This window comes from Cornus florida, unplaced genomic scaffold (assembly GCF_030987335.1).
Source record: "Cornus florida cultivar Cherokee Brave unplaced genomic scaffold, ASM3098733v1 CherokeeBrave_3.0.0_Hap2_Chr04, whole genome shotgun sequence".
In the NCBI taxonomy this organism is placed as follows: Eukaryota; Viridiplantae; Streptophyta; class Magnoliopsida; order Cornales; family Cornaceae; genus Cornus; species Cornus florida.
This window is the reverse complement of record NW_026775574.1, coordinates 97,338,356-97,410,444: the sequence shown is the minus strand read 5'-3', so window position 1 is coordinate 97,410,444 and position 72,089 is coordinate 97,338,356. Positions and strand designations below refer to the sequence as shown.

General features: G+C 34.3%; 6 protein-coding genes and 1 long non-coding RNA gene across 9 annotated transcripts; 2 read left to right on the top strand and 5 right to left on the bottom strand.

Annotated features, from left to right (window-relative positions):
- The first annotated feature begins 444 nt into the window (after positions 1-444).
- On the top strand, positions 445-17,047 carry LOC132304103 (uncharacterized). Its single transcript, XM_059801626.1, has 12 exons — positions 445-706; positions 3,263-3,347; positions 4,502-4,553; positions 4,649-4,669; positions 4,802-4,855; positions 10,432-10,482; positions 11,754-11,816; positions 12,435-12,500; positions 12,688-12,726; positions 13,087-13,209; positions 13,338-13,430; positions 16,499-17,047. Exons 1-12 carry the CDS (start codon positions 592-594, stop codon positions 16,817-16,819), a joined length of 1,083 nt encoding a protein of 360 aa, XP_059657609.1. The 5' UTR covers positions 445-591; the 3' UTR covers positions 16,820-17,047.
- A 1,321-nt stretch (positions 17,048-18,368) lies between these two features.
- LOC132304104 (phosphatidylglycerophosphate phosphatase PTPMT1) lies at positions 18,369-24,208 on the bottom strand. Of its 2 annotated transcripts, none has more exons than XM_059801627.1 (7): positions 23,881-24,208; positions 23,374-23,783; positions 21,883-22,005; positions 21,130-21,223; positions 19,159-19,241; positions 18,991-19,080; positions 18,369-18,873 (listed from the first exon to the last, which is right to left on the bottom strand). In XM_059801627.1, the coding sequence occupies exons 2-7, from the start codon at positions 23,590-23,592 to the stop codon at positions 18,484-18,486; spliced, it is 999 nt and encodes a 332-aa protein (XP_059657610.1). In that variant the 5' UTR covers positions 23,593-23,783; positions 23,881-24,208; the 3' UTR covers positions 18,369-18,483. The 2 variants fall into 2 exon arrangements, with proteins under 2 accessions (XP_059657610.1, XP_059657612.1); XM_059801629.1 differs by having other exon boundaries at positions 23,374-23,738.
- A 1,934-nt stretch (positions 24,209-26,142) lies between these two features.
- LOC132305448 (F-box protein CPR1-like) lies at positions 26,143-26,841 on the bottom strand. The gene has a single exon (XM_059803090.1). It carries the CDS (start codon positions 26,839-26,841, stop codon positions 26,143-26,145), a length of 699 nt encoding a protein of 232 aa, XP_059659073.1.
- A 2,876-nt stretch (positions 26,842-29,717) lies between these two features.
- Positions 29,718-30,823, bottom strand: LOC132304102 (uncharacterized). Its single transcript, XR_009481506.1, has 2 exons — positions 30,350-30,823; positions 29,718-30,183 (listed from the first exon to the last, which is right to left on the bottom strand). It is a non-coding gene; the product is annotated as an uncharacterized LOC132304102 (long non-coding RNA).
- A 12-nt stretch (positions 30,824-30,835) lies between these two features.
- LOC132304101 (pentatricopeptide repeat-containing protein At5g47360) lies at positions 30,836-34,880 on the bottom strand. Of its 2 annotated transcripts, XR_009481505.1 has the most exons (2): positions 32,416-34,880; positions 30,836-31,374 (listed from the first exon to the last, which is right to left on the bottom strand). XR_009481505.1 is itself a non-coding variant. In XM_059801625.1 (1 exon), exon 1 carries the CDS (start codon positions 34,413-34,415, stop codon positions 32,988-32,990), a length of 1,428 nt encoding a protein of 475 aa, XP_059657608.1. In that variant the 5' UTR covers positions 34,416-34,880; the 3' UTR covers positions 32,266-32,987. The 2 variants fall into 2 exon arrangements, 1 of the variants encoding a protein (XP_059657608.1); XM_059801625.1 differs by lacking the exon at positions 30,836-31,374 and having other exon boundaries at positions 32,266-34,880.
- A 3,556-nt stretch (positions 34,881-38,436) lies between these two features.
- On the top strand, positions 38,437-39,882 carry LOC132305447 (uncharacterized). The gene has a single exon (XM_059803089.1). It carries the CDS (start codon positions 38,437-38,439, stop codon positions 39,880-39,882), a length of 1,446 nt encoding a protein of 481 aa, XP_059659072.1.
- Positions 39,883-45,425: 5,543 nt separating this feature from the next.
- LOC132304100 (homeobox-leucine zipper protein HAT4-like) lies at positions 45,426-48,599 on the bottom strand. Its single transcript, XM_059801624.1, has 4 exons — positions 48,216-48,599; positions 47,238-47,548; positions 47,049-47,128; positions 45,426-46,144 (listed from the first exon to the last, which is right to left on the bottom strand). Exons 1-4 carry the CDS (start codon positions 48,376-48,378, stop codon positions 45,802-45,804), a joined length of 897 nt encoding a protein of 298 aa, XP_059657607.1. The 5' UTR covers positions 48,379-48,599; the 3' UTR covers positions 45,426-45,801.
- Positions 48,600-72,089: the final 23,490 nt, after the last annotated feature.

Below are 72,089 nucleotides of genomic sequence, written 5' to 3'. Positions count from 1 at the left end.
ATTTACATATAGAGGAACATTTATAAATAAATAAAATGACATTCATTGATCAGTTTAGGTGGCCTATTCAAATTACATAAAGAGCTAGGAAAAAAAAAATGTAAGTATATTGTCAAAAATTTTGTATGAAGAGATATATATATATTTTTAGTGGAAGTATTTATTTATCTTTTTTATTATTAAAACATTCAAATTGAGTAATTTTAGAGTCTTAAAAAACTAGAAACAAATAATATACTTGTTTTTAATTTCAACTCTCTCTTTCTCTATATATATATAATATAAAAATAAATAAATAAATAAATAAAAGAATGTAGGCAAAGCAAGTCCAAATTATTGACCATTCCTCTAACATTTATTGGTGACTTGTAAAACCAAACGAGTTAGATAACAATAATCCAAATCAGCACTCTTCTCCCTCTCATATGTATCACATATATGGAGTAGAAATTATATATATATATATATATATATGAAAAATAAATACTGTGCTTTCAGACACCTGCATCAGTGTTCCGTTCAAAAGCTCCAGGACTGGGGGAGAGAGACAAACGGATCTACACAGATCAAAAACCTTAATTTAATTCGGCAATGTTCATGGCGTATAGTACTTCATCATCAATCATCTCTGTCTTCATTGTCGTCGTCGCCTTCACCTTCACCTTCGTCCCAATTTCATCCTCTGTTCCCTTCATCGTACTTCACGGTAATCTATATAATTTATATATGTATGTGTATTTATACTGAATTAGTTGTTTATTTCGATTTTTTCTATTCATCTTTCTGTCTTAAGAATGGAAATTCGTGGTATATTATTGAAGAAAGATTCTCTCTCTCTTTTTCCTTTTCCTTCCTGAATGGAGAAAGATTCTCAGTTATAGTATTTTTTTTTTTTTTTAATGAGGAAAAAATTGGAACCTTGATAACTTTCTCTATATAGATGTCTTGGTGACTCTAGAATTGTGCATTAATTTCAATTGAAATCAAATTGGGTGGTACAAGATTGATTAATGACATCGATTTGTTACGACTGTACGAGTAAAAAATGAAATTGGTTCTTAGTCTAAAATATAAAATTCTTTACTTGATAGGTAGAGGTACCTATGAACATAGATAATAGCTGCAAAAAAGCAAACTAGTGAGTCTAATGTTAGCCCAGATGGTACTACCTCTCCTCCCCAAATGAGATGGTGAGTGTTGGAGCCCTGTTAGGGCTTGTGACCTAGTGGTATAACCTGGTAATATGCATTATCTTGGTACAGAATAAAGTCTAAAGGATCATAAACTGACTAAAAATCAATTACAAGTAGGTTCGTCTGACTAATTATAATAGCAGATATGGCAAAAGAATTAAGAACCTTTTGCAAAAATGTGAAAGTTGTGTGTGTGATAGAGAGAGCATCTAACACGCCTGATTGACTTGATTGCCAAACTATAAATGAAGAAAGGCATGAGAGAAAAACGTATGGCTAGTGATTGCGAGGCCCCAATTCTTGACTGGAGGGGATACCAAAGGCCTCAGTCCTTCTATTTCTATCCCTTGGATAGATAGAGAGGGAGAGCAGACCTTTTGGTTTTTTCATGTTCTCAAAGAGTTGAATGATGGCCTTTTTGTGTGGGGTGAAAGGATGCAATGGAATCAACCGAAGAACAGATGTGAAAAGGTTCTGTACAGAATTTCCTCTTCTGGGCTGGGCATATGTAATGAAATTAATACTTTAGCAGTGTGGATGAGCCAAGTAACCTAGTATGACTTTTTAAAGGATGGGCAAAACTAAGGGAAGGGAAAACTCTAATTACATTCACAAAAACATTTCATAACAAAACATTTCATAACTTTTGTTATGAAATAAGGATCGAATAGGAGTTTATGAGAACAAAGAGAAAATTAATGACAAGAAAAATAAATAGGCCACAAACGAGACAAGCATATAAGTGGTTCGGCTATGCCTACTTCCACGGGGAGAAGACATAACAATATTTCACTATGGAAATAAAGAGATATAAGGCAAAGTGGCTCACACCCTAAACCCAATTTACACCCAAACTCTCTCACTCACTAACTGATATTACAAACTCACAATACAACTGATGATTTCGGATGCCATACACCATATGAGCATAGGCTATTTATACCCAAACAAATAGGTCATTAAACAATACTTGAGGCTGCTTCAACTTGGTGACCAAGCATACTTGGTGATCAAGGATTCTTGCTGATTACACATACTTGGAGGGCAAGATGATGATGTAATGGGTGACCTCAAATTTGAGCCACATATTCAACAACTTCTAAATAGTTATGTTCATACAAGGAAGTTTTATGACACATATGCATGCTTTCCTTAACTACGGAAACCTTTTTGGTAGAGCAATTTCTATGTGAAAAATGTCTCTGTCCAAACTTCTTGTTGACTAGTAAGACTTCATATAAAATAAAATTTTGTGCATATTTCTACCGCGTAATTACATTGGAATTTTTATTGCAAATATTTTACTAAACAAACTATAACTAGAATCATAGAAATGCCATACTTGCATTATGGTTCGATCTAAAAAAGACGTTTGCAGTTTCTGGAAGGACATTTGCATGTTGTGGTAATTGAAAGAGTTCATTGTTTCATAAGCATATAAATGAGTTCACTTTTTCTATAATTTTTTCTCTTGCTTTCCTTTCTTTATTTTTTCCATATTTGATTGTCCTTAAATTAAATCCATTTTGTCTGCTTTGTATTGGCCATAAGTTACCACTTGACCAAAAGAATTAGGCTACATGATTCCATTTTTCCCATTAACTTTCAACTGGATTTTAGTTTCTGTCTACACTTGATTGAGATAATCCATTTGGGATTTGAATAAGTTTTGTTATTTCTGTACTATTGTTTGACCATGTGTATCTTCCATATTTTCCTATCAACTTGTGCAGTCTTATGGAAAAAATTCCAATTATTGTCTTCAAAAGTCTCAACTATCTATTCTTTGCCAATGGCACTGATGCTAGAATTATTTTTAGTATTTGATCAGGTTGTTTCTCATTTAACTTTATGTATGCTCTATGTCAATGGCAACTGCAATATTTCCTTTGGTCGTGCTTTTGTCTTTTCAACAGTAGTGCCCATCTTTCTCCTTTTTGTTGTCTCTAAACTTGTCTAGGTATAGACTATAATTTAATTCTTTGACTACTAATTAATTAATACTTAGTTACATTTTCAGAAATTAAATTTCCTTTTATCTGAGGTTTTTTTTTTTATTTTTTTCTCAGGAATTGGAGATCAATGCTCGAATCGAGGAGTTACACAGTTCACTCAGCAGCTGAGCAACTGGTCCAGATCTGACGGATATTGCATGTATGATTGTAAAGTTTCAAATGTTTTTATTTTGTTTGTGATGGCCCTATATATAATCCTGCTTATGACTCTCAATGTTCTAGTTTATGAAGTTTGAACCTCTTTCAATGCCAATGGACCTTGACTTTTACACGTGTTTGTATTTTATTCAAGATGATAGTCGTATTCAAACAATAGTGGTGTGAACCAAAATTGGATAAAATTATATACCACGAACTGATCCTGATCTGTCGTACAGTTCTCCTGTGGAGAGTCTTTTCATATCTTCAGTTAACATTTTGTTTATTTAGTTATTTGGTGGATTTTATATATTGCGTCACTTATGTTTAGAATAATTTTTGTTTCTTTGATAGGTAAATATACTCACAGACACATGTCCCACCTGAACCCTCAACCTCCCCTTTGGTGAGGTGGAGAACATACCACTCAAGCCAAGGCTTTGATGATTGTGTTTAGAATAAATTGCAACACCATTGATTATCTTGGTTTGACTGATTTGGAATTGCACTCACCGCCCAGTATTATATATCCATGGATTTAGTTGAGGGAAACAAATTTAAGCACAGGGGCAGTTTGCAAAAAGATAATAGTTGAGGGGAGCTTTTAGCAATTAACCTGTTTCTTATTGATAAGTACTTTTTTATAGATGGTGACATCTACTAGTACTATATGTTCTTCAGGAGTGTCCAAAATAAAAAACATAAAATATTCTTCAAGATATTTCTCTTCTTTGTCATTTTTCCAGAACAAGTTTGCTATTCAGCAGTCCGCTAAACTCTTATGAATTGGATTGGCGTTGGTATAAGGTGGAGAATCCACTCTTAGGGAAAATTAAATAATGTTATGCACAACATTCACTAGTTCAGATGCAAGTTATGGTTAAATCAACATTAGAATTACTAGAATGTAAGAAAAGGGAGATGTCATCTAGCCTCTTTTTCTTTTTATGGCATAGTTTTTATTATGCTTTTGAAAGTTATAAAAATGCAGGGATTGTGCAGTGGTTTCCAGCATTGCACTTAATTCCTTTACAACTATCCAGTACACAAGCCTGTATTAGTTCATGTAAATATTAAAGAAAAATCTTATTTTTGTGAAAAAAGCGCTTAATTAGTAGAAAACAATGTCAATTTCTTGTCTTTTCTTTCCTGTAGAGAAATTGGAGATGGAGCATGGGATTCCTGGTTTATGCACTTAGAGAAACAGGTAGGGAATGGCCTTATAGTTACAATTCAGCTTGTTATTTTGGAATCATCGTGTTCCTAATCTAATTGTATTTAAAACCGTGCTTTGTTTTGCAGGCTGAAGTTGTTTGTGATAAGGTGGTGAAGCTCTCTGCGAGTCTGCGTATTACCTTTCAAAAAACAAAACTCTCTGCGTATCTTTGTTTGTTTTGTTAACCTGGTTTTTGAAGTTTAATCCACCAACTGACAATTTCATCATAAAACCTACAGGTGAAGGAAATGAAAGAACTGAGAAAGGGTTACAACATAGTTGGTCTCTCCCAGGTGATCAATGAGGATTGTGTATTTTCAATTTTGTATGTTGCACATGAAGAATAATTCGATGGCCTCGTATGCTATACAATTTTCTAATAAAATTTGCATTTCTGATAGTTAGAAATACAAAAAAAGAAGATAGATTAGCATATATCAACTACTATTACTATGGCTAATAATATATAATATAAAAGTTGAAGCTATTGCTACATAGTTTGGTGGCTTGAAATATTATAATGCAGGACAGCAGGAAAAAATAAAAAAATAAATAAAAATAAAAAGTGCCTATAACATAACTGAACACAAACATACATATATTATAATATATAGGCTTCTGTTTTTCTCTTAATTTTATTTGGACTATGACCTTAAAATAGGAAATCATTAAACTTTGGCTATTAAGGGCTTCATAGTAAGAAACAATATCTTAATGTTAAAGAGAATCCTTCTAGTAAATTGATTTCTTTCAATAGATAAACCAATCATTTGTCCTTGGGGATAAACATGGTAAAGACATTTATAAAGAACCGGTAACATAATTTGACCTTAAATATGACCTGTGGATCATGACTGCAGTCCGTGTCCAGTAAATTTTTAATTACCAAAACACCCTTCACTCTTAAAACATAAGAACAGACAAATATAAAACTGTACTAGGAGAAAATCAAATTAGAATAAATATAAAATAATTTCAATGCCTCGAGCATGCTTCTCATGAATTTTCCAATTTGCTACTTTTATTTTTCACATGCTCTACATCATATTTCAATAAACACGTAGCAAAGTTTACTCTTCTAAAAAGCTATTTCTGTGCTATTGTACTTTTGTAATCCATTGCTTGTAATTATCATTTTTCCAAAATAGTCAACCTTCTATGTTTCCTTTATTTGCCACCTCTTGTTGTTTGGCTATATGCAGAATTTTGCATGAATTATCAAGAGGCAATGAATATGGCATGTGTGGGTATTAATAGAAGATGCATTTACTCACTAATACAATAAAAATTTGTGTAAAGAATAATATTTATGGGGAATTCTTGTCAAAGTGAAGAAACATTTGGGGACGTCATTCAGGATATCACTTACCAGTTACCTTGACACTCTTCCATGAACTTTTTGTCCGCCTCCATTTTTTTAACTTTATTTTGAGGAATCTAGTCAGAAAGTTCCATTTTTTACTTCAGGTTAATTTAACTTGTATAAAATGCTTTCCTTTGTACATTCATTATGAAAAATGAACAAAAGTAAAATAAAATGAGAATGGAAAGTAAAGGAAAAACAGGTGCAAGCTGACATATGTCTATTCTTATTGGAAGGCCTTGATAGATGAAATCATTGAAGCTTGATGCTTTTTTCCTTCAAGAAAGAGAAGAAGACAAGAAGAAGCTTGTTTACTGCCATCTTCTAACCTACCTGGAAAAAAAAAAAATGAAATAGAGAAATATTGTTGTTCTATATTGAAATAGAGAACTATTCACTCATTTTATGTCCAACAACAACAATAAATTTACAAGGGTTGAGTTAAAATTATTAGTTGTTCGAGGAAATTCTATGACAACTTGAAGAATAATTGTTGAGAGTAGCTCACTAGCTCCTAGGATAAGCCTTGTGTAATAGTTCTTTTCATCTGATTCAGTGCTTGAATGCATATATAACTATATATAGTAAACTATAGTCAAGTTCTCTACTTGCTATATAAATATAATGAGTATGATTACTGACCGAAAAAAAAAAAATAAAGATGATGATCATGAATTTGCCTGAGTGGAAAATGAACTGGGTTAAGAAGTTTTTGGTTGGAGGTGATCATGTACCTTCGACTTGTTAAATAGGCACTGATATTTCCTGAGGACTTTAAAATCACTGTTGAGTTTCACTAGATATGATTAGTTGTTTATCTCAACCACTTGCTACATATCGCAACTCCCAAACTCCATCTTCTTTGTCAATTTTTCTTAACCCTTTGTGCTTGCTCTTTCACAAAGCACTGTCTCAGACGTTTCCACTCTTGCGCCCACAAGCAAAGAGATTTCAAGTAATATATGTCCCTGCTACTTTAGAAACTTAATATGATTGAACTTCTTTAAGAGCATATTGCTCATTCCCAAAACTGTAGTAGTCCGCACTGAACATCCTAGTACCCTTCTTTCTTAACACGCTTGTAATGATATAATATCATGATTTGTCGTGATGTAAAAATTTGAGAATATGAAGTTCGCCCAATATTTGGTGCTTTAAGCTTTGTATTGTCTTTCTGGAATTTTTTGTGAAGGCTGAAGAGTGCCTTGTGGGCAATACCAGTTGTTTGATTATTGCACTGGCAGGAACAAGACTGCACATATCAGCATCAATGTCTATCTTGAGATTCTTAACCAATTGCATAGCTTAATGGACATTTTGAATATATCTTATAGTTTTTCTCATCTCCCTAGTTAATTCTCCAACTGCTTTAACTTTAATTGTGGTTCATCAAATGAAACCCCTGATGAGAGCAAGTTCAATCTTTCCAATATACCAGGACTCTATTATAGTTTAGGATCTGTAATACCCCTAATTTTAAAAGGATAGTCTCGGTATTTATTTATTTATTTTTATTATATTTTTTTTAATTGTTTAATTGATTATTTGACTAATTGTTTATGTGTTTAATTGAATTAAGTGTTACTTGATTAATTGGCTACTTATCTATGTGTTATTTGTATTTTGTCTAGGTATTATTTGTATTATTTGTTTAATTAGATTGTGTGCTTAAATGATGTATTTGATTAATGTTAATTAATTGTAAATTAAATGTTTTCATTTCTTTTATTATTTTATTTTATTTTTCTTTTATGGTTATGGTTAGTGGTAATTGGACAACCAATTGGATCGCATGGACTGCTTGGATAGGAGGTTGGATGGGTATGGATAATTATCCATGGATAGTTGTATATGTATATATATAGATATATATGTATATACATATATATAAAAAGGAAAGTAATTTATTAATATTATAGTAACTTTAGTATTAATAAATAATCTGATGTATATATTTTATATATTTATATAATAAGGATATACATATATTTTATACGTAACATGTTTTAAGTTACCTTTTTAATATTATGGTAACTTTAGTATAAATAAATAATCTGATGTATATATTTTATTTATTTAATGAGAATACAGATAGATTATATACTTAACATGTTTTAAGTTACCTTTTAATATTATGGTAACTTTAGTATTACTAAATAATCTAATGTATATATTTTATTTAATTAATAAGGATATACATAGATTATATACGTAACATATTTTAAGTTACCTTTTTAATATTTTCATTTTTATTTTATTTTATTAAGTTGACTTGGATTGGGAAAAGGAATAGGGTTATTATTTAGCCTATAAATACACAACTATAGGTTGAAAAAGGAGTGAAAATATATCACGCAATATATTCTAGAGAGAGAGTTAGAGAGAGAAGGAGAAAGAGGGAGGAAGGAGGAGAAAACCCTTTAGAGAGAAGATCAAGGAAGAAGAAGTTTAACTTTCAATCCGAAAGTTTAAGGCAAGTTCTTCTTCTATCTCTTTCCCTTTGATTCGTGTTTCTGTACATGCCTAGGAAATTCCAGGATTTACTAAACACATAAAATTAAATAATTATGCATGTTTAATTGGATTAAAGTATAGATTTTTGTGAAATTGGGTCATATCTGTTCTTGTGTTATAAATTAAAAAATGCATGATTTTGATTTGATTTCTGGTGTGAATTTTTATATGTTTGAATTATGTATTTTTCATATATATGGAATGATGGAACGTAGAAACATGCCTAGGATTCCTGAACATTAAATAGGGATTAGGTTTGGGTTTAAATAAATTTAAATACACTCAATCATAACGATGCTTGCTATTTAAATGTTTACACAAACGAATGGATTTAATCTTTTAAAATGCTTTAGCAATTGAGAATAAATGTGTAGGATGAATTGGATATGGAGAATGCTTATTTGACGATATAATAAAATATCATCATGTATAAGATTCAGTTTGTGTAGGACATATGATATATGAGCTTAAATAAATAATAAGTCATTCATATTCTGTGATAATTTGATATCATATTATCATAGTTATTTCTGGAATGTTTGATGTATTTCTTTAATTATTACATCAATTGTTGGATTGTGTGGTTTAATGCACCGGTATGGGACGGTGGCATTCTAGGGACGGATTAACTTATCAGTTAAGTCCTACCTATTTTATATAAGGGAATGGATTAACTAAAATGTTAAGTCCTACTTATATTCAAGTCAGGTCAGCTGAACAAGTTGAATGACTTATAGAGGATTAATTTATTATATAAGGGAATGGATTAACTAAAATATTAAGTCCTACTTATATTCAAATCAGGTCAGCTGAACAAGTTGAATGACTTATGGAGGATTAATTTATACTGGATAGGATGGTCACTAGATTTTATATATATAAGTATGGTGCCATGATATGAGCTTGAGTCTCAGGATCAGTGGTTAGGGTGCGTATATCGCCAGGGATGTGTAGCTAGATATAGTGTAGTTGTGTACCCTGGTAGGTCTAGGTACTCATGCCCACTATATGTGCGTTTTGCATGTTGCCTACTATTCAGGTTAAGACAACCCTATAGTCTAGTGAGGTTCCTTTAGTGTGTATATATATACGGACTACTAGTTACTGTTGGATTGACTAGGATGTATACGTGTATCGGATCTCTGCTTGGACTGTAGAACTTGTTTGTGGGCCTGACCCACCATTGTTTTTCAGGTGTTCGTCACGAGTAGAGGTTGTTCGTGCTGAGCGGGGATCAATCTACTTCATTCTTCCGATGTTACATAGGAGTTCCTTTATGATTCAGTTTCCTGTTTTAGAATACTGTCATTTGTTTAGTTTGGATTTTCTAGGGGTCCACACAGTATGGATTCCCGAGTTGTATTTTGGAGGATCAGTTTTATCAGAAGACTTTATTAATTAATGGAAATATATTATGAGGTTTATTATTAGATTATCATTTTAGTTTCTTGTCAGCATTTTATTTATTCTTCTTTATTCTTTTGTACTCTGTGTTCGTTTATTATCAATTTGTTTTGATATCCTCGGGTATTCGGGCGTGGGCCTGGCCAACCCACATTCGGAAATTCGGGGGTATCACAGGATCATTGTATTGGTTGTTTGCCCGGCAGGACATATTCATGTTTTTAGGTGTTTCTAAGTATGTACAAAACGTATTACATATTTAAGCATGTAAAATTTGCAATTGTATTGGGTTGGTAGATCTTTGGATGTCTTGAGAGTTCTGCGAACATAAGTGCCTTCTATTCTGTTGCTGTTCTGGTGGTAGTTAGAATGATTTGCTGTAGTTTATCATTTCCATGTGGAAGCATAAATGCCTCTCTGGTCTTATCCAGCTAGAAAAAACAGGTCCTATAATCTGTATTTATTGTTTTTCTTCTTTTGTTTTCTTATTGCTTCTTGTGAATTGGTTTTCATTATATATCTAAGTTTCCATGCTAGGTAGCTTTATAGAACCAGCTCTCACATTCTATACTTTCCTTTGGTGTGCAGGGTAATTTAATAGGCCGAGGTGTTGTAGAGTATTGTGAGGGAGGACCCCCTGTAAGAATCAGCTTTTCTAATTCATCAATGAACTTCTACGACTTTCATCTATAGTGCATTTTGAGTTTTTCATTATATGAGTTGTTGTTTGATTGTAAATATTGCTTTCTCTTCTTGTTAGTTATATACCAACATGTATTCAGTATTACATGAAAAGTGGTATAAGTGGTATGATGAATATGACAAAGTGCATGGCATCAGCATGGTTGCTTTAATTGTACATATTGGTCCATTATATTAATGAAAAAAAAAAAAAATTTACAGAAGCTTTTGTATTTGTAAATTGATTGCCAACCAAAATGAGCTAAAATAGACCATTGAATTTTAAGCATCAATAGCGGCACCTGGTTGGTTGGTGAGCAACAAGCCTCATGAAGTTCATACAGTGTCAAGGATTAGTGTAACAAAAAGACTTGGATGAAAAACCAGTCCATTGTTGAATTTTGTTTGCTTTGACAGTCTTCAGTTGAACTAATACCATAACACCCAAAAAGAAAAGTGCCAGAAACATACATCGGTGTAAAGCATCTATTAGTTTACGAGAAAAAATATGTAGACCCCTTCAATGTTCATAAATGAAGAATTACTTGGAGGTGAGAAATGTAGGCAAAAGAAATATGGCTGCATCTTGACAGAGATGGTAATTGTTAAATTTAACAACCCAAAAAATAGTAGCATCGTAATAGAGATGGAGAATGTTGAGTTTGACTCCACAAAGAGCAGAAAATCCAGGGATTGCTTAATTTCAAACATTCACATGAGAGAGAGAGAGAGAGAGGAGCACATGAATGTGCCGTTTGCCTTGATCTCTTACTCTTAAGTAAATAGTGGCTGTCAATTCTCTCACTGCATCTGTTCATAACTTGAGATACTTGGCCGCTCCTGAACTCCTTTACCTTAAAGTGCATTAACTAATTCCTCTGTGGTGCTCTTTGACCCATAAAAAAACTTAGAATCCCTCAAATCTTGTGAACCTAGGATACTATATCTTTGCATCTGATCTTCATGCAAGACATTGATAATGCACAAGTATGGCAAAGCCAATGGTGAGCAGCTTCTTATTTTCTTGCTGTGGTTCTCATCTTTCAACATTCACTATGATTTCCATTTTTAGTTGTAGCAAGAAGCACTTTGCATTTAGAAGTCAATATTACTCTGTACTACTTGAAAATGCAATTGCTTCATTTGTTCTTTTAATTTTGTTGCATATTGTATTTTCTGCATTTGTAAATTTTAGATGACGTAAGATCTATATACCTTCTATGGAACAGGTCAAAAGTTTTATCTCGTTAGGTGGTCCTCACGCTGGTACTGCTTCTGTTCCTCTTTGTGGTGTAAGTTCTCATATAGCCTTTCATTGTTGTCACCTCGGGCAATATGCACTTAAAAATCTACTTGAATTAAATGGTTTTCCTTTTTCTTCTTTTTCTCTCTCTCTTTTTTTTATTTTTATTTTTATTTGAGAGGTTTAATTTAACTTTGAATAAATTAGGGCTACTTGTCAGACCGCACAGTACGGCTAGAGGATGCAGCCTTTGCCCTTTGGTAGCCTTTCTTTTGGCTAAGAAAAAGTATATGGAGATACAGAGAGCGTAGATATACATTTGCTGCTGTAAATGCAGCAATTTTAGTTCTAAGAATGAGATTGCAGTTGTTTCATGTTTTAATATACATTTGTAGGCCACTTACCACTTTAATTACAATAAAAGTCAAATTTGGATCACAATACTGCTAGCCTTACAGTCTAGGTATAATATATATTAAAGAACAACAAAGGAATCCAATATCAAGTTTTTAGTCTTAATAAAGTAGATAATGTGAAAAGGAAAATGACCGACTCTGAACACTCGCCTTGGAAACCGCCTAGGTTTTAGTCTAGGTCTGTCAACTGGGTTCATTTAAGGGTTTTGACAATCTTGTTTAATTCTTGTTTACTTTTTCTGCTTTTGCAGTCTGGCATCATGTGCATTATAGCAGACAAACTAATGAAGTTAGAGATCTACTCCGACTACATCCAAGTATCTCTCTAAGAACTTCATTTAGTTCTGTTGCATTACTACTTTATTATTGTGATATTTTTCAAACTTTTGTCCTAGAATGAAGATCAATTATTTCCTTCCGATGACTAATTTTCTGCCAGTTTTGTTCTCATTCTATTTTCTCTGATGAGGTTTGACATACTGAACTTTGATTTGTAAATTGCAGGCTCACTTGGCCCCCAGTGGTTATCTTAAACTACCTAATGTGAGTAATATACTTTGGAATAGCTAGGAGATATTAGAGTAAAACTATATCACCAGATATCCTCGCGTTATAGCCTAAAGGAAGCCTTACTACATAATAACTTCCTAATTGATTTGTATTTCAAATAATTCATCCAGGATTATTGTTAGCAAGGATAGGATCAAACTATGTTTTTTGATTAGTTATAAAGTAAAAATAGGGCAATGGATAAATAAAATTTAGATTTGTAGATTCTCTTCTGATGGTAAATCTTATTCAAGTGGGTCATATACATTCCGAGTTTTATAGCCTTTATTAAATCACATTGTTTGCTTCAATTGATGAAGGTCTTAATATCAGATTCTACTTTATTTTTTCTAGAATATCGATGCCTACTTAGAAAAATGTAGCTTTCTCCCAAAACTTAACAATGAACTCCCTCAAGAGAGAAATTCCACTTACAAAGAACGGTTCAGCAGTTTACAAAACCTGGTGCTTATCATGGTGAGTTGGAACATCTGTCTCTTCATGTTGATTTGTTTATTTCCTTCATGAATAATTCACAAGTTATGTAGATTTGGTTGTTGAGCATGCTTATATCTATTCCCTGGTTTGTCTTTTTATGTCAACAGTTTGAACATGACACTGTTTTGATACCCAAGGAAACAGCCTGGTTTGGATATTATCCAGATGGCGCCTTCAAGCCAGTTTTGCTTCCAGAACAGGTATTTCTTTATTTTGTTAAAGAAATAATTATTACTACTAATCTCATATCTCAATTATTGCTTGACATAGGTAGAACTAACTCAATGATGGTTTGTTTTTGTTGAACTTGGTATAATTTCCCATTCTGGATAATAGTGTGGTTCTTTGATTAGGATCAAAGAAGTTGGTCATAAAAAATTACTTTTCATTCCCCGTTGTACTTTACTTTCTCTTGTTCTGCTGGACACATTATTCCAGTGACCAAACTGATCCGCAGTGTGTGCCACTTCACATTGCAAAAAGGTCATCTGTAATGCTGTCACTCACCGAAAAAAAAAAAAAAAAAAATTCACCACGTCCGGGTTCGCACATGATCAGTACAACAATTGTTGATTATTTTAACTTCTTACTGCTGCAACAAGCAACATGGTCACTATGATGTGGCCTATTGTTATTAAAAACATCCGATGATTCAAGATTCTTGGAAATAAGTATGGGTGAAAAATTGTTGGAAAAAGGTATAATAATACAAAATAAAATAAAAATAAATAAAATAAGAGAGAGAGAGAGAGAGAGAGAGGAGCTGAACCCTATTCAACATAGCTGATGTGATTGCCAATCTAGAAACATTAAAGGTAGTTATCATCGTCGCTTAGGCTGGGTTGAAACAGTATATGCAACTCATACAGGACACTACAGACCTCTGACTGATATTAGCAGAATATGGTTGGGGCTCCTGCAAGTTTCCTAATTATATTTATACATGTATACTAGAGGGGGACATACACTTGGTCTGTGTTCCTTCCCTAATACCATTTCTTCGTCTACATGTACATTAGTCTCACACTTTTACTATTATTATAATCATTATTATTATTATTAAGTTATCTCCTTCATATTTTCTTTTTTCAAGTATCTTTTATCTGATTTATTCTGGTATATTGAGAAGTTACTGCATTATAGGAAAGGCAGGCTAAACACATCATATAGATGAAGACGGTGGTTTGCTTCATATAATAAATAAAAGAATGGATGTGTATGTAAGCCAGATCTTAGTAAAAGAAAAAATTGTTAGCTCAAACTATAAGACCTAATTTTAGTTCCCTTTAACCGAATTCACTCGTGATTCCAGGTGATTGGTGAACTTTTGTCAAACTGAAGTGGCAGATATACCATCTGATATTATTATAGGATCATTGATTAAATGTATGAGTGAGACAATTAATTCATGTAAAATTTATCCAAACCCACCCCACCCCCACGCACCCCCCCAAACCCTCTCTCCACAGGCATGGCTGCACTGCCCAACAAACCTCGTCCCTCCAGTTACTCCATCCTTACCTGAAAAAATTAAATATAAATAAAAAATTGTCCAACCTACAACCATCCTTTCATTGTACAATGTGTGCATTATATGAATTTTGGGATAATTTCACTGACACCCCAATAGTTTGGCCAAATATCAGTCTAAAACATCTTTCGAAAATAATTATCAATCACATTACAAACGTTTGCTCCGTTTTTCACTCACACCCCAAAAGTTAGTTTACAGTTGTGTCAGACCACTTTTTACATGTAAAAAGACATTCTTACCCTTTGACTTTAGTTTGACCCTTGACTTTGGTCTACCCTCATTTTTTTAATTTATTTTTTTCCAAAATATCATTATTAAAAGACAATATGGTCCCTTGAAAATTTGTAAATTTACAAATTATATTATATATACAGGTAGACATATATATACTCCTATATATACACACACTGAGACATATATATACTCCATACACACACAGAGACATATGTATATATATATATATATATATATATATATATATATATATACATATATACTCCTATATACACACACACACAAGCACAACACCACCACCGACACTGGCGAGGATGTCGGCACAAGAGATAGCGGTGGCGACAGCCGAATCGTGGTGGCTGAGCACCAAACCACCCTTTCCGACCTCACCAATTGTCTTTCCAAAACCCTTCTCAGCAGCCAATCCGGCCGCCGCAGCCCAAAAGTCTTCTCGCCTCCGTCTCTTTCGGTTCCCGTCAAAACCTGAATCGGCCTCTGCAATTGCCAATTGGGTCTATATATATATATCGTTGCCTCCCTCACCCTCTACCTCCCAGACCAGTCTCTCTCCACCACCACAACCACCACCACCATCATCGTTCCTCTCTCTCCACCACCACAACACCATTCCTCTCTCTCCCTACCACCACCACAACCACCGATTCTATAACCCAACCACCAAAATTAAAACAGGAAGATGCCATCACAGCCGCCGACTTTGTTTTGTGAAATTAGGTTCAATTAAAAATTAGGTTCAATCAAACACATTGAATCTTTGTTAACAGTAACCCTGAAGCTTCAACTTCCAGAATTAGTTTCAATCAAACACATTGAAGCTTCATCTTCCAGAATTTGCAGAAGCTTCGTTAACAGGAACCCTTGATTTTCTCTGAATGGCAGCTGTTTCGTTTCTCAGATAAAGCATCACTCAAAGCCCTAATTCGAAGTCCAAATCAGTCCAATTCGTTCAATTTCGCTTAGACATTTTTTTTCATTCAATTCATTCAATTCCAAGCGCCATCCAATTCTAATACCAAATTGGTGTGGACAATTCTGGAAATTTTAAAGCGTTAGATTCGTTGATTGTGTATGGGCATGGGAAGGGTTTACAGAGAAACCTCCAAGCCCTCGTCGTCTTCATCGCCTCCGGCACCAAAGGTGACTGATGTCCTCATTTAGATGTCTTCTTCATCGGAGAGATGATAAAGTTACGGATTTTATTTGTGGCATAATTGTCAAGGGTATAATTGTCTTTTAACTAATCTAATATTTTGAAATAAATGTTATTTAAAAAATAGGGCAAATTTGTCTTTTCCCATGCTTGTAACGGAGACTGTGACGGAAAAACAAAAATGGATCTAACTGATAGTTATTTTCAAAGGATGTTTTAGACTGATATTTGGCCAAACTACTGGTGGTGTCAGTGAAATTATTGCATGAATTTTTTATGCCTCTAAGTTAAAGTAGATCTTAAATCTTCAGCTTGTTTCCTGTCTGCAGACTAAGCTTTTCACTGAGGATTGGATTGGTTTGAAAACCTTGCACGATGCAGGCAGGGTGAAGTACATCAGTGTGGGAGGAAATCATCTTGGGATCTCCCGAGACGATATGAAAAAGTATGTTGTTCCTTACTTGGAGGATCAAGCATCAGCAGATGGCAGCATTGACACCAGGACTTATGGAGTTCATCCTCGAAGCTCAGAAAGCCACAACCTCCAGAAACAAACATCAACTGAAGGATCAGCATCTTATAGTTGGCCCTACTCAGTAAAGAGCTTCATTGAAGAAATACTTGGGTTTGTGGAGGACGAATCATCTTAAGACACTTGATTTGACTTTGCTTTATATTTATCAGTTGTGCCCCTGGTAATTGATGTCAATTTATAATTCTAGTAATTAAAAACATTTGGATAGACCAGTTTAGTGCGATGGTGGATAATAAATACTTTGTGTGCCTAAAAACTAAAAAGGGTTTGAAAAAGCCTCTGTATTATTGATTGTACAATTAATGTATATATGGTGTATTATATACTATTTGTTTCTGTGTCATGTATAGTATCATTGATGATCTGTCTTGGCTAATCACCTTCACTAGTTTTATAAATTGAACCAAATGTTGCTAATTTATTATGAGCAGTGATAGGGGAACCAAAGGGTATCCCCGAATTAAGCACCGAACCTGACGTGGCCTGGCCACGTTAGATTTTCACCTTTTTTGCGTGAGGGAGCAAAAGAGTCTATCACGTGCAAATAAAAGAATAAAAAAAAAAAAAAGGAAGGTGGGAAGGAATCCACTTATCTTTATCTGCAGTATCTTTCAGAATTTTTTTTTTATAATTGATGTATTTTAGAATTTACACTGACTAGATATATTAAATTAAATCACTATACCGATTGAATTCCTGCTAGAGAAGAACACTTATACAAAATCCTAGATAGAGAGAGAGAGCCAATCCCGAATCAAATAGTGATGTTGTGAATAATCCCAAATTTTTGTGCGTGATTCGAATACAAGATGATCATGTAATTCTTAAAATCAGATCATTAAGTAATACCTAAATCTATTGAGAAATTTGTAGAAATTTTTTTTTGAATATTTATGATCTATTATTACTAACATATATGTAATTGTGTGTGTGTATAAATATATATTTCTATTTATATATACCCACCTTCTTCCGGTCATCTTCACAGTGTTTATCACTACATTACCTTCTCAAACAATTTTTTTTTTTTTTTTAATTTATTTTTAGGGGTGAGCTAAGCACGTGATGGCTCAAGAAGTTTTAGAGAAGTTTTAGAAAATCTAACGTGTCAAGCCATGTTAGATTCGATCGTTTTTTCGAAGACTGCCCTTCAGCCCCTTATCATTTTCCATTTATTATATGTCCTTCTGAATACCATGTTTAGTGATGAAAATTTTGTTCCTCCCAAAAGTGAGTGATTTGGCTAAGTTGATGAGATTGTTTAAAGCTAGACGGTTAAATTGACATCGAAGATGATGAAGTTCCCGTTAAAGAGATTGAACCAATCATTGTCAAGAGCTTTAAAATGTTTTGAGGGCTAAGTACGTCCTTCTGAGCTTAAAGCTAATGGGATTCATTCTTCCCAAAAGTGAAAAGATCCTCAATATATTCAATGTTCTTCAGTCTAAAATAGCGTAAAATATGAACATATCAGGCATGTGATCATCTCTCAGCCAGTATTTTTACGGTGTGTGTGTGTGTGTGTGTGTGTGAGAGAGAGAGAGAGAGAGAGAGAGAGCACCATGTAATGGCCTTTCCGTTTATAACTTTAATTTTGATTCAAGACCAGAACATCTCAACTTATGAAGGAAATTTCACACACCCTTCATTCAACACTCCTCAGATAGACCAACAAGTTTCAGTACTGTTATTTAGAAGATTTTATCCATTTTAAATAACAGAAAGAAAAAAGAAAGTCAACTCATTGAACATCTTATGTACAAACTCACACGTAACTTCTCAATATACATGGATATTTACACTAATACCTCCCAGCTGATCAGCACTAATTGAGCAGCTGCCCTCCTCATGCAGATTCTCACTTGAAATCTTCTGAATAGAATGGCAGCGAAACCACAGGCAAGAGAGTCTTGCGAAAGCAGTTTGACCAGCCACACGAACCCTGTAAACCAAACTCAAATCCGCCAATATCTCACTTCTTGCTGGAACTGACTCATAGCTTGCATCATATCCATCAAGATCCTCTTTGGTGATCACAACTAAAGAGCTATCATCAAATGCCACGAGATTCCGTGCAGTTAAAATCTTTGGGGTTTTCAATGACAGACAGGTCATATGGCTCAATCTACAGGTCCCCTTCACCTTAATATAGTAGTAGTCCAGAACAGCCTGCAATCAAAAACCAAGGGGTAACTCAGGAATGAAAGGCAGAAATTCTGCCCATTAATGCACTCGATTGACAACCCAAATCCCCAACAAACAGGAAATCAACCTCAAGCCCAATACCTGCCACTGGGAAGAGGCTAAAAGCACCCTTGGCCGAATTGACTTCACATATTCATATGCAGCATCAGGCATCATCTGCTTGTATTGCACCTATAATGCAAATGAAAACATGAATGAATAGTCTTGAGTACACGGATAGTTTAAGCCTTCCCTAAAGATGACACTCACCAGATAACATATAACAATGGTTGTGCTGCGTCCCCGGCCAGCTTTACAGTGTACATAGGTAGTTCGCCCTCTTGATGCATTCCCTTAAAAAGGGGGTACATAAAAAATGATTAAATCGTGATGGCTTAATTCTAGAAACAACAAACACATATAGCTTGCTGAATGCGAAGTGGATATTAAATGCTAATGAAAAAAAAAAGAGACAGAAGAAGAAGAGAGTGGGGACTATAAGCTTGAATAAGGCCAATGACCTTCAGCTCACTTAGTGTCAAATTATGTTGGAGTTTGGGTAAGCCTGAGTTTCAAGGTTTTTCAACAAGATTAACACGGTGGTAAAGAAGAAGATGAAAAGGAAGGAAGGAAGAAACTAGACCAAATTGAAATAATGAAAAGAAAGTAAAATTTTAAATAAAACATTGTTACAAAAGGAAAATATAAAGCAATAAACTCATAATAAAGAACAACTAAAAATCAATTTTTACTACAAGCCTAATACTCTTCAACTTTAATAATGTTACACGCTTGGAGAACTTGAACTGAGCCAAAAATCTTTAGGCATGAGTGCAATAGCATAAACATGTAATCTGCAGATAACTCATAAAGTAACGAAAGATTCTCCTCAAAGAGAAATGTTGTCCTCGATGTACGGTAAAAATAACCACTGAAGAACTGCTCAAAACAGAGCAGAAATTTGTGGACAAGGGAAAAGGTCCTATGGTAACTACCCACATGATATGATTTCTACTTAGCATACTGTAAAAGCAATTACAGAGCATAATAAAATAATTTGGTGATGAATTAGAAGGCGACTTGGACAGGTCAACCCGAAAACCTGATTTTTCACAGGCTTCTACAACTATATTTAGAATTATGGTTGAGCTTCGGCTGAAATGCTTACCTCGAGCTTAATTTGGGTTGGGCTCAGCTAGAGGCCTGTGATCTTACCCCAAATTCTAACAAATTTTTTATATGTTTTATAATTTTAAAAGAAATTATATAATTACAAACGAGATTAAACTTTTCTTTTTCTTTAAATCACAATTTGTTGAATATTAATCTTTGTAGAATTTAGTTCTTAATAATTTTTCGATGATTACATTCAGCTTTACACACTTTTTTTTTTGTCTTTTTTAAGTGGGTAATCAACCCAAGGCTAACCCAAAAGTTAGGAAAGCAATGGTCAGCGTCAAACCCGGCACCTCAAGTGTCAGTAAAGTCAAGTGTAAAGCTTTGATTTTCAGCAAGCATTTTAGGAAAGTAACAATTCCATTCAGTTTAGTCCAATTTATATCATTTTAACTCAACTCGAGTTCAAAATTTAGAACATGGGTTGGGTTAGGACCGGGAAGCTTGGGTTAAAGGTTCTATGCATTAGGCCAAGAATAGGTTGAACCCTCCCAAGTGCCCAACAGGACCCCTGATAAGAATTGAAAACCTACCTAGCAAAAGATATAAAATATTTTTAACCATCTCACTCAACGGTCATATTATACTACCAAATAGATAGCAATCCATTGCCTCCATAATGTGAAACAATATTATATTTTCAAGTGCTAAACTTTTATTTGTAAAAATGTGTATGAAGTTGCCTACAAAGAAAATGGTTCATGTGATAAACAATTCATGTGAGTGAATTAGAATCAACACATATAGGCATTAGCCAAAGTAGATTCATGGGTTTGTCAATACATGTGTGCCTTGATACGGACAATGGGCCAGTGTAGTCTACTAACCACGCCATTTCCTCCACGTGGTGGTGTAGTGACCATAAATCAGACCTTGTAATCCCATAAGATGACTAAATTACAACTGTTTTGAGATGACATAAAAAGTGGCTCCAGAAAATTTCAGATGCTAAATAAAAATAATAGACATAAAAACTTATCAAGAAAATAATAATAACTGTAATAATATATTTAATTTCTATAAGAAACCCACATAAGAAATTGCTATTTTGATAAGATTGCTTACTATGAATGAAGTCTACAGCCTCGCATATATTACTTAGTGATGGTGCATAGAGATAATCTCTTGTAGGGAGTACCAGATGATCAATACCATGAACCTACAAAAATTAATAGATAATCATAAATTTAAAGAGCTCAATGAAATAGCTTCACAGCAAGTGAAATAAGGCTCTGCTAAAACAACATGCAGAACATCAAAATTATATAAAGCTTGAGATGAATGGTCTCTTGGACTTCAACATCCGCATCAATCAAATAAATGTCCAATTTGAATAAATCAGGAACATTCAACAAAATATTTCGCTCTCCATCGAAGCTGAATTTCTTAGAACTGATATTATTTTGACTTCGGCAAGCCAAACCCTTGATATGTACATGTAAATGTTTATGTATTAGGATTTTATATTAAGAAGTGGACAGAAGAAGAAAAGATGGAGTGCGGTCATTCTTAAAGTGGATGGGTTGGTTATTTTGTTTAATGAATAGATTGTGAAAATAACGTCATCATTTTAATAAGGAATTTGCGACATTTTGATAATTTTGAGTCATAACTTGCAGTAATATAACGCCAGGGGTTGATTTACAACTTTTTGAAAGTTTAGGGGTGGGTTTTTTTTTGCATTGTCAAAAAAGAGTATTTGCAAATAATAATAATAATAAATAAATAAAAACCTGATAATTCAGAGGGGGTTTTCTAAGATAATATAGTGTGCCAAATTGCAACAACAATAAATACATTAAGAATACAAGAATTCACCTGATATAAAGATGTAGGAACCAATGTCTCATATGGCTCGTTGAGGGTGATCACTCCACAAACACCAAGCTCCTTTAGCCGTTTAACATCAGTAGGGAATGGTACAGCACCTAACAGAACAAACTGAAAACGGACATATTAGGTAAGGAACAAAAAAAAAGTACTTTATTTAGCTTTACATAAAATTTCTCAGAACAATAAATAACAACCAGAAATGAACAAAAGATAACCTTATATTTCTGGTGAAATTCAAATGTTTAATCTCAAAGCTTTTGCCAAATCTTTACCCCATTTCTTTTAAGAAATGAAATTAAAGGGAAAAAAACACACAAACACATGTAACAGAGAATAGTGTGTTGAAAGGAAAAAATTGAAAAATGGAGATTTTCATAAGCAGAAAACTTTGTCAATTCTCATTAGTTTGAATATACAACATTAAATCAAGTATGCAATTTTTCATCATCTTTGCCTTAATCCCTTATGATGGGGTAGGAAAATAAAATATGACGTGGCAAGTTACATACAGAATAAAGCATAAGCATATGGTGTAGAGAGGTAGAGAGAACCAGTCAAGTATGCAAAAGGAAAACATATTCACATGATGCAATATCAAACTCATCGAATCTTAAGAAAGGTCAACAAAGAGAGGCAATTTCCTCATCATCCATTGTGTGACTTCGTAACAGCAGACCAGATCCTCATAACTTCCCCAAAACATTCAATATGTTGTAACCACCAGTCCAATTGTAATTAAACACCCCTCACTTCTTTGCTCTCTCTCCACATAGTTTTGTGCAATTACCAAAATAGCCTTTTTCTTTACATCTCTTCCATGTGGAGTCAATAGTCCCACATTCCTCTTGTTCTAGAAAACTTGTGAACATAGACACAAATGCCATGTTCCATTATAGAGAAGGGGTCGCCAGACATGAAATCTCCTATATAAAGACACACCTCTAAAGTTGTCTTTCCCAAATCTAGTGTATACAGATCATATATTTATTTATGTTTGAGCATGTGTTTTCATGCAGAGGCACAATAAAGAGTAAAACAAATATCAAAATACACAAATTTCTCGCAAATAACGCGTATTTCTTTATGATGTCTTAATAAGTCTAAGACACAATTATTCATGAATTTTTAAATCAATGGGCGTCCAATATTTCTGATTTTCTGTTGTGGAAGTGTCCTAAAAGAGTAGCAAATTTTTAAAAAATAATTAATTAAACTCAAGGCACTAAACATTTCTTAGATGTTTGTCCCCCACATTTCCGTGCTATAGGGTGGTTTATCCATCATTGCATCTCCCTTTACTTGTAATTTGCAATAAGATGTTAATACCTGACCAAAGAGGAGATCCCTGAATAATAGAAGCCATAAAACAAGCCAACTACAAAGTAAAAGATCAGTCCAATATGAAGACAAGTGCATGCATTCAAAGGAATTTGAAACTAAGCATAAGATAAAGCCAATGACAAAACAAGAGTATACCTCATCAACCCGATCCCACCACCGGAACTCCGCCTGAATCTTATTCCTCACCACATTATACAGAAGCGTCGGATAAAAAAGCGCACGAGCTCCTGCTCCAATTAGTACCCTCTTAGCATCCGAAACCACAATGCCACCACCCACCACCTCAGCAGCACACAATTCCTTCTCTTCCCCACTCCCCAACTCCTCTCCTTCGTCCAAATCCTCAATATACATAACAGCCTCGAAATCAAATCCAATTAAAAAAAACAAATACACAAATCCACAATCACAACAAACCCTAATATTTCTCACAAATCCCTAATCACAACAGTCACACCTATATAACACCGAATGTAAGCCCTGCTTTAGCTTCACAGAATCTACATCAACATACAACAACTTTTACCTATTTACCCAATACTTCCCTGAATTAAACGAAAAAAACTTAATTGATTTTCAATAGATTAAGAAAACCTAGAAATTTAACATGTCGAAATTTGAAATATCAGAAGATGATCGAACCGGAAAACCATATTACGCCGGATATGCATCGATCGGAGGTGATGGCATGCCGGAGACAGTGAAGATTGATTTGTGGCCGCCGAATTGGGGAGGAATCGAAATGGAATCAGAGAATATGAGAAAGAAACCTATATCTCAATTTTGGAACCCTAGGTTGTACTCTACTTTTGCCTGTATATATCTACAATCAAAGTGTTTTGAAAACTGAAATGGAATAGTGAGAATTACGGAATGAACATGTAAGATAAGGGAACATGTAAGGCATCATCTGGCGAGGGAAGCATTGTGAATGGCCTGTCGACTTGAGCCACGTGATTGAGAATAAAGTACTGTGTGATGTAAGGGACTCTAAAAATATATTTTTTTAGAGCAAACTATTTGTCATTAAACTTAAGTATATTTGGACAAATAATATTTTTGTTAATACAAGATTCACAATTTGGGACAAAAAAAATATTTGTCTCAAAAAATTAATTTTTTGCAACAAAAATTTTTGTCCCTAAAAATGTATTTTTTTGCAACAAATTATTTTGTCACTAAATGTTAAGTCTTTTGGGACAAATAATATTTTTATTGACAAAAGATTCACAATTTGAAACCAAAAAAAAGATTTGTGACAAAAAATTAACTTTTTGAGACAAAAGTTGTTGTCTCTAAAAACATATTTTTTTGCAACAAATTATTTGTCACTAAATGTTAAGTTTTTTATAACAAAAATATTATTGACAAAAAATTCACAATTTGAGACAAAAAAAGAAATATGTTGCAAAAAATTAACTTTTTGCGACCTTGTGTCTCAAAAAAAAAAAAATTATATTCGTCACTAAATGTATAATTTTTTGTTACAAATAATATTTTTGTTGATAAAAGATTCATAATTTAAGACAAAATAAATATTTGTCGCAAAAAAAATTAAAAATTGGCGACAGAATCCAGAATTTTCTAAAATATTGCTTTTGGCAACGAACTAATTTACATGTTTGTTGCAAAAAAAAAATACATATCAGGCAACAAAATTTAAATTTGTCACAAATTGCAGCCTTTTGCAACAAATTTATTTTTCTTGCTAAAAATTTCATCCCTAATACCACTATTTCTTGTAGTGTTCCAAGTAAAATTGTCTGAGCAATATTAATTTTTATGGTAAAAATCTTTAGCTTGAATCCACTTACTTCAAATGATACTTTCAAGTTTCAACCTTCTTTTTACAATTGGGATTCATTTCCCTTTTGGGATTTTTATTTATTTTTTCTTCGATTTCATATTCAGGAAAAAAAATAAATAAATAAAGTTCTCAACGACTTATAAACTTAAAATAGTTTTAAGAAAACTATAAAAAACAATTATATGAAAATATATATATACCCATCCTTGACAAACCAAGCATGTCTCACCATTTTCGAAAAAACTCAGCCGCTGATTAATCTTCACTGTGAATTCAGTCTTACAACTTCAAGGACATGCAGCGGAGCATCAAGACTTCTAACAGCAACATGGCATCGCCCAAGCTCATGCATCAGACCAGGAAAAAAAAGGCTTCGGATCACCTATTGACTTGCTAGTTACCTTAATTTCCATAAATCAATATACTGACTTACCTTACCATAAAAAAATACCCTAATTAGGTATATAGTAAATTGCTTGTATGAAATATACCTTTCCATATGCCGTAACCCTATTCCATCAAATAAATAAGGTAGAATACAATATTAAAAAGACAAAGTATTATTACAAGAAATATACTATTTGATAATAACACTTAAAAAGATCAGAGATTTCTATAAAAGCAATGCCAATTAGAAAGACATGAAATATAAAATTTAAAAACATGACTACCAACACGAAATATCATTCTTTGTATTAAAATTCATAATATCCAATAAAAACTAGCAAAATTCCATCTCTTACAACAGGGCTATCCTCCCCTACAATGCCACTCACCACTAAAAATATAGTAAAAAAATAGTAAACCAAATGTCTCTAAACCGTGACTTCTGTGCATATACCATCTTGGTCAGTATCTGAAATTTTGAAAAAGAGGGGTAACTTTGGAAAAGCCTAGTTGAAGTGATAGATCTTTCTACTTTAATTATCGATTACTTCTTAGAATATAACGTGATTAGGAATGGGTCGGAAAGAAAGAAATGTTTACTGGAATTTTTTAAAAAATTCTAATAGGATCCAACCAAAAATTGATAATTAACGTCGAAAGACTTATCATTTTTCTAATAAAAAATAAAAATATATATATTATCTTGGCCTTCACCTTTTCTTTTTCTTTTTCTTGTCCTTTTTCTTCTTCACCTTGTCTTTTGCCGGCTGCTTCTTCCCGCCATCTCTTCCACGAGGCCAAACAAGGCTTTGATAATAAAAATCTGCGAAAGTTACAGACTCTACCCCATAAATCTCAATAAAGTCGACTGTTTTCTTTTCTAGGTCATACCAAAGAAGCCTTTTATTATCCTGTTGCATTAGTACTTTCTCATGGCTCTGTGAATAAGCCAAAGGCCTCACCCACTTAAACTTGTCAATAGTGGTGGGTTGCGCAACAGAAAATAATTTAGTCCAAGACTCCATAACTCCATACTCCTTCATCACCCATATGTCAACATGAACACTGAAATAGTTGCAAAGTAGACAAAGACACCCTTCTAGAACCACCATAGACATATGCGAATTTACAAGGGAGTAATTATCAGGCTGTGGCACCAACCGATATTCCTTATCAGCAAGATCAAAAGCAGCAATCAACCTCGACTTATCCGATTCCGGTTTTGGACTCACAACCCAGTGCAAAGCCCCACTTGCAAACACACCACTCGCTCTTCCACGGTACCATAGATAATAAGGAAAATCTTGAATTCTTCGCCATAAATTCGACTTATCTTTGCCATAAAACTCCACCATCCTCACTACCTTGTAATCATCGTGGACACAATCATACCCAAACCCAAACACCATAGCCTTGTGAGCTCAATCGGTGGGACCAGTAACTTCTGGTGCTTTCGGGTCGATGGGTTCCAAAGGCAATGAGTTCCGAGTTGGAGGCCAAACATAGCAACCCATTGCAAGACCCTTGAATCAATCCAATTTCACATTCCCCACTCTTTAATATGGGGTTGTCAAGCTCTACACAATCTCTATGGAGTTTAACCCATATAAATTAGGATTTGTTTCTGTTGGTATTTTTTCTGGACACCAAATCAGGCTGAGGTTGGTGTTGGTCACCATGTATCGATTTAGATGCGATTTGATGAAATATGGGCTGTCGATTAGGGCACGCCAGGATTTCGATACGCACCTCAATTGTACAAGGGTTTTGACTGGTAATCTTGATAGTATGTCAGGCATTAAATCCTTCGGAATGTCTTTTATTGTTGTTGTTGCTGCCTTGTCGGAGATTACATTCGGAATGTCTGCCATTTTTAGCTTCTTTTAGAGGAGTAGTGTGAAGGAGGGGTCTAGATTTTGAGACATGGGGGGTTTTGGGTTGTAACTTGGTTGGTTACCAATATTTATTCGTGGAGTAATGCCGGTGTCCAACACCGACTTTTAATCTGTATTAGGTAATACTAAATTCATTCTCCATAGTGTTTAATTTGAAGCTTTTAAAACTGCGTTTTGAATAAAGCTTAAATATTTTAAGTATATTTTGTCCTTTTAATTTTTTATAAAGACAATTAACCCCCTTCTTTAAAAAGTGTTTTAAAAAAATTTGTTACCAAATAAATTAAAAAATAATTAAATTGTAAAATGTATTTATTATATTATGTCAGGAAACACCTAAGACCTTCCCTAATAAGTGTTTAAAAAAAAAATTTGTTACCAAATAAATTAAAAAATAATTTAATTATAAAAAATACTTATTATATTGGGTCACGAACACCTATGGCCATCACGTATGATGTGTACATAATTTTTACAAACCTACTTATTTTAGAGTTGATTTTGTAATAAAAATGAGAAAGAGAGAGGAGAAAGGAAATATGCTGATTTGTCTGTGTAACAATTGGCAATATATATTTTACACAAAATGATATTTTAACAACAGCTCTAAGATACTTATTACTAACTCTAATTTTTTTGATAGATCTACCGATAAAAATACTGTTTTTTTATTCCAACAGCAACCGGGCCGGTAGATTCTTGTGGCCAAATGTTAGAAATCTTGCACATAGATTTCTTGAACTTCTTCCACATTCTCTCCCATCCTCTCTCTCCCCTTCTTTCATTCCAAAAATAAATGATCTCACTAATGATACTTCTCCTCTCCAAAATTGTAAGATCAACAGGTACTGAAGAAATTTAAAAAATTTATGAATCATGAGTATTGAAGAAATTTAAAAAAATGTATGAATCAGTCAACCCTTCTAATGTCAACTATAGTGATAATTGATTGATTTTGAATATTTTTTATTTCTTTTTGATGAATCTATCCATATTTATTTGAGTATGAATTGTAAGATCAACAGGTATTGAAGAAATTTAAAAAATTTATGAATCATGAGTATTGAAGAAATTTAAAAAAAATGTATGAATCAGTCAACCCTTCTAATGTCAACTATAATGATAATTGATTGATTTTGAATATTTTTTATTTATTTTTGATGAATCTATCCATATTTATTTTAGAATGAATTTTACCCATTATACCATGCCGAGAATAGCATACCTCGTGTACGAGCTAAGAAGGGGTTATCCTTAAATAAAAATAGAAAAGTTTAGGATTCCGATTATGATAATAAAAGGAATCTTATTAGAATAAACATGTCTGAATTAGAAGTAAACTCAGTATCAAATACAAACTTTGCTTTATAGAAAAACTTATTTGCTTTTAGAAGGAAACGTATAGAAATTACGGGGAAAAAAAAAAAAAAAAAAACCTCGGAAAAAATTCCAATGTTATGAATTATAATTCTAAAAAGGTGAAAAAAAGAATTTTAAATAAATAAATATTTAATTAATTAAAATAAAAAAACAAAATTTATCTATTAGTTGAGATAAATTTGATGATTTTTTTTCCTCTTAAACTCAATTCAAATATACTGCTATAGTGTCTCATAAATATTATTATTGTACATAGAATTTAACTATGAATATGCTGATGGGGAAATGGAAGTTTTAAAAACTTTAAGAGAGATTTTTAAATAAAGATCTTGATTCATATGTAAAGACAAAAATTTTATGCATGAAGAATATTATGATTCATTCAATTTAGAAATAGTAAAGAAAAAAGACACTAAAATATTCTCTCCTTTTTTTTTTCATTTTTTTTTTTACTACGTATTTTTTATTTTGTAAGAACTTCAATTCTTTTGAAATTTTAATACTACAAATAGGGAATTTCAAACTAAAAAAATAATTATTATAATGGTCCATTCTTATTACGGGTAAAGATCATCCCCCGTGCTGGAGATAATCTAATACCATGGTTGATGTAACACATTCGGGCGAATACCAGTATAAACCGATCGAATCGACCAGTTTATAAAAGTGTGTAACGGTATCTGACCCTTAATGATTCAAATTTCTTCAAAAGCATTGTGAAAATTATTTGCTAAGGTAATAAAAAAATTAAATAGATAAATAATTTAGTAAAATAGCAATGACAAGTTAAAACATCTCAGGTACTCCAATGCAGAATGAGCTCTCTAAATTTACTTTTGCGTGAATGTAGATAGAAGGTCTAAGTTGAGATGCGTTTTTAAGCAAATCAAGGATATTCTCTTGTATTCCACAGAAGAAAATAGAAAGGAGAATTTTAAGTTAACTTGCTTGCTATCAGGTGATGACAACAAAAATGCTTTTCCAGTTCTATAATACTTTCCTCTGCTAAGGAAACAAAAGAGAACATCAAAATATATTATTAGATTACAGCCAAGGTGTGAGCCCTTTAAGCCTGTTTACACCCTCATATTTTACAAACAAAAAAAAAAAAAAAACAACACGAAAAAAGGTCAAATTTAGCCAAACAATGTCTTGGATAGTAGACCTAATGTCATTCACTACTAATCTACTACACATTACACATTAAATTGCAAAACCAAGTTGCTGGGATCAGAGAAGATGTGAGTGCAGCTAAACCGTCAAGCAGCCCACTGGATGGTTCGCAAACAAGCATAAACTTCCACTTGCAGACTTGACAATGCATACACAGATTCTGATAGCAGAAATCCAGGGCAACAGCCACAAAACATAAAGAGGAAAAGATTTTTGGAAACAAAAACTGCACCATCAAAACCATGTGAAAATAAGCTTGCATATTCCAATTCCAAGGTTTTCCAGCATCCATGGAAGCAAGACCTGCATTGCAAATGAAGCACTTAGACGGCACAATTATCAAGTTGTTGAACAATTTATATTTTTACCATTAAACGAGCTAAACAATTCTGAACTTTCTGCAAATAGCAATAGAATTATACCTTGGACAAGGTTTCTGATATTTTTGCAAGTAGCAATAAACTTACACCTTTAGACAGCCCACTGCAATTATCCGTGTCTTAAAGCAGAAAATTGTACAGTCTCTTCTTATTGCATAAAGAAAAGTTATTCCAAATAATGCACAGCTAAAGAAGCTGATTGCCAGGGGGAGTATCAGCTGAGAGAATTGCTGGTCGGCTGAAATGAAGAAAATGGAACCAATCCTATCATCCACTATCTCAATCTAACAGTGCTGAAATGACCTTTTCCTGTTGAGTGAAGCAACGTTCTACCCCTATGTATAGGGGTTTGCACCAAAGACTACTCAATCTTCGGTTTTCCAACACCAAGGCCAAATAGGTGCTGCCTTTTATGCCGTTGTCCATGACAGCATCTATGCCTCCAATTTCATCACTATAAGAGATCACTGTGCCTTCTCAATCATAGCTCTTGCTTCTCATCACTATAAGAGATCACTGTGCCTTCTCAATCATAGCTCTTGCTTCTAAATAGTTTCCCTTTGATAGGGAAAAATATAAACCTACCCTACTCTCGATAAGATTGATTAAATTTCATTATCAAGGATAATGAAATCAAATCTGACGTGGTTCAACAAGTAAGAATAATCCTACTATAACTAGAGGAGGTCAAAAGGATTAAATCATATCCCGACAAATATGGTAATAAATCTCCCATGATTTCGCACAAGCTGAAGATAAGGTCAACCATCGATATCAGCGGAACGATTTTGATTCCAATCGACAGCCATAAATAGGGCATCAAGCCATTAAAGAATGTACGACGTAAAAACTATTATTAATCCCTGCCTTCTTTTTAGACCTCCGTGACTAATTTCATCGTCGGAGAGCTCTTGGCAGGCACCACACCGGTGCCGTCAAGGTTCATCGATCTTCTCCTCTCTTCCTTGCAGGAAAACGGTATCGTATCGGACTGCGCGAATTTCAGCCTCAACATCCTTTGACATTATGCAGTCCTCAATATGCTAATGATTGAATATCATAATCAGCAGTAAAACATGTCTATGGCTCGGCCAAGGAAACTGTAAAAGTAGAGCTGTAAAAAAAAACACTAGTTCATAACAGAAAAATCTAATCTCTTTACACACTTTGTGGGGATGAAAATGATAGTAAATCATTCCCTTGAATATCGCTAGTCAGAAGGGAGTTATAAATTGAAAACCTGGGAATGTTGAGTTGTACAGGACATGAATTGATTTTTACTTCAATAGAAGTAATTTCATGATTCAGGCTTATATTCTTTTTTAGATATGCAAGCTCTTTTGTGATAGCTGGTGTTACAAGCAAATATGGTGCACAAAAATAGTAGAGTAGTTCATATTATCAGAATGTTTTACAACAGAAGCCTGGTAAAGCTACAGTCTATTAAAGCAACAATCTGTCTCTGCCAAGCATGTCGAGTTTATCAGCGTCCCTTTCATCCATCAAGTTAACTATATGTAACAAGACCACCCCCATTTTAACAATTTATTTAAAAGTCTAAACACTGGCAAAGGCACAATATTAGATGCCACGAACATCACTTTCACAGTTCAATATGTATTTATGTACTACTTCAAACACCTTTATAACAAAAGTCCAAGTTGCATCGTCTCGACTACAATTCAATAACCTTACACACAAAACAGATAGATATGTATAAATATATATAGACAGAGATTGCTGCAGATTAGAATAAATTACTCTTTGAACCGTCCAAAACCATGGTCTAAAATTATGCCATACCATCACTACAAAGTCAAGCTCTTAACGACATAGATCAAATTTTAAAATGGAGAACATGCTCTACTGCATTTTAAAATAAAGGACTTATTGTTGACCTGAAAAGAAAATTGAATAAACAAAAATAAACAATTTCCAAAACCTAGATAGCAACAGCATCACGGCACAACAGGAAAGCTTTACGAGGATGCTTACAAATCTGACATACAATGAAACCTGTGAAAGTAGATTATGAACTGCTTTTACATTAAAAAAAAAAAAAAAAAAAAAAGCCTATTTTATAAGGCTGAAATTCAGCTTCTATAGCTAACAAGAGCTCAGAGAAGCAAAAGGTGTAAAATGAACAGTCATTTACCATCTCATAATGTCATTTGTCGCAGAGATGTTTTAATTTTGCATCAACCCAAACATTGAGCTTCTAACAGCATTCAGAGGAGGGATGCAAGGTTGGGCCAACACAAGCTTGCTGATACTGAAGAAGCATGATGTTTTAGTTAGATGATCCTCTTTGTTTCTACCATTTATTAATGCCAACTCTAATTCTACAAATGATACAGAAAAAGCCATTGCTTTCTTCTCCCAACCTCTAGACTTGCATAGCATTAATCATCCCAGAAACGGTTCAATCAATTATTTATTTCTGCATACTTGATTCAGGACACTCCACTACTTGATATCAATTATACCAAAACCAGTAGGAAATAATGTCTAAACTTGTTTGTTTGCTTGTCTATGCAACAACTCCGAGGGAAATGATGGAACAATTTCCCGGATTTACAATAGTCTAATTTGAAACTTCCCGACATCATATTCAAGTATGCAGGATATTCCCTGTGAAAAATGTTTGTACCACGATCCCCTTTATTGCAAGCTGTTAAATTACAAAAGAAGGATCTTAGGGTCTTGTTGAACGTGGTCTTTTGTTCATCATGACCTTCCCATCCTAGCAATATGTGCCATTAGCTCCATATTTCCAGAATTCTTCAGATATTCAATTATATCGTCCACATAAGGAGTTTTTGGTTGTATTCCCTTCTTAATCATCAACCTTGCAAGTGTTGCAGCTTCCACCAAATGACTTTCCCGACAAAGTCCAGCTAAAAGAATGGAATAAATATCAGAATCAATCGAAGTTAAGTATCCCAACTTTTCAATTTCATCATAAAAGCGAAACCCATCTAACACCCGCCCCTCCAAACAAAGCCTTCTTATCAGAGTGCTAGAAGCCAAACCATCAGGCTTCACATCACTGGCCAACATTCTTCTAGAAAGCTTCTCTGCCTCATCCAATTTTTGATTCTGCAAAAGTGACAGCATAAGAGAACTATAGCACTCACCATTAGAAACACTGCCTCCTGCAACGACTTTATCAATCAGCTTATAAGTCTCCTCTAAGCACCCCTCTGTGCAAAGGCCCTTAATTAAAGTACTGAGAGTGACACGATTTGGAGCGCATCCACAAACCACCATTTGATCCAAAACTTGCAGTGCCTCCATTGACCGACCATCCTCACAAAGCCTCTGAATCACGGCCGTATATGTAACAGTATTTGGTTTACACTCCCCACCCTCTTTCTCCATCTCCTCCAACAACTCTAATGCCTTCTCCACTTTTGAAAACCTACAAAGCCCATCAACAAGTGTTGCATATGCTACCACATTGGGTGAACATCCATGCCTCCTCATAACCTTAAACAGTCCACAAGCATCTTCCAACCTACCCACATCACAAAATCCCTTAATCATTGCAACATATGTAATCATATCTGGATAAAGATCAATCAAACCCATCTCCCTCATCAACACTGCTGCAACATCCATTTTACCCTTCTCACAGAACAATCTAATAACAACATTATATGCCGTTGTGTCAGGCCGACAATTAAATTCCTTCATTTTCCTCAATACCCACAAACCCTCGTCAGCAAGCTTAGCTTCCTTACACAAATTCAAAAGAACCTTAAATGTCTTAACACTTACCAAACAACCCTCAACCCTATAAGCTTCAATAACATCATCAAAAACTTGCCGATTTCGATTAATTCTGAATAATTTACACACTTTTGCATACATATATGAGCTGTGTCTATAGTTAGCTTGCAGGCCAGCCCAAACAAAGAACCTAAGACCCAGAAGAGGTTGATTAGGAGCACATCTCTGTAAGACCTCATTGACACATGAAATGTCCAATGGTGCCCCAACTGTGTTTAGAGCCTTTTCTGGGTTTGAAACATTTTTCTGCAAGTGGGTCCAGTATTTCTCTGCAGATGAAAGAGTTGTGAATGGAAGTGAAAAAGTAGGGTTTTTTAATCGAACCCCCGATGAGAGGAATCGAGGGATTGAAGAACTGGCCATTGATTTTGCTGATAAATTTTCGGTATTACTGAAAATGGGTTGCCCAAAACCTTAAACCCTAAAATTGTTGGAAAAAGTCAACCAGAATATGAATATGAAACTACCTTTGACTATGCGGACATCGGAGAGAGATTGCAGAGCTTCCAAGATTGAATCCAAGCGACCTCAGGTACTCCTTCTTGTTCCTTATTACCGGTGTTACTTGATTGAATGTCTCTGTGGGTATGAAGGCGTAGTTCAGAACTTCAGATGATTCTAATCGCCGACTTGACGACGAAGAGACTTGAAGGAGATGATTATCAAATTGTTGCTAATATTGCTTCTTCAGAAGCGATTATGGAGTGAGGAGTAGGGTCTGCCTATTTTGAGAATAGGGCCAGACCCATTGCGGTGGCTGTCCCTCCTAGAAGTGGGTCAGATTGCGGTCGGTTTGCTGGGTCTTGTGACTTAACTGACTTGCGCAGTTAATTTTGATTTAGGCTGCCTTTGTTTGTTTGATGTAAAATATTTTTAAAAAATTTATTTTCATGTTTTGGTGTTTAATTGTCTTAAAATAATTATAAATAGAGATATTAAAATTTAACAGAAAGATTTTTATTAATTTTTATAAATTATTTTACATGTCCCAACCACCCTATTCAATGACTCGAACTCAATTTGGATCTAATTGCCAAATATTAAAAAATAGATATAAAAAATTATTTTACCTGGAAAAAATATTTTTTTTAAAAAAATATAGTTTCTGTTAATGGAGCCTACCATTTTTTTAAAAATAAATAATTGAGTAATGCTATTAAAAAATAATAACATAAACTCTTCTTATTTAATTAATGAATTGAAATAATTTTAAATAAATCATTTAAAGTATATATGTCAATTCAATAGTTAAAAACAAATAGCTCACACCTCTTACCTAAATTCAGACTATTCGTAATTATTTTTGCACTCTGATAAATTTCATTACCTTCCCCTGCCCTATCTTTTTTCTTGTTTTTAAATTTTAATAATATAAATACCAACAATACTTCACATTCTTATTAATGAATTAAGGTCATTAATACCATTTATTACAAAAAAAAAAAGTGGAGTACATCTAGGAGTTAAGGACAATAACTTGAGAGAGAGACTAGTAGTCCCACTTAAATTTCTTTTTCATTAATTTATAACTTCTTTCTTTGGTTATACAAATCTTTCTTGAGGTTAGTTGCTCTTCTTTCAAGAATTATTTCTAAACTAGCTACACTGTACTTCATATGAAATGAATGACGAGGGTGAAGGAAAGATAAAAAGGAAGAAACAAGCTGTGTATTCGTTGGATAGAAAGAATGAAAAAAGAGATGATAAAAGAAGATGATGGAAGGAAGACACGAAAAAAAAAAAGACAATGCATTATAAATGTTTTTAAATTATAAAATTTTCTTTATAACTAACATTTTCTCTTTTTTTTTCGCCTAACAAACAAAGCAAAGCATTATTTCATCCTCTTCTCACCAAATAAAAAGAGGGAAACTACACAATCTATTCCATAGGAATGTCTCGTTCATCTCTTCTTCTTTCTCTTTTATTTAATTTTTTTTCCATCGTGTTAGATGATATTAGGATTAGAGTTTACCACAACCGCCTTACTTACCCAGAGTTTCTATTTTTAGGTTTATTTGGGCAACACTGCATACCTACCCTCTTCAATATATACCTCCAATACTCTCTTGTATTATGTATCTCATATCAATACAACACATTATATTTCTCTCATATATACTTCTAACACATCGTATCAAACTGAGCATAAATTAATTATTACTAGGTTATCCTAAACATTAAACACACTTTGATTTTTTACAGTTTTAAATAAAAGGAGTGTCCTTATTTTGTTATCACTGAAAGTTGGAAACATCAAGAAGCAAGAGAATCAGATCCACCAATTACGATCTTTTTCAAAGTACTTTCGGCTACAAACTTGAGAAAGAGAGAGTCTAAGTCGGTTGTGTACAAAAATTGTTCAAATGTTCCATAAGCAAAAAAGAAAAGATATATTTGGTGTTGGATTAAAGGAATTTGAACAAGATGAGGGGCTTATTAACTCTTTATTTATAATCTAGTTATCCCTTCAATAATAGATTGATTTGGAAGGAACGAGTCACAAATTTAGTAGTAAATTACAAACACAATTGAATTTTAATTTTGTTTTTGCCAAGCATATTTGATTTAGTGTTTTTCATTTTATACATTACAATTGAATCTTCTGCTTACCCAATTATATAACAAGAGACTCATTCTCTCTTCCTCTTATCTCCACCATTGAAATGTATTGAGCACATAAGGCAGCATAGTAGGAGCTAAGCAAGTAAGTTGAAGATTAAGAGTTACTTAAAACTACATTTTGTAATGAGATAAAAGTGATTCCTTGCTTCTTCTTGGTGCAAACGTTCTGCAACAAACACTGTGAAACCAAAAATCCGGTTAAGAAAACGATAGAAAAATAAATTTATACTATACAAAACACAAAAATTTACGTTGTTTGGCATATAGCTTATATCTATTGTAGAAGCCAAGCACTCCGACCCCCTTGTCGAGGAACAACACAAACCCAAGCACTCTTATATTGGATACTAAAACCCCAGATCTACATCCTGTAAGACAAGATGGATAAAAAAAAATACATCGACACAAAATCGAGAACAAAATTCAGACCACAACCACACATATGGCCATTCCTTAGAAGAATAAGATTAGAATAAAGCAAAAATGCAAATGAGGAGTACATGGTAAGCAAAATAGATTTAGATTCCGTGAGCGCGAACAGTTGGGAGACAGAGACCCACACAGTGGGCCAATTAAAAATTACTACCATTGAACACAAATACTTTAGCATATCCATTATTGTAAGAATAAAATTAACCAAAAGCAAAAAAGAAAAAACAGAGAGTCACTAAGTGGTCCTATATAACATCATATACATCATATATATATATATATATATATATATATCATCATCATCCCAAAGTACTCAAGAATGTGAAGAGGGAAACAGAGAAGAAAGGCATACCCTCCAAAGTTACAAAAACAAACAAAAGCTAGCGTAGACAGGTCCAAAAAGAAGAATCCTGACCACCACACAACCTATTTGCTGCCCATCAAATCATATGCACTTCCAAACCATCCCTACATTCTCTAAATTTGACTCCAAACCAGAGTTTGTGACTCACAAAAGCCAAGTTAAATTTTGTTTTCTCAAATCATTTTGATGCATACATGTATCTATATATGATTGTAATTATCTAAATATATTTTGTGGATGACACAATATTTCTGAAATTTAGCATAATAAATATCTGAAATCTATGAAATTGTTTTATTCAAGTAGTTTACCTCTACTAGTACTTTTGGGTAGATTGAAAGACTAATTAACAAAAAGGAGTAATTGAATGACTGTGACTATGTAGGATTTAAATATGTAAATAATTTCAAAAAGATAATTATGAAAACCTACATAATGAGCCTCATAATTAATGATAATTGAACTCTCAAATATAAATAGCCTTTTATTTCACTTCTATAAGCTTTTAAGTTTTGTAATAGTTACGTCTTACCAACGGACTTGGATGCCCTCCATTAGTTTATATCTCCAAGTATCTCCAAGCCATCATCCAACACCGTTATTTATTAGGATTTAGTTAAGCACGTAAGCATAACTAAGTGGGTAGTTGCACAACTAATGACGACAATGTTTATTACCGTTGGATGATGAGTTGGAGATGCTAGGAGAGAGACACTAATGGAGAGAACCCTATGCCTAAAGTTGATTTGTTAAAAGTGTAAATGTAAATTCATTCAAATGGTTAAAAAGGAACTAAAGCATTGGTTGGAATCAGCTCACTCCTTCCCAAAACTTTAACTCTATCACCCTCTCCTTTTCTTTCCTTTTCCTTAGCTCCTAAGTCTTCTCTCTATAATATTCTCATCTTCTTACAGATTCTGCAACATCACCAAGTAGCAAAGCAGAGCTTCTCTCTGTTCTTCTATGGCAGATACAGACTCTCTCATGAAAATACAAAGACTAGGCTCACAATTACCACCAGACTATGCAAACCAGAGTAAGTTTTTCACTCATTTCATTTACAAAGCTGTATTTTTCACAATTTTTCTAGTTGTAATTCCTCTGTTCCCTTTAGAAACTCCTGAATTTATCAGCACAACACTTCAAACCAGGAGTTGGGAGCTCCTTCAGATTACTTTTGTAGGTATTGCCATCTCTTATGGCCTATTCAGTAAGAGAACCGACGAAACAGAGAAAGAGTACAGCTCGAAATATGATAGTGCACAATCCTTTATGTCTAGATGTCTTCAGGTTTCGTCGGTTTTTGATGATGAGACTGAAGGCCAGTATAATTTTAATGACCACAAGGTTCAAACTTGGAATTCTCAGTACTGCAAGGGTGAGCCAGTGGTTGTAGTAGCTCAACAAAGCTCTGTTCTTGAAGAACAGAGAGGAACCAGCTCTAGATATGGCGAAAAGCCGTTGTTTTTGCCAGTTAGGAACTTGAAATCGCCGTTAGTAGAGTCTGATGTTATTGAGTCCACCAATAGGTCTAGTGTCAAAACTGGTTCTCTTAGAAGGTCTAGTTTAAATCCGAGTTCAAATCTTTCTTCAAGCACTTCTACTGAGGAAGAGTTGGATGGTCCTCCCCTGTATTCTCTGCCTCCTTCAATGGAGGAATCAAGATCTTTTAGACCCCAAACATCTTATTCTCCAACACCATCAATATCTTCAGCAATGAAGGTAACTCCTTTGCCTTCATGGCCAATGGAAACACAAATCAAGAATGTTGAAGATATGACAAGGAAGAACAAGCTTTATTACAAGTCTTCAACTCCACCAGCCACTCCACCACCACCACTATATATCCATAAATCGCCACTGATGAAGTCAAATTCCGGTCTTGAAAACTATGAGGCCTCTTCTGAGAAGGAACTGAAGCGAAGCGTTTTAAGTGTGCCCAAGGATTTGAACAGGGCAAGCTCAGGCTCAAAGTCGAGGACAAGAACTCAAAATGATGGCTTACTGATGGCTAGGTCAGTTCGAACAATTAGAGCTGGTGAGCCAGTTGATGGCATGAATGCAAAGGCAGAGAAGCGATCAAAAGAAGTCGAAGCAACTGGTGAGTTTTTTCATGAAAGTGTCCCTGTGGTTTCAAAATCAACTTTCTCAGAGTATGGAATGGAAGAGAAAAGACTTTTTGACAAGGTGGTTGTGGGAACTGATGAAGAATCGGATAGTGAAGCCGGTGACTTTGAAGGAGATTTGGACAGTGAAGAAGTTGCTTCTAACAATGTTGGTGATGGAGGACCAGACGTTGACAAGAAGGCCGATGAGTTCATAGCCAAATTCAGACATCAAATTAGGCTTCAGAGGATTGATTCAATCAAGAGATCGACTACGCAGCTTGCTAGAGATCCTCTGAGGTGACTTTGTTGATCTTCAAAGGTGTTCCAATGTTGTATCAGATGTTTTTCTGTTTCTTTTTAGATTTCATGGTTGTAGTATGTGAGGAGATTTGCATGGTTTGCTTTCCTTTTAATTAGCAACCACACTGGAGAAGTGTTTATGATCTTGGTTATGTATGCTGTTGATTAGGTTTTATTTTTTCATGATTGGGAAATAGAGCTTTGGCATTTCTTCTATTAGATCAAACAGATTCTCTCTATAATCTGTCGTTCTATTAGATCACCTTCTTATTTCTCTATTTTATTTCATGACTACTATATCCCTTCCTTCTCTACTTCTTTTTACATGAACATGGTGAAAGAATAAAAATGATAGATTTTCTAGGACAACTCCAAGCATAAATGCTTAGCCATATTAGATTTTCAAGACAATTTCATCTTCCAAATTCTCCTTTAAGAAAAAAAATATACAAATAGCTTCTTAATATCGATGTTGACGCAGTGTAATTTGTACAACTATTCACTCGATATTTCAATATTTGAAATTTTATTTAGAGTCCGACAAATATGATGTGAGTGAGGGCAAGGTATCATATTCGACTCTCTATATCTTACCTTCATGGTTGCCTCCACTAACGAAATTGGCCACGGCCTACAGTGGAGGCTAACAAATTACCATATGCATATAACAAAAACGCGTTTCGTAATCAACCCTACAATGGATGGATAAGAAAATTATATTTCCATTAAAGGTGGGGTTATATTTAGGGAGTATAAATTTTTAAGGCTACACGTGAACATGCATTCTCTTCTTAAAAAGTAGTAACTTGCTCTTTTAAGTTTTGAATATTTAAGTTTGAAATTTTAATCTTCAAAGATATATATAAAAAGTTGTGAAATATGTTATTTGAAAAAAAAAAAAAAAAATGGAATTATTTTAGGACATCCAAAAAAAAAAAAAAATTTGTGCAAGCTTGTTGGAATTTGTGTAGTGTGTGCTTTGAAGAGAGCATGTGTGACAATGAAATGTTACCAAAACATTCACATGAAGTGAATGGTGAGGTCAGCATTTAGCTAGCAGGCCCAGCACTAGTATATATATATATATATATATATATATATATATATATATATATATATATATATATATATATATATATATTTGACAACAGCACTAGTGTGTGTATAAATATATATATATATATATATATATTTTGCAAGGCCCAGAACTTGTACATGCATTACCTGAGAATGAAATTGCATTGTTGGATAAAATTTTGTTTCACAAAAAAAAGAGATACATGTACGTATCTAAATTTGATATGATTCACAAAAGCTCAAGTTAAATTATGCTTCAATAAAAGTTGACTAGTACAAGACACTCGCATATTTTATTTATACATTTATATATATATAGTCACTCAAGGAAGGAAAGAAGAAGATTTTGGAAATCAAGAAAAGTTATACAAGGATTTTTTTTTTTTTTTGAAAGTTAAATTTTAACATTCAATAGAGAAAAGGTACAAGTACAGCCCAGTAGTTAGCCCAATGCTAACTACAAAATAGTATACAAGAACAGCCCAATAGGCCCAGTGGGAGAGATGCAACATTATAGACCAATAAACCAGCCCAACAGCAGTAGTCTGTGAATTTGAATATCAACACAGCAATCCGGTGATCATGGAGATTGATTCCAGCAGTGGTAGGAGAAATTTAGCACCTCAAGTCAGGTGGTTTTGCAGGTGGACGAATCACTGTATCTATAACCATACATGTACTTATAGATACATGTTTGGGGGAGGGTTTTGGCAGCTAGAGAGACGATTGACTTATTGAGGAATAAAGGAGGCGACTAGGAAAAATAAGTGCAGTGAAAGGTTCGTGCGTGGAGGCCGTTGGAATAGGCTGCCCCAGGTAAGCAGCAGCCTGTTGATTCTGGATATGGTTTTCCCCAAACACGACATCTTTTTTGGGACAGAGATAATATTTACGTGTGCTTGTACAACATGCAATTTTCATTTGTCTGAGTTATTGTGTTACTTGTGCGTGTACACTTCTTTCCTCTAATATATCGTTCCATGCATGTAACTGTGCTATATATTCTTTACTCTTTCATATTACTGTATTTAATTCTATATATTCTCAAATATAATTTTTTTTATTTTTCACTAAAAATTCAATGTCTTTAAGACCATGGTCTTCAATTAAGTAATGGAATATATTTATACACACACTTTGTGAAAATTAATTAGATTCTTATACATTTTTGTAGATATTTTTTTTATTTTTCTTAAAGATCTTTTAATTTTTTTTTTTGTAGTGGTAGATATTTATAGATTTTTATTTTATTTTTGAAATTTTATAGACCTTTTAGTAATAAAATAAGTCTAGAGCACTTTTAGGAGTTAAGCATGTGCATAAATGTATTATGTGATATTCTAATCTAATGTTAAAAATATATATATATATATATATATATATAGGTTATCAAGAAAAGATGGGAAAAAGAGAGAAATCTTATTTATTTTAGATAAACATTGTTTATTATTTGAATTATAATTTTTTTATTAATTTGTGATGAATTTATGGTGTCATAGTTATTGAATAACAATATTTAATTAGTTTAATTTTTTATTAATTTGTGATAAATTTATGATGTGATAGTGTCAACTTGCATAAAATGAAATTTTATTTTATTATTTCTAACATTTATTTATTTATTTTATTATTTATTACATTTTTTAAATATCTTTACAAGGTTCTGATACATAAAAATATATCAATAATGCGTGTATATGTAGTCAAATTTTTAGTCGTGAATTTTTAATCCATAGAACGTATTATACACAGTATATATTTGTATTCATATCTTTATATTTTTAACTAAATTTTATAAGATATTTTTAAAAAAGAAAATCTAATTAGACTCGTACTTTCCCAATTAGTCTTTTTCCTGTGCCATATTTTACTAATTATTGTTGTCTTAGTTCAATGATTTATATAATTTTTACCGGCTATGGAGCTCCTCATATTATTTAACATTTTCAGGTAGAGTTGCTTCGAAGTTTTGCTGTCCGAATGCAGAAATTTTCTCTCTTTTTTTGTTCAAGTCATCTTTGGTGCTTAGTATATTTACGTTAAAGCTTTTAGATGCGACTTAAAAAATAGGGGTTGCGAACTTCTCAGCTCCTGTACTGCATTTACGAATCATGAAGAACTCTTAAATTTCGGTTTGTGTTCAAGGTTTCATTAATTTAGGTTTGGGTTAGTTTCATATATTACTAGATTTTGCCTATTAATTGCAGTATGATCTTAGAAGCATGCGACAAGAAATTTGGGCCGTTACAAAGTCCACTTGTTTATTAAAAGATGCATGTAACTAGGAGAAAGTATAGAATATTCTGAGAGTATCATACACGTACAATCATGTTTTTTTTTTAAAAATAATTATGCTTATCATGGCAAATTGAGAATTTTCATGAATGGTCTCGTTAGACGGGTAAGACATGTAAATACCCGGGAGACTGGACTGTTCTATACTCTCTCCTAAACCAGGTGATTAGAAAACACTTGCTACTCCAAGTAGTGAAGCAGCAATCTGTGAATTTCGGCATTAGATTTCAAAAGAATTTCAACCATCTGTGATATGGCATGAATATGGTTCGTTTTAAAGAGTTGACATGGTAAAAAATGTTTCCTAACAGATTCAAAATCATTTTCTCAATCATTTGGGAAGTTTCTGATAGTTTGGGAGTACATTTTCAAGACCTGTTGGGAATGCTCTTCTTTAGTTGCTGTTTGTTTTGGTGTTCCTTTGCCTTCTTTCGTTTTTTGAGTTTGCAGTTGTTGGGAAATGATTTTTCCATTCCTTGCAGTTCTGTTTGGAGGTGATCCTCCTTTTGGTTGTATCTGTGTTCTTGGTTTAATGAAGTTCATTTAGGGGGGGGAGGGGGAAATCATTTTCTCAATCATTGTCTAATTCCTGAATTCAAATCATCTGCACATTTGGCTTTGATAACCAAAAGGCCGGTTCAAACTTGGAATTCTCAGGACAATATGGGTAATGCCAGTGGTTGTAGTAGGCCAACAAACCTCTGTGATTGAAGAACAGAGAGGAACTAGTCATAGATATGGTGAAAAGCTGTTGTTTTTGCCGGTTAGGACCTTAAAATCGTGATTAGTGATAGGTAGTGTGGAGCCTGATAGATAGCAAATTTTTTGGAGGCTATTTTGATAATTTTCACACTTAATATGTTACCCTACTACAAAGGTATTTATTCATTCCGAATACTCTATATTCGCTGATATTTTGAACCCTTGAACATAGTCCTAATTTTGGGTAAACTAAGTAAAAATCTGTATGTTCTTGTTGTGTATGTGTGTTTGTTCTCTTTGTTGTGTGTGCGTGTTTGGTAATTTTAGCACTTAATATGTTGTCGTAGTGTAAGGGTATTTATTCATTCGGAATATTCTGTATCTGCAGATGTTTTGATCCTTTGAACGTAGTTCTAATTTTGGATAAATTAAGTAAAAAACTGTATGTTTTTGTTGTTGTGTGCACCTGTTTGATCTCTTTTTTGTGTTTCCTATTCAATTTCGGAACAGTTAGTAGAGTCTGATGTTATTGAGTCCACCTATAGGTCTACTGGCAAAACTGGTTCTCGGTCCTCCCCTGGATACTGTCTCCTTCAGTGCATGAATCTGAACTGAATTGGCTTGAATCATTATCCTTTAGACCCCAAGCTTAGGTGACTTTTTTTATCTTCAAATGTGCTCTCTTTGTATTACATGTTTATTTTTATTTTATTTTTTTTCAGATTTTGTGGTTGTGGGTTGACCAGGTTTTGATTTTTGTATGGTTGGAATAGAAAAGTCTTCTACTCCAATTAGCTTTCCTAGCAATACCCTTAAACTATGTTTACTATGTCTGTCCTGCTTATCAGCACTTCAATGACTGTAAATGAAGCTGCAATCCATGCCTTTCTGCATTTGGTTTTCAAATGAATTTCATCCATCTTTGACATGGCATGAATACGGTTTCCGACAGATATAAATCGTCTTCTCAATCGGATTTTATATAAACAGGAATGAGAGGAATCCACCAAAGAAGATCCTTCACCTTCTTTCATTTTTTTTTTTTTTTTTTTTTTTTTGGGAAAGAAAATGAACACTTCAAAGTTTAATGCTACCAATCACAATATGAAACTTTTAACAAATGAATTGATACTAATTCACAATATTCAAAATGTTGGAAATTTGAAAATCATTAAAGTTGAATTTCAAAAGGGCCTTGAGTACAATGTAGAAGTATGGTTGGAAAGTCTCCAAAGTCAAGGAAACAAATCGCTAGTTTTATCAAAATGTCTCCAAAGTCAAGAAAGGCTTCTAAAAGTCATCTCAAATTAAGGAACCACACAAATTGAAAGGTAGATTTCGAGGGACATTGTGACCCTAATTTCTACCATCAATCACAAAAACAAATTACTAGATAATTAAATAAACCCTAAATCAGTAACACAATGTCCCCACAAAATCACACCCCATTAAGTATGTATGACACAAGAATACAAAGATAAAGATTCCTTTGTAATCACAATTGATCTAGATTATCAATTTATAATTATAATTTAGCAGACCACCTCAACTGACTATAATTAATTAGACAAATAGTACTTTACATTTGAAAACCTCTTCCCACCCTTCCAAAGTTCTTGAAAGAGGAGGAGAAGAATTAGTACTCATTAAGGATTAAACTAAACAGTCACTCTAAGAAGAGGGGTCAATGAAACAAAACATATTGAGACCCACCATATCACATTCTAACCACCATATCTCAATACCTCATATAGATACAGCATGGTTCACTATCATATTTCCGTACTTACAGATTCCATGAGCAAAATATTTTGGATGGCAATAATGCCCTTGATCGTGCATATAATTACGATCGAGGGTGGAGGGCATCGAACGGCCTGTGAGCGATCGGGGTGGTGGCCCACGGGTTGATGGGAATGGGCCGATGGTGGATCGGACCAGACGGGTGGGGTCGAGGGTTGACAGGTGTCGCGGCTGAGGCGGACGATGATGGTGGGACCCCGACACGCTCACATGAAGGGCACATGGTGAGGGTGGTGGGAGGGGTCATTTGCATGTAGAACTGTGGGGAGAGTTTGAGTGCCCTAAGCTCTTGCACTTCCTTCTGTAGCCTTCTGTTCTCCTCCGTCAGATTCTCACAGCATCTCTTCAAGAACTCACAGTCAACCTCAGTTTGTTTCAACTTGGTCCTGTAAATATCATTTGCGCCACACGTCAATTATACTATAAAACCCAAAAGGGTATAAGAATGATTCACACCAAAAATGGCACCAAACTTTAGGTATTGTTTGGTTTGTTTAATTATAGTTATTTTAAAACAGCAAAGCTTTTTATTAAGTGTCTTTGCATTGCTCTACCAATAAACTGCTTTTCTATCGGATGGCCTAGAAAGTGCTTCTTGTTAGACCGTGTGGTAATGTTTGGAGGAATCAGTATTGTGTCTGTATTTTCTTAGTCATTTTTTTATTATATGCATTTAAATAGTTAACGTAACAATATTTTAAATTGATAATGTAATAATTGGGATGGATTCTCTTCAGGAAAATTTGTCTCCAAATATGTACAAGTATTTAATCCTACGATTGTTAAGGCGCCACATCAACAATCTAATTAACTAATGAATATGTTTAGTTATCTTGCTACAATCTTCTCTCACTCAAAAACCAGTCAATCTTTTTTCTGTAGGATAAAATACAGATAAATTTTCTTAAAGAGGATTCATTCCCGTAATAATTACATATATGTGTTAAATTTTATATCCAATTATGCTGCAACATTAAAATGAGTGTTACATCTTTGATAGAGATGCGTTACATAAATTTGATAGAGATGCGTTACATAAATATTATCTTGTAATGTAAATGTAAGAGTGTGTTGTATTCACTGTTGATATACAAATACACTAGAATAAACATGAGTTTTTCTATTAAAAACCCTTCATAGTTTCTCAAATTGCAATGCCAAATATTCACTAAAAATGATTATAAAAAGCTTTTTCTACTTCTTAGAAATTCACAAATAACAATCAAAATTTTTTGCAATAAATTAAATTAAATTCAAAAAAGCCCTTGAATCATAAGTAAAATATCTAACCTAGCCCTCCTGTTCTGAAACCACACCTCCACCTGACGAGGTCTGAGCCCGAGACGTTTAGCCAAAGCCATCTTTTGCTTCTGCAAAACCAACCAAAAGAAAAACCACAACTCGTCAGCAAAATGACCAAAACACCCCTCACACGGTCACCCCACCATTTTCTTTATCTACTGTTTCTATAATACTCACGGGATTGAGTGTGTTGTGTTCTTTGAAGCTCTCTTCGAGAATCGCCGACTGGTCTTTGGAGAGCCGGAGCTTCTTCCGGCCCATGTCGCCGTCTTCTTCATCGCTGATTCCTCGAGAGCACGATCTCTCGAGCTCGTGTTCGTCTCCGTTGGCCTCTCTCTCGCTCCTCTTCCCACTCACGCTCGAGATCGTGCTGTTCGGAGACGAAACGCCGGCCTCGTCTTCGCAGTCCACCGTCGACGGCGATCGATTCACGTCGATTCCTTTCAGGAACGACCTCGTCTCCACTCTACATGTCTCCGAGTTTCGATCTGCATAAAAAACGAACAGATTTAGTTTAATCGCATCATGGAGCTTCGTATTGATCTTAAATGAAACTATGAATGATCAAGTCCCAGATCTGATCAATAAGGAATGAAATTGTAGATTCTCTTGGAGATTTTAGAAAATGAAAGTGTTTTTAATTACTCAGAAGATAAAGTTTAGTAGTACGTGTTATAGATAGAAACAGAGAAAAAACAGAAGCTTAAATCCGCCATTAACAAGGCTTAATTTGAGAAATTATACATATAAATATATACTCCTATATATATATATATATATATATGATTTTTTTATAGAAAGAGAGAGGTTTTGACCATCTTCGAATCTGAACAATAGCTAAGAAAAAGCTCAAATCCGCCATTAATGAAGTTTGGTTTGAGCAATTATACATATAAATATATATATATATATAGGATTTTTTTATATATAGATAAAGAAAAGAGATTTTGAGCATCTTCGAATCTGAACAATTGTCAGAAAATAAGAAAAGAAGTAATCGAAAAGGTTTTGAAAGAGAGAAAAAAAAAAAAAAAAAAAGGGAAAAAATAGAAAGAACACTTCTTTCTGAAAGAGAAAATGATCTGAAGCTAAAACAGATCTGAAAGTTCACAGAAACAAAGCAAAAGACAAGAACTTGCAGATCAAAAAGCTCACCGGAGGAAGGGAACGTCTCGTTCCAGGAGCTCTTCTGAAGAGTACCGAAAGGCGAAGGAGAAGAAGATGAAACCAGAGAAGGCATCAGATTCAGTTGCAGTGAACTCCGATTCTCCGGAAAGCTCAAGCTCAGATTCAAACCCAAGTCCTCTTTCCCAACCATCGTGTTCTCAAACGCTTCCTTGTGTTTGTTCTTATGCGTAACTGAAATATATATATATATATATATATAGTTGAGGAAGCACACGGGTGCTGGGAATAGGGATGTGGTTTTTAGAGAGAGAAAGTGAGGAGAAGAGTAGAGAGAGAAAGTGTTTGAAGGTTTGAGTTTATGAGGGGATGCTGAACGAGGGGAGTGTTATATAAAAGAAGAGAATGGGTGGGGGGTTGGGGAGGAGGATGGTGCAGTTCAATCATGACATGTTATGTCAGAGGTACCAATTATCTCAATCATGGCTTTTGCCACCTTCAAATGTTATTTTTTTTATTTATATATATTTTTAGTCCTTTTAGCAAAGTTTCATAAATGTGTAGACTATAGACTTTAGACTGCATTTAAAACATTATGATATTTTGTCTATATTTAAAATAGAAATTAGTGTATTTAGTTATAACTTATAACCATATAAATGTATTTTTTCTTATACAAATGTCAAATAGGAGGGAGGAAAATTTTATTAAATGAAATCCGGGTCAACCATCCATAGTTTCATAGTTTGTTTATAAATTTTGAATATATATATATATATATAATAAGCAAAAAATTTATCAGTTTTAATAAAAATGTTGGTTAAATTATAGTTCATGTATATGGGATCGAAACATGTATTATAAGAAGAAAATTAAATAAATCATATTTTCAAAATTTATCAATTTTAATAAAATGTTCTTTGAATTATAATTAGTGTATTGTGGAATCCAAACACGTATTATAAGAAGAAAAAAATTAAAAAATTAAAAAATAAATCATATTTAACTGTCATTAAATTTTGTGTAAACTTGTAAATAAGATATTATTACTCTATGTATGTGTGTGTGTATATATATATATATATAGTTTTATTATATAAAAAAACTTCAATTTGAGAGAGTTTTTTTTTTTTTTTCAGATTCTACAAATTCTTAAAAGTGTATTTTGAAATGACTGAATCTATTTAGGACTTGTGTTTCTAACTGAAAATTTAAATGTAAGTGTGGGCATTTTGATAATTGTGTAGGGATTATGATTGGTTGATGTAGAAATATTGCCATTAAAGAAAAAAGTTAAGAAAAATTGAATTTCTTAATTTGAGATATGGAATAAAATAAAGATGACAAAGTGCTAAAAGTGACATCAACGTCCAAAAAAAGTAGAGGTGTGCTCAAGGATCAAAAGTTATTTTAAAAATAAAAAAGTTTCCTAACAATGATAAAATAAAAAGTAAAAAGTAAAAAGAAGAAAAAGTTATTAAAGCCTATCTGGAATACAGAAATATATTTAAAATTGAACAATAAAAAAATATGAAGTTGCAATATGAGTGTAACTAATTGTAAGATAAATTAATTTTGATGTGATGACAGAAATATGTTTCTTTTATTAAAATATATTTTATCTCTTACTCACATATAATGAAGTAATTATAAATAATTTATTATTAAAACAAAAAATATATATATAATAGAACACATGACTTGTAATTCAAAAGATTAAAAAATAATAATACTCCCAATCATATCACGTGATGATATTATTTATCTATTACATTTGAATTTATTTGATTAAAAAAAAATAGTGGAAAATCTAAAAACTTGTCCATTAACAAAAATAAATAAATAAAATTGAATACTAGATGACAAATTATAAGTAAAATTCTCGAATATCTTCCTTTTATTTTACCTTAGAAACCAATCACGAGTATATTTTTACTAAGGTGTTGACACATTCTTTATGTGGGCCCATCACACAACTGAACAGGTGGGCACAGGTTGATCTTTAAAAAAATCCTAACTGGACGGCCAAGATTGATCAATTATGTAAGTGGGGTCCACCATTCCCTCGCAATTTCTCGAGTAAAAGGCCAAGCCAGTTGAGCATGGACAACCATCAAATCATGAGCCGACGGTCATGATTGGAAGAGACAGATAAACTTTATTGAACCATCACAACTGGGCCCCACTTACTTATCCTAGCGACCACCACGTGGGCGCTTCGACAAAACAGTCGCTTTCTCAGACTTTTCTGTTGAAACACTTTTCTCAATGTAATTCCCCGAATTCGTCTCTTACCGCGTTTCCTTTACGCTCGAAAAATTTATACGGGACATATGGCGCGTTTTATTGACCGGAAATGGATGAGCGTGGGGAAAGCTGTGCTGGCCAATAATTGTGGTTATAAATGGAAGGTTGGCAAGGAAGTGAGCCAAGTTCATTAAACGGTTAAGTCAGCAATCGAAGGAGTGAGTGGCTGGCTTGTTGCGTAAGGGTCGGCTTTCGCAGCTAAATATTATGATGCGCGATTTGGGATGGTAACGGGATGCAATTGCGGGCTAATTTGCTAAATCCTACTCAATTTTCATTAAAAAAATCTATTAAACCAATTATGTTCTTACATTTGAACAAGTTTGTAATTGGTATATTATTCTCATTGCTATTCCGATAGAAAAGTACTAATTTTGATCCGCATACTCCGTTTGCAGGGTGGGACGGGGGTTATATTACTTTTATTATGTAATAAAAAAACTAACCCAATATACCCAAATTAAGTTGATAAATAAGATGGCTCAACATTTATAATGAATATTGATATATTAATGAACACTTCTAGTAAAGTAACAAGGGTCGTAAATATATTAAATGTATATTTTATATATAAAAAAAAAAATTTAAAGGTATATAAATAATCAAGGCGGGTTGGAATGGGTTCATCACTAAATTCGCTCCCACCCCAAACCTGCTTCGAGTTTTTAACTATTTTATCATATTCGCCCCAAATCCATTTAGAGAGCAACCAAATCCACCCTATTGGAGGTTGACGGGACGAAAATTCGCCTAGTGAGTGAACAGTGGTAGCTCAAGCTTTAGACGAATTAGGCAGCCGGCTAAGACCCTACTAATAAAAAGGTCCCAAAATATTATAGTTGTCTTGTATATGATATATTATAATTGTTTTCGTATTGAACATTAATTCTAAAAAATTTATCACCTAAAATAACTCTTCTTTTTTTGTTTTTTTCTCTCCTTATCATCATTCACGCCCTTTTTTTTTTTTTTTTTTTACACCAGCACTATATATACTTAATAGTTTTTCGATAAGTTGCACCACAATAAATATTTACCCGTTATATAGGAAAGTGAATAAACTTTCCATATTCTCTTTTTCTAAATTTTTATTTTATTTATTTATTTAGTTATTTATTCTTATTCCTATTCCTAATCTCACTTTGATTCTAATTTCTCTCAACTCTCAGCAAACTCAACAAGTTACTTACAAGTTACAAGCCATCTCCCGTATCAGTCCTCTCTCATTACAACTTTATATTTCTCTTTTTCTCGACTCAATATTCATTAGTCTCAGATCTCAATTTGAACTCTTTTATTTTATCATGCAGTAGTATTAAATTGAGACTTTCTAAATTAGGTTATATTATTCTTTTTTTATTTTTACCCATATTTTATAATTTGTCTGCTAGAAAGTATGAATCCGGATTTTTTTTAAAAAAAGATAAACTAATTCAATCTCAAAAGTGAGCTATTGATAAATTTGTTACAACTAATAATCAAAACCTAACAAAAAATTTAGGTAAAAGTTCAGCAAATAAATAATCAAATCATCTAAAAAAATTAGAACATTATATAATATTGAAAGAAAAATACTAGTGACTTGATTCACAATTACAATCAAGAATAACAACAAAAAAAAAAAAAATTGAAATAAAGTGAAACAAGTAATCGAAAATCATATTCTAAGACTATTCCCACAAATATATATAATCCTGAACAATGGGAAAATATTGATACAAAAGTAAGAAATTTATTAGTAGAAAATGGTCTAATTAGATTTAACCACACTTGAATATAAGAATTTAATTAGTAAGTTTGCATCTCAAAAGTAAGAAGGATGATTTTTAATTAATTATTATTAATAATTAATATATTGCATATTAGGATATGAAAATGCCACTTTTTATTTTTCACCTAAGGCCCTGAGTTACATCGAGCCGCCCCTGTGAGGGGAAATTACCATCCCAACTCCGGATTCAGTGGTGTGGTACCATCACAAGTGTGAGTGTTCGTGACCTTCCTGAAATTCAAATTTAAATGCCATGGTTCAAGAAATAATGAAATATTATATTTTATTGAATAAATTTAGAGTACATTTGCTTAAATGAAAACAGTAAAAATAATAATAATAATAATAATAATGAAATGAAATGAAATGAAAAGATTTAACTTTTTGTGATTTTGGATATTGGATGAAAAGACTTAGGGGAAAAAAATAGATATTGGATGCAAAGAAAAATCTTTAGAAAACTAGAAATCCCTTAAAAAAAACATTTTTAGCATAAAATACAAGAAACTTCTCGCTTTTCATGTAAAAGTTGTAGCTTTATATTTTAAGTTCCTATTAGACTTATTTTTCTATCAATTGTTTATCTTCTCATTTTTTCTAATATTTAAAATGATAAGGGCAGTTATGGTGTGTACAAAAATTTTTGAGAACTTTCAATTTCATGCAATTCTCAAAACTTTCTTGAAAATTTTTTATGGTAAATAAACACATGTTGGAAAGTTGATTTATTTTCTTTCACTTCACTACTTCTTTTTTTAAACTCACTTTCCACTGTTAATTTCTATATAATCAAATAGACTAGTAGGAATCAAGAGGTGTAATTGTAGGTTTAATGTTCTTTAATGTTTTTAAATTGACAATGCTACATTTTAAAATCTACAATGCAAATTTATATAGTTAAACATCTTTAAATCAATAATACAACAATTACGTAAAAATATTGAATTTTGATTTAATAGCATTACAGAATTACAATGAGTTTGGAAAAGGTACATTATAACTATATCTGATGGTTCACAAACTTCATATCACTTGTATTATTGTGCATACATGTGATGATTGTGGACCCTCAATTTAGTAAGATCTTGAAACACCAGTAATTAATTGGTTAAATTTAAAGTTACATAATTTTTCTTAGCGAGTGTTGCTCTCACGTTATATAAACAATCTTAATTTTGTTTCCGTAACTTAATTTTACTGATTTCACATGAGAATTGCAAGTATCTTGTTCCATTCGGTATCCACCCCACCCCGCTTTGTCTATTAGGTTAAGCCGAGCCAAGCTAAGCTAGATTGAATGATTGGGTGGATGGGACATGAGAGAGAGAAGTGGGATGGGGAAAGGGCGGAGATACAAGTGGGGCCAAGAGAAGACAGGGGAGGGTGCAGTTCACGTGGGCGAAAATGAGGGAAGCGTGGAAGCGAAACCCCTCCTACCCCTAATTCACGTGGACCAACATGTCTTGCTGGTACAGATAACTACGAATATTCAATAATAAAACAATATTTACAAAAATCAAAAGCTTCCAAGGCTGTTACATTCGTGGGACCCAAATACCACGTGCATGTCATGTTGTCCCTTCGTGGCCCGACACGCTCTCTCCCTGCAATCATTTGAACTTCCCTCCTCAATCACTCCTCTTTTGACCTACAGATTTCTCTCAGCCCCATACTAACCACGCGAATGAGATCGCGTGTACTACACTGTTCAATGTGATTCGGGTTGATATTTGGCCAACGGGTTTGATACCTGCGTGCTAATAACCTCTTTTCTTACGATAACGGACTATATATCTGTACTTGCATCACAATCTCTGTATCTAGGTTTTTATGCAACTAGTCGTGTGGTCCATATTCAATTAAAAATTTACATTTAGATCCCAGATTTGAAAAGTTTGGTAATTGTTTTATTTTTGGTTTTGTTTTTTGAACAATGTTTTTGTAGTAGACAATTTATATTCATCATATATGTAACGCAATGTTAAATTGATAAATATTTTTATATTTAATTAAAAATAAATAAATAATTTAATAGATATCCGGGTTAAACTTAAATGGATCTGAATCATATTCTAATTCTCTCTCCTCTCCTTCTTTTTCACACTTCTATTTTGTAAAAGTCGTAATCTCATCCGTTCTGCCCCTCTCCCCTTCTTTCTCGCGCTCATAATTTTACAAAGAGAAACTGGTATTTTATTATTGGCAGGAATCTATGGCACCTTTAGGTAACCTTTCAAAAAATTCACAAGGCCAGAAAGGAACTGAAAATTGGGGACGTTGAATTCAAGAGTGTCCAGAACAATGTCGAATGCAATGTTTTGCAGCTGGATTTATTTACGAAAGCTGATCACCTGCAGGGTCATCATTCTCTGGAACATTGGTATTTGAAGCTAATTTTTATTTTTTTCATTGGTATGTGATTTTGATCTCAAATGGCATATAAGCATGAGATGTTTTTCTTTGGATCAGGTTTTTTTTTTTCACATGATAGAAGCGTGAGAAAGAGGGAGAGGAGAGAGAATTAAAATTTGATTCAAATTCATTTGGGTTTAACCCAGATAGTTATCAATTTATTTATTTATTATTTTAAATATAAAAACACTTATTAGTTTAACATTGCACCACATACATAGTGAGTATAAGCTTCATATTCACCGGTGAGTAGACAAGTATTGTCCTTATTATAACCCAAAACAAAAAGTGTTTTGTTATACAATGTTTTGAAAAATAATTTGAAGAATGATTGGTAAAGTTTTTTTAAAAAATATAATGGTTAGTTTAAAAATGTCATTTAAGAATTTTTTTTTTTTTTTTTTTTTTTTTTTTTTAAATTTATTGTTCATTGGTATAATACCAAACATTAAAGTGTGTAAACATATAAAAACATCAAATTGATTTTTCAAATTTTCAAATTTTTGTTATTGTGCAAAACAAAATAGTTCTTATCAAACGCGTTTTTTTCACTATTCACGATTACAGTACTCGACCAAAATAAAAACACCAAAAACAAAACACATACCAAATAAACCGTTACATTATATAAAAGTTAAAATTTTGTTTGAAAAATCATAAAGGTTAAATGTAAGCAATTTCATCTTTTATAAAATTCACGGGTTTAATCAGGGCTGTAAATGAGTCGAATCGAGCTGAGTAATGGTGTGCTCGAGCTTGGCTCGATCAGATAATAGGCTGCTCCAGCTCAGCTCGAGCTCGAGTCGAGCCTAAAAAATTTAGTTCGAGTTCGGCTCGGGCCATGTTTGACGAGCTTCAAGCCGGAGCTCGATAACTCGTGGGTGATAACTCTCAGTGCCAGAAATTGGTACAAAGATGATGATCGACTAGGAATCGCCTTAGTCACCAAAAAAGACAGAGACGGCGAGAGAGGGAGCAGACGGCGGGAAATAGAAAGGCCGAAAAAGAGAGGGCCGATAGTAGCACCGGTAGAGGTTGGTATGTTTGTATGTATATACATATATGTGTATATATATGGAAAGAGAGAAGAGGAGGGTTGAGTGGTGATATATGAAGGCGGTGAAGCCACCGGTAGTAGATGGAAGGGATGCCAGAGGTAGAAGAGAGGGTAGATGAGTGAGTGAGATCCCGGCGACCGTTCTTCATTAATGTTTGGGGATTAGGTCAGGTTTAGCTTTTCACCTTCAAGGTTCTTGGATCTAATAGATGGACTCCTTCTCCTTGCGTGAGGATCTGTAGCAGACATAGATAGCAGGTGGTCAATGATGAGAGAGAGATAACAGATTGATGAGAGAGAGAACAGATTAAGATGGAGGCGATGCAGGCGAAAATTCTATCAACCCTAAACAAAAAAAAGGTTTGTATACAAAGACAAAAAAGGTGTATTTGCATAATAACCACAAACTCTATATACAATTACAATATAACCCCAACATAAATATATATCTACATATAAATATGTTACATACAATTACAATCTGACCCCAACTTTAGTATATATTATAATTGGGTATATATATATATATATATATATATAGTATGTTCGTGAACGCATTATCGAGCCTAGTTCGTGAATGGTTTATGAACAAACAAGTCGAGTATACTGATGTTCAGACTCTGCTCATTTATAAATCGAGCCTCATAATTCGGCTCAAGCTTGATTCACTTGTTAATGAACCGAGCTCGAGCCGAGTAATTAACAAGCCGAGTCTGAACAGTTCGCAAATGGCTCGGCTCGTTTGCAGCCTTAGGTTTAATGCATAATCTTAATGAGAGACCCGTGTATGAAATCCGATTTTAAAAGATTTTTTTGCGAAATCATTCTTCAATCTTTTTTGGGGAAACTGAATGATTGATCAAAATCTTCTTTTGATTATGTAGAGGTTTGGAATCATTATCATCCATTGACAAAAAGAGAGACGGTGGTTCCATCAACAACGTATTTATTTTGAGATGGTCAATACTGTAATTTAGACTCTTAAAACAATTAAGAGATATGATACAATGCATTTTTAAATACGAAAAATGCCCTTCTTCGACTGAATTTTTTATTATTTTTTAACTGAATTTTTACATGAACTTAATTTTGTTTACTATTTTTTACTATTTAAATACATAAAATGCCATTTTTTAATTGAATATGTTTAATAAAGGTCATAATAGTCACTTTACATTGACTGAATTTTTTACTTTTTTTATTTTAATTGTAGAAAGGGCATTCTAATATTTTTATTACTTCATTAACGACGAATGAAGCGAGGTCTTGTTTGCCCTTAAAATAAATGTTATGCATATTACATACCAGAAGATTGTTAAACGCTAGTGACCCTTTAATGGATCGATATGATTTGTCAAACTATCCAAGGCAATCCTCTCCTGAATCTATTACTGTAAGATTGTATATGCTTTCATTGATTTTACTCTTTAAATTATGAAAAATTATTAGATGGTTCTTGATAATTAAATATTTGGTGAACTCATTAAATAAAAATAAGAGTTGAGTTTTTTTTTTTAATAATATATTAATCCTCTTATATAATATTTTTTTAATTAAAAAGTATAGATTAAATTAATGCACCAAGTATAGATGTTCTATTACTGGATTTTATTGTGACTCGTATCTTGTGATTTGTTTTAAAATGGTAATTAAAGCACATCTAAATACATGTTGACTACATTTCTTTTGGACATGGATTCATTCATGCAACATTTAAACATAAATCTTTTGGACATGGATTTATTCATGCAACACTTCAACCTACCTAACATATTTAGGTTCCAAATCATGATTTGTCTACGTTTTCCCTTTTGTTTCACCAAATTTTACACTTACTACATTTGTTGTATGACACGTCTTACTTATTATTATTATTATTATTTTGGTTAAAAAGGTAAGCTTGTATAAATAATTAAAAAAGGAATGTACAAACAAACCCCGAAGGGGGGAAAACAAAAAGGAACAACAACTCCAGGAACAACTCCAGGAAAAGCATCTCCTTTTGCAAATACAAAGGAAAACAAAAGCATACCATCAAAGACAATATCAGCCAAAATATAAGGCACCCTCTCTAGCCTTCAACCATGGTAGCATTAACCATGAACAATCATCACCATTGCTTAGGGTAAGGGCCAGAGATGCCCATTAGATGTGGAGCAGCCCTGCTGGAAGAATGTCTGTAACTGTGAGGGAGAAGACATTAGCTTCAATTCTGAACTATTCCTGAGTTTGAGTGATGCAAGTCTGCTTCTTACACACGTCTTAATCTGGGTAATGATGTTGTGGGCAGTGGAGGATTGATTCCTGAAAGCTCTGGCATTCGCTCCATCCAAATGAAGTAGACTGCAGCAGCCCAAAGAAGCTTTTGAAGCAAGAATTGTGTTGAAACCCAGTGTATTGAGCACCAAAGCAGTAAGTCAACCTAACTTTTTGGCAAAATGTAAAATCCAGCAGTATCTTAGATAAACTTCCAAATGTGTGAAGTGTAGTCACATTTGAAGAAGAGGTGATCAATGAATTCCCATGCTGTATGACAGAGATAACATCTGTTTGTGTAGTGCTTGCTAAGCATTGGTTTTGCATCAAGTGTATATAATCTCCCTCTAGCAGCTAGCCAAAGGATAAGGCTGTGTTTGGGTATGTGGTATTTAAACCACACCACTTTACACCAAGGAAAGATTGGGGATGCGGGGTTGAAGTAAGCAAGGGTATATGCCATTGTAAAGACCTTAGTAGAGCTTGGTAACCATTCAATGCAATCTGGATCAGCAGAGGGCTGGGGTAATTCATGTAACTGTGAAATGAAGCTTCTTTATTGGAAAAAATTGTGCAACTGAATTGAGTTTGGTTGAACCCATTGGTGGTTGGAAATTAGGCTATCAACTAGAATATTGTTATCTAGTTGAAGAATTTCCACACCAATAAGACTCATTTGCTGCACAATTGCCCCATTAGGTAGCCAACTTAGATGGACACGTCTTACTTATTGTCTATGCAATATTAGACAATTTCCTTTTGAATCAACTCCTATCCTTTACATATTCATGTAGCTACTGTAATACCCCGTAATTTTAAAGAATGTATTTAAATTAATTTTGTGTTAGGTTAATTAATTTTATTTATTTGTGCATACTACATTATTATATTATGTTCATTTAATTGTGCATGTAAAGTGATTGTGTATGTTAAAATAGTAAATTTATTCATTTAATTATGCATGTATTATTAATAATAATTTTATTTGTTGGTTATGCTTATATTAATCATTATTAGTTAATTAAAGTATTATATTTGTGTTATATAGTATTATGATGATATAATGTATTATTTTGTAATAATAATAATTATATTAGTTTAATAATAATAATATAATAATAATAATTATTATTATAAAAGTTTATTAATAATAATATTAGTAATAATAATAATAATATTTATAATAATAGTATTAAACCAAAGTCATGATGAAATTAGAGATTAGGATAGGATTGCATCAATGGTTATGGTTGGAATTAAAGCCATATAGGTAGGAATATGAGAAATGGGTGAGAAGTTATTATAAATTAGATATTTGTAATATTTATATTATATATTTTGTGTATAAATTAACTAGCTTGCCTTAGAAAAAAATAAAAGGGAGTTAGAAGCAAAGTATAAATTCTAGAGAGCTATTTTATAAGAGTGAAAGGAAAAGAGAAAGAGAAAGAAGCTTGGACCGGTGTAGGCAATTTTACCCGACTACGCGCAGACCGGCGGATTTATTTTAAATCCAAAAAGGCAAGTTATTATCTACTTTTCCCCTTTGAATTAATAAATTAATTGTTTAGCTTAGTTTTATGCATAGAGCCAAGGTTTAGAGGTTAATAAATTATTAATTTTATTTTATTCAATTAATGGAATTTTAATTATATAGGATGGTATATATTTATTTAATGTCCTATGAAATTTATAATGGCTAAAAATAATTAAATAAGACTTTAGGGATTTTTCTAGAATTTTCTAGATTTTTCCGGGCATTTTCTGCAATTTCCGGCGACCTTCCGGCGAGTTTTCCGGTCGCCGGCAGTGGGGGAGACGACCGGAGTGATCCGGTGCGACGCGGCGCACCATAGGAGGTGTACGCGCGCATCCTGGCCATTAATGGAGTCTGATTGATCCGGTGCATCGCGGTCCATGATACCGCGGTACACCCGGATCAGGGAACGTTGGATGGAGGAGATGCAGGTGGATTGATCCGGTGTGGCGCGCATGCAGGAAAGCTGATGCAGCCAACCAACCGGAGGACGCCGCGTCAGCAAGGCACTCTTAGTGCGCGCGTGGCAGCGCGTGCGCGCGCGTGGGACTCTCCAGACGCGCGTGGGAGCGCGTGGCTGATGCCAGACGCGCGTGGAGGCGCGTGGGAGAGTGGGGAAAGCTTGGCTGCGCGTGGGGAGGCTCTGGGAGGCGCGTGAGGGCGCGTGTGGGGTCCCTACAGCTGCTGGAAATTACCAGAATACCCCTAGGGCTTGTTTTGTAAATTCCAGAACCTTAAACTTGGATTTTTAGGTACTGTGTTGGTATTTACGGGTTTAACGGGCCACGAAATTATTATTTTAACACCCGTTACTTATTCTTATGGCCGATTAATCTTTTCTAAGCATTTATTGGCTCGTTCGCAGTACGGATACTAATGTGATTTATTTAACGACATTGTTAAATATAAATAGTGTTATTATCGTATTTAATGGTATCAAACATTACTGTTAAATTAAATAAGGCCATGGTTTTAGTCAGAGAAATTATCCACGATATCTTATAGGATGTTTATACTGTTAATTGATATATAAACCATGATTATTATGCTGTGTGCATTTCAGGAAATAAATGAACTGTTTAATTATGTCGCATTTATATTATATGGATGTGTTGCCATATAGAACCATATGAGCTGGCTAATAAGTTTAGACTCATTTATACCTTATGCATTCGTTGCGATAGACAGATGTGTGGCTGTCGGGGTATGTGGTTTAATATTATTGGCATGTGTTGCCTAATTGACATACTCGGTATATTTATTAATATTATTGGCATGTGTTGCCTAAATTGACATTCTCGGTACATTTATTAATATCGTTGGCATGTGTTGCCTAATTTATATGCTCAGTATATTCATCAGTACTTTGCGAGGTGTTATCACTGTGTAGTTCGTTATAGTCTGTGTTGTCAGTACCGTACACCATGTATAATAGCTGATTTCCCGGGTAGGGAAAGGCGACACTTGACCACCTAGTGTGAGTCTAAGTGATCACCGTCTATTCTGGTTGAGGTCATGTTATACATCGGATAGTTCCCGTAGGATGTATACAGATATAGTACTCAACCGATTCATAATGATTAATTTATTTGATTCTCTGATTTGGGTCATAGTAGAGAGGACTTGCTCGTGGGGTTGACCCACCATTGTTGTTATTTCAGGATACGGTCAGTATCCGTTTCAAGGCTGAGGTTAGCAGTGTGGGACCATCATCCGAACTCATCTACTCTTACGATCCAGTGCAGGGTAGAAGTTTTATGTAATACTTCAGTTTCAGTTTTATTTACTTTTGACGTTGAACTATCAGGGTTATATTTAGGGATCCCTGACGTAGGATTTCCAAGTTGTAATGAAGTACTACATTAAATAAAGGATGGATGGATGTTGTATTATTTAATGTTTCTTTCCTGTCTAAATTCTTTTAATTCCATCATTTTGTATTCCATGCTTGTATATTGCCAATTGTTTTTGATATCCCTCGTTTTTCGTGTATAAGCCTGATCAACTTATGCGTGGAAAATGTGGGGGTGTTACAGTTGGTATCAGAGCATTCCAGGTTCGAGTGTCTTAGGGATCTGTGATTACTATACTTCCGCGTTGTGTATTCTGATAATTAGAGCCTAAGTATTAGGGTTCTTTGTATTCTTTTAGTCGGTCCATGATAATGTACTGACGTTAGATTTTTCTGAATTTAAAAGAAGGATGTCTCGGCGTGGGACAAGGAATGCGAACCGTCATCGCAGTAATTCCCCAACTCAAAATGAGAATCAGGAATTTTCTCCTCAAGTTGCTGACATCATTGCACGAGCTGTGGCAGCAGGAGTAGCATCTGCTCTACGAAACCAGCAACCTCCTCCGATAGTACCTGTTCCTGAACCAGTGGCACAGCCAATGTCATGGGACAAAGTTCGTCACTCGTTCATCCGGGGAAATCCACCGACATTTGCAGGGTCCACAGATGTCCTGTTAGCATATCAGTGGAAACAGGAGAGCGAGCGTCATCTTCGGATGGTAATCTGTACCGAAGTGCAGAAACAGATGCTGGCTACGTTTATGCTGATAGGCAATGCATTGCAGTGGTGGGAGTCTATTACTACTGTCGATGAGAGGACCAGATTGACGTATGCTGAATTTCAGACTCGCTTTGACGACAAGTACTTTCCTATGTCAGTAAGATCAGCGATGAAGACCGAATTTCTGGATCTGCAACAGGAAGATCTGACTGTGGCTGAGTATGAACAGAAGTTCATAAATTTGTCATTATTTGCACCAGAGGAGGTCAATACGGAAGAAAAGAAGAGAGACCGCTTTGTGAAGGGGTTAATATGGCCGATTAAAGTGGTGATCTTAGGTAGTCCGGCATATACTACTTATATCCAGGTGGTTAATGCCGCCTTACAGCACTGCCAGATGAGGAGTGATTACCGGAAGTCCAAGGGAGATAAGCGGACTAACCGAGACTACCAGACAGTGGAGAAAGGAAGCAACAGTGGTACCAGGTCCAATGATCGGGGCAGATTTCAAGGACATCAACCTTGGAAGAAAAACAAAGGAAACCTAGATGTGCAGAGGGATGGAGTCCCTAATCAGGGTAGACAAGGTGGGATACCTCAGACCGGACAGGAACAGTGGTTGGGAAATCAACAGAGAAGGCAAGCAGGTCCTTTTACGGGACGTTGTTATCACTGTAGAGAGATTGGGCATCCGGCCAAGATGTGTCCCAAAGCTAAGCAGGGACAGTATGGGCAGCCGAGACCTAATCAGCAGTTACCTCTACCGGCCCCACCGATGCCACGTGGGCAAGTTCGGAATTTTCCGGCACTTCCAGCACCACCATTTCCTCCGGGACAACCTCCACAGCAGTTGCATCATGGCAGAGTTTATAACTTCATGCCACATAATGCGCAGGCTCCTCAGGCTATTGAGGGTATGTTTTCTGTACATGGTAGAACTGCTCGTATACTGTTTGACACTGGTGCATCACATTCTTTTGTGTCTAGATCTTTTGTTATCTTATCTGGTATGACGACTCAGTTATGTGACCAACCTCTTAATATTTATACACCATTGGGAGTTGGCGCAATTTTACGAGAGTATAGCGGTGATATCCTTATAGATATGGGCCGGCTTCGATTTCTTGCAAATTTGTTAGTGTTAGATATGCATTCGTATGATGTTATACTTGGGATGGACTGGTTATCTCAGTACCATGCTCAGGTTAACTGTTACGAAAAGTCTATTGTATTTTCTATACCAGGACAGGAGATGTATCTTCTCGTTGTACCACAACCTGATAGAGGGCCTAGCACTTATTTATTCGTTCTTGAGGAGGACTCCGTTCTTGAGGAGGACTCACAGGAAGCGACTGCGGTATCTCTTGACAGCATCCCGGTAGTACAGGAATTCCAGGATGTATTCCAGGAAATTCCAGGCTTGCCACCGAGTCGAGAGATAGACTTCGTTATTGATTTAGCTCCAGGCACTACGCCTATTGCTAAGGCGCCGTACCGAATGGCACCAGTGGAGATGCGAGAGTTGAAAGATCAAATTCAACAGTTGCTCAGCCAGGGATTTATTCGCAGGAGTACTTCACCATGGGGAGCACCAGTACTGTTTGTAAAGAAGAAGGATGGATCTCTTCGTCTTTGTATTGATTACAGAGAACTGAACAAGGTCACTATTCGCAACAAGTACCCGTTGCCCAGAATTGATGACCTGTTTGATCAGTTGAAGGGAGCTACTTACTTCTCAAAGATCGATTTGAGGTCTGGTTATCATCAGCTACGAGTCAGAGAACAAGATGTTCCAAAGACAGCATTCCTCACAAGGTACGGATCTTATGAGTTTCGTGTTATGCCTTTCGGTTTAACGAACGCTCCAGCTGTCTTTATGGACTTGATGAATAGAGTATTCAGAGAATACTTAGATCAGTTTGTCATTGTTTTCATTGATGATATTCTGGTTTACTCTAAGTCGGAGAAGGACCATGCCAGACATTTACGCACAGTATTGCAGACACTTCGAGAACATCAGTTGTTTGCGAAGTTTGAGAAGTGTGAATTTTGGCAGAAAGAGGTCAAATTTCTGGGACATGTAGTGTCAGAAGAAGGGTTAGCAGTAGATCCAGCCAAGGTTGCGGCCGTTATGGAGTGGGGACAGCCTACCTCACCGACAGAGATTCGCAGTTTTCTGGGATTGGCAGGGTATTATCGCCGGTTCATCCAGGGATTTTCCAAAATTGCGGGTCCACTTACTCATCTGACTAAGAAGAATGTACCATTTGTATGGGATGATTCTTGTCAGGCTGCTTTTGCTGAATTGAAGAGTAAGTTAACTTCTGCACCTGTCTTAGCCACACCTCAGAGTGGAATCGAGTATTTAGTATTTACCGACGCTTCTCTGAAGGGTTTGGGTTGTGTGTTGATGCAAGAAGAGCGACCAGTTTCTTATGGGTCTAGGAAGCTTAAGCCTCATGAGCTTAATTACCCGACTCACGACCTAGAGCTCGCCGCAGTGGTTTTTGCCTTGCGTATTTGGAGACATTATCTTTTGGGGGAGACTTTTCGATTGTTTAGCGATCATAAGAGTCTACAGTATTTGTTCACACAGAGGGAACTGAATATGAGACAGCGCAGATGGTTGGAGTTCGTGAAAGACTATCATTTCTCTATTCAGTATCATCCAGGGAAGGCGAATGTTGTAGCAGACGCACTCAGTCGCCGACCCTATGTCAGCCTTTCAGCTTTGTTTACAACAGAGTGGGATGCTTTGAAGACTGTTGATGAGTTAGCAGACGCTTTTATGGCATGTGTGGTAGTAACTCCTTCTATCATTCATCAGGTCATTCAAGCGCAACTCTCAGCTCAACAGTGTATTGATCGGGTTTCGGAGTTAGCCTCCGGAGATGTTCCTTTTTATTCTATAGGGACTGATGGAGGATTGAGGTACAAGGGACGTTTAATTGTGCCTTCAGCTGACAATTTGAGAAATGTGGTGATGAGAGAGGCACACACTTCTCAGTTCTCTGTACATCCAGGGGGAGACAAGATGTATCAGGACATGAAACGCCAGTTTTGGTGGGCCGGCATGAAAAGAGATATAGCTATCTTTGTCTCTAAATGTAGCACCTGTCAGATGATTAAGATTGATCATCAGAGACCGCCAGGATCGTTACAGCCACTTCCCATACCAGAGTGGAAATGGGAGAGTATTTCCATGGACTTTATAGAGGGATTACCTACTTCACAGCATAATCACAACTCTATTTGGGTCATTGTTGATAGATTGACCAAGTCCGCTCACTTTCTGCCTGTTCGTTCAAACTTTACGTCAGAACAGTATGCTAAGCTGTATATTGCAGAAATGGTGAAACTTCATGGTGTACCATTGTCCATCGTATCAGATAGAGATCCGAAGTTTGTATCAGGATTTTGGAGGAGCTTTCAGCAGGCTTTGGGTACAGAACTATATCTTAGCACTGCTTATCATCCTCAAACAGATGGACAGACTGAGCGAGTTAATCAGATTTTAGAAGACATGTTGCGGGCATGTGTTCTTGATTTTAAGGGCAATTGGGAGGAATATTTGCCGCTTTCAGAGTTTGCTTATAACAATAGTTATCAGAAAACTATTGGTATGGCACCATTTGAGGCTTTGTACGGCAGACCGTGTAGGTCTCCTGTCTGTTGGCTTGGAGTTGGCGAGAACAGCTTTCTGGGTCCTGAATTTATTAAGGACACGTCAGAAAAGATCGCTATCATTAGGGATCGGATGCGTACAGCTCAAAGCAGACAGAAAAGTTATGCTGACCGTCGAACTCGTGCTTTGGAGTTTAAGATTGGTGATCAAGTTTTGCTTAAGGTTTCTCCTATGAAGGGAGTAATGCGGTTTGGGTCAAAGGGTAAGTTATCGCCTCGTTTTGTGGGTCCTTTTATGATTACAGATCGGATTGGGGCAGTAGCTTATCGTCTGGCTCTACCAGATAATCTTCATAGGGTACATAATGTTTTTCATGTATCTATGCTGCGAAAATTTCTACGGGACGAAGATCGATATCAACACATTGATGTGGGTGAGATTGAGTTGCAACCTGATGCAACCTATTTGGAACAACCTTACTGTATTCTCGATCGTAGGAATCAGATACTGCGCACGAAGACTATTCCATTAGTACGTGTACAGTGGAGTCATCATAGTGCTACAGAGTCTACTTGGGAACGGGAAGATATTATCCGTGCCAAGTATCCAGGACTTTTTAATACAGGTATGTAGTGAATTTCGGGGACGAAATTCCTTTATTAGGGGGGGAGAATGTAATACCCCGTAATTTTAAAGAATGTATTTAAATTAATTTTGTGTTAGGTTAATTAATTTTATTTATTTGTGCATACTACATTATTATATTATGTTCATTTAATTGTGCATGTAAAGTGATTGTGTATGTTAAAATAGTAAATTTATTCATTTAATTATGCATGTATTATTAATAATAATTTTATTTGTTGGTTATGCTTATATTAATCATTATTAGTTAATTAAAGTATTATATTTGTGTTATATAGTATTATGATGATATAATGTATTATTTTGTAATAATAATAATTATATTAGTTTAATAATAATAATATAATAATAATAATTATTATTATAAAAGTTTATTAATAATAATATTAGTAATAATAATAATAATATTTATAATAATAGTATTAAACCAAAGTCATGATGAAATTAGAGATTAGGATAGGATTGCATCAATGGTTATGGTTGGAATTAAAGCCATATAGGTAGGAATATGAGAAATGGGTGAGAAGTTATTATAAATTAGATATTTGTAATATTTATATTATATATTTTGTGTATAAATTAACTAGCTTGCCTTAGAAAAAAATAAAAGGGAGTTAGAAGCAAAGTATAAATTCTAGAGAGCTATTTTATAAGAGTGAAAGGAAAAGAGAAAGAGAAAGAAGCTTGGACCGGTGTAGGCAATTTTACCCGACTACGCGCAGACCGGCGGATTTATTTTAAATCCAAAAAGGCAAGTTATTATCTACTTTTCCCCTTTGAATTAATAAATTAATTGTTTAGCTTAGTTTTATGCATAGAGCCAAGGTTTAGAGGTTAATAAATTATTAATTTTATTTTATTCAATTAATGGAATTTTAATTATATAGGATGGTATATATTTATTTAATGTCCTATGAAATTTATAATGGCTAAAAATAATTAAATAAGACTTTAGGGATTTTTCTAGAATTTTCTAGATTTTTCCGGGCATTTTCTGCAATTTCCGGCGACCTTCCGGCGAGTTTTCCGGTCGCCGGCAGTGGGGGAGACGACCGGAGTGATCCGGTGCGACGCGGCGCACCATAGGAGGTGTACGCGCGCATCCTGGCCATTAATGGAGTCTGATTGATCCGGTGCATCGCGGTCCATGATACCGCGGTACACCCGGATCAGGGAACGTTGGATGGAGGAGATGCAGGTGGATTGATCCGGTGTGGCGCGCATGCAGGAAAGCTGATGCAGCCAACCAACCGGAGGACGCCGCGTCAGCAAGGCACTCTTAGTGCGCGCGTGGCAGCGCGTGCGCGCGCGTGGGACTCTCCAGACGCGCGTGGGAGCGCGTGGCTGATGCCAGACGCGCGTGGAGGCGCGTGGGAGAGTGGGGAAAGCTTGGCTGCGCGTGGGGAGGCTCTGGGAGGCGCGTGAGGGCGCGTGTGGGGTCCCTACAGCTGCTGGAAATTACCAGAATACCCCTAGGGCTTGTTTTGTAAATTCCAGAACCTTAAACTTGGATTTTTAGGTACTGTGTTGGTATTTACGGGTTTAACGGGCCACGAAATTATTATTTTAACACCCGTTACTTATTCTTATGGCCGATTAATCTTTTCTAAGCATTTATTGGCTCGTTCGCAGTACGGATACTAATGTGATTTATTTAACGACATTGTTAAATATAAATAGTGTTATTATCGTATTTAATGGTATCAAACATTACTGTTAAATTAAATAAGGCCATGGTTTTAGTCAGAGAAATTATCCACGATATCTTATAGGATGTTTATACTGTTAATTGATATATAAACCATGATTATTATGCTGTGTGCATTTCAGGAAATAAATGAACTGTTTAATTATGTCGCATTTATATTATATGGATGTGTTGCCATATAGAACCATATGAGCTGGCTAATAAGTTTAGACTCATTTATACCTTATGCATTCGTTGCGATAGACAGATGTGTGGCTGTCGGGGTATGTGGTTTAATATTATTGGCATGTGTTGCCTAATTGACATACTCGGTATATTTATTAATATTATTGGCATGTGTTGCCTAAATTGACATTCTCGGTACATTTATTAATATCGTTGGCATGTGTTGCCTAATTTATATGCTCAGTATATTCATCAGTACTTTGCGAGGTGTTATCACTGTGTAGTTCGTTATAGTCTGTGTTGTCAGTACCGTACACCATGTATAATAGCTGATTTCCCGGGTAGGGAAAGGCGACACTTGACCACCTAGTGTGAGTCTAAGTGATCACCGTCTATTCTGGTTGAGGTCATGTTATACATCGGATAGTTCCCGTAGGATGTATACAGATATAGTACTCAACCGATTCATAATGATTAATTTATTTGATTCTCTGATTTGGGTCATAGTAGAGAGGACTTGCTCGTGGGGTTGACCCACCATTGTTGTTATTTCAGGATACGGTCAGTATCCGTTTCAAGGCTGAGGTTAGCAGTGTGGGACCATCATCCGAACTCATCTACTCTTACGATCCAGTGCAGGGTAGAAGTTTTATGTAATACTTCAGTTTCAGTTTTATTTACTTTTGACGTTGAACTATCAGGGTTATATTTAGGGATCCCTGACGTAGGATTTCCAAGTTGTAATGAAGTACTACATTAAATAAAGGATGGATGGATGTTGTATTATTTAATGTTTCTTTCCTGTCTAAATTCTTTTAATTCCATCATTTTGTATTCCATGCTTGTATATTGCCAATTGTTTTTGATATCCCTCGTTTTTCGTGTATAAGCCTGATCAACTTATGCGTGGAAAATGTGGGGGTGTTACAGCTACCGTATCCCATTAATTTGGTTATAGTTAATATACTTTTGGACACATCGTTTAGTTGTTTCAATGGACTTTTCAACCCCTTACTATGATTCTACATGTGTATATTGGAAATTGTGTTGTGGGAAAGATAAACAAAACAATTACATAACTTTTTTTTTTCAAAATGATAAAAAGATTGATTTGCTTATATACCATTTTTTTTTTTTTTAAATCTTTCTATTCATAATTTATTTGACGATGTTGGTGTCTGGTCTCAAAGAGTCATTCATAATTAACCATTTGACGCATGTAGTCTTTCTTTCCACTAACAAATATTGAAAACAATTCACATGTATCTGAAAAATATTAATTTTTTGAGGGGAAAATTACTAAAAAAGCATTTTAACTTCCAATTTCCAATATGTGAAGTAAAAGTTTTGTTATTAAAAAGAAAAATAATTCACCGAAGTAAAATTAAGGGTTCAAGTTCTTATAGAGTCACGTTCTTAAATATTTGATTTTTTTTTTTTTTTGAATGATACCGAGTTTAAAATCATTAAAACAAAAGGAAACAATTAATAAATTAAAATTGGAATTGGCATTAGAAATAATTTTTTACATCTTACAATTTTTAAGTACACACTGTTGGAGTCACTCTGCACAATCAATCGGATCCTCTGATACCAGTTGTTATGGCGAAAATACAAAATAAACAACGTTGTTCGAGAAATAATCAAGCAATCACGAAGAATAAAAAAAAAAAAATCACACACAAGAACAAAGATATACATGGTGAATTTTCTCTCAATTGCTCTCTCTTGTATTGGCACAAATTAATTAATTATACACCATGTATGATTATCCTCTCTTTTTCATCTCACTTTCTCCACACCCTAAAATCTTATTAGAGTTGATATATATAGCCCCAAATAATTTGTCCATGGAAAAAAATTTCTACTTTGGCGGGGCCACCCCATCACATTTGGGACAATTTTGGAAAATCGATTATGTAAATGATGACAAAGATGAGGGCTATTTGGAAAAATCTTGCGAGCTTCAGGACGATTTCAGGAGAGGGTAGTCTCCCCCAACCCTAATATACTATAAATTTATTAAATTAATCTTGCATACTATAAATATATTACTAAAATATGTTAAATATATATATACACATGGGAGGACACTCTATCCCTTATTTCGTTTTATGTCTTAAGTCTTGCGAAGAAATAGAGCAATGAGAAGCGATGGCAAAAATTCCTATCCGGCAAATAGACCTATCAATGGAGCGGATCCTGATCCGTATCCGATCCGATTAGTCGGATATGAATTGCACAAAAAATCTGATAATCCGATTACAATCCAAATCTGATAATCCGTTAGCTTAACAAATCGGATATGGATTATGTTGATCCGATCTGATTAAAATTATATATATAATTATTTATCAAGAATTTTACATATTTATATCAATACTCCTATTAGAATTGTATTAGAGGTAACCCAAAAATCTAAAAAAAAAAAAAATCATAATGTTATATATACAATAGTGTGGTGTTCTCATCCAAATGTTAATAAATCTCTTCATATACATACTAATAGTGTGGTGTTCTCATCAATATTATATATATTAGTTATATATTACTAAATTTATATATATTAATTATTTATCATTATATTCATTTGGTTGCATAGTTATATTTTGTAGCATTCTGTATATTAACAATTCTCCATTTCATCTAACTTTATAATTATATATATTAGTAAATATGATTTTAATCCGAATTCGAATCCAATTCGATCCGTGCCCGAGTTAAATAGGATATAGATTGGGACATTCAGTTCGAGGACCCGTTAGTGATTCGAATCTGATAATCCGTTTACTTAACAAATAGGATATGGATTTGATCGATCTAATTTGAATTCGATCCATTGACAGGCCTACCGGCGAGACTTCGCCCGGTTTAAAGTAATTTTGAGAAACCGATTATGTAAATGAGAATAGAAATAGTGCTAGTTTGAAAAATTCAGAAAATTTTAAAGAATAAAAAATTAATAGAGATGTGAGATTCCCACCCCAAATCCCCCGCTGCCATCCCATTCCCTAATCTAGGAGTTTATAACCTAAGTCATATAAAGGGGGAGTGAGAGCAGGAGCGAATTCGAGAGTAGGAGAATAAAAGCGACAAAATTAAATTATAAGTAATAAGAGTTTGAACAAGAACGCGCGTGAAGCGTGAAAATAAGAACGCACTCGAAACATAAATAAAAAATAGGGTAAAATGCAAGAAACCCCCCTAGACTATTGGGGTTTTGCAACTAACCACCTAGACTACAAAAAAAACCCCCTCAACTTTGATTTTGTTGCATATTACCCCATCTGGTCACCGGAATAGAAAAATGACATATTTGCCCTTACTATGAAACGACACCGTTTGAAGCATTGTCATATTATCTTGTTGACGTGGCAACAAAAATCTTAACAGCCAATGGGAGCTCGACAGCACACCAAAGATATTTTGTAGGTTATTTCTTATATTGTTTCACACCAACACCCCATTGCAGCTGAGTCACACGCCAAACATATACGTAGTGTGTGTGTTTATATATATATATATATATATATATATATATATATATATATATCACTGTTCACCATCTGCAATAACCCAGTTGCTTGTTTTACAAAGTCCAATTCTTCTTCGATCATGACAGTAACGAACACCATACACCCGCGGCGACACCAGAGGAGGAGAGTTGTCAGATTTCGACAAAAGTGGGGTGGTGACAGTGGATTTTTGGGGGTTTCAAGGTGTCTGATTTTAGTAGGAGTTGTTTAATTTTTGAAGTCTATGGAGGATGATTGCGGAGCAATTTAAGGTCGAATATGTGGAATTCGATGAAAACGAGAAGTGGGTAACTGTCCCGATCAGAACGGGGAGGTCGGCGGATGATGCAAAGCTCGGCCGCTATGCAGTTCAGCCGCAACCAGCCCATCGCC

Excerpts from the sequence above, each read along its gene's own strand:
- LOC132304104 (XM_059801627.1), bottom strand. The coding sequence starts at position 23,592 with ATGTATATTGAGGATTTGGACGAAGGAGAGGAGTTGGGGAGTGGGGAA. Across the intron at positions 22,006-23,373 it reads GGTGGGATCGGGTTGATGAG|TTTGTTCTGTTAGGTGCTGT; the intron begins GTATACTCTTGT and ends GTCCGTTTTCAG. Across the intron at positions 21,224-21,882 it reads TTCCTACATCTTTATATCAG|GTTCATGGTATTGATCATCT; the intron begins GTGAATTCTTGT and ends TAATTTTTGTAG.
- LOC132304100 (XM_059801624.1), bottom strand. The coding sequence starts at position 48,378 with ATGGTTGGGAAAGAGGACTTGGGTTTGAATCTGAGCTTGAGCTTTCCG. Across the intron at positions 47,549-48,215 it reads CGAGACGTTCCCTTCCTCCG|ATCGAAACTCGGAGACATGT; the intron begins GTGAGCTTTTTG and ends TTTTTTATGCAG. Across the intron at positions 46,145-47,048 it reads TTTCAGAACAGGAGGGCTAG|GACCAAGTTGAAACAAACTG; the intron begins GTTAGATATTTT and ends TGATATTTACAG.
- LOC132304101 (XM_059801625.1), bottom strand. The coding sequence starts at position 34,415 with ATGGCCAGTTCTTCAATCCCTCGATTCCTCTCATCGGGGGTTCGATTA.
- LOC132305447 (XM_059803089.1), top strand. The coding sequence starts at position 38,437 with ATGGCAGATACAGACTCTCTCATGAAAATACAAAGACTAGGCTCACAA.
- LOC132305448 (XM_059803090.1), bottom strand. The coding sequence starts at position 26,841 with ATGGTGTTTGGGTTTGGGTATGATTGTGTCCACGATGATTACAAGGTA.
- LOC132304103 (XM_059801626.1), top strand. The coding sequence starts at position 592 with ATGTTCATGGCGTATAGTACTTCATCATCAATCATCTCTGTCTTCATT. Across the intron at positions 707-3,262 it reads TCCCTTCATCGTACTTCACG|GAATTGGAGATCAATGCTCG; the intron begins GTAATCTATATA and ends TTTTTTTCTCAG. Across the intron at positions 4,554-4,648 it reads TTATGCACTTAGAGAAACAG|GCTGAAGTTGTTTGTGATAA; the intron begins GTAGGGAATGGC and ends TTTGTTTTGCAG.